We start from the raw sequence: 72089 nt of genomic DNA, 5'->3' as shown, positions 1-72089 counted from the left end.
TTATTGAGGTCCACATGGCTCAGAATCTGCCTGTGATGCAGGAGACTCAGGTTTGATCCCTGTGTTAGGAAGATGCCTCGGAGAAGGGAATGGCCACCCACTCCAGTATTCTTGCCTGAAAAACCCCATGGACAGAGAGGAGCCTGGCAGGCTACAATCCATTAGGTTCACAAAAAGTCAAACACCGCTGAGCAACTAACACTTTCACACCAAAGTCCACACAGCCCTGGAGACTGGGAACCTGGATTTAAACCCAGTTCTCTCTGACTCCAATGCCTGGGTTCTCTACTACAACACGGACCCTCTGCTGACATGGGGGTGTTCTGGAGTCCCACCCCCACCAGAACTCACTGTCCAGAGGTTATGCCAAGTCCCTAGAATTTCCTGAAAAGAGAAAGTAAATGGGACAGAATCTGAGAGCCCAGGAGGGGACGAAGGGCCAGATCGTTACTTCTGTCCTGGGCCAGGAATTTCCTCCCAGATGCACTATGTCAGGAAGACGCAGAGATGACTGCAGGCCGCCCTCGTGGCTAAGATCGGCCCATCCATCAGGGAGAAAGAAGCCTGTGCTTTAGGGACATGAGACGAACGTGATCTCTGCTCGGATGGGTGCGAGGGTGGCCGGGCCAGGTGGGTTAGCAGTGGCTGTGTGTCAGCTCCGTGAAGACAGGAAGCTTTTCATGTCCCCGCAGTGTGTTCTCAGTAAGTATCCATTCAGTGTGTGAATGAATGAGTGAATGGAGGAGCCCAGTGAAGTTGAGAATTTGGAATAACAGTTAGTATAGATGTACAATTAAAGGCATTAGGACACACATTTGTAGCACGATGAAGATCTCATTCTTGTGGAGAGTTGTGTGTTTAGAATGACATATTTCTGCCCATATAACCTACATTGATCACTGAGGTGCCTTCGAAGTGAGGACTCCACAAGGCTTTGCTGAGCACCTAGAATCATTTTGGTGCACAAATTAGGGGTAGGATTTAGGGCTGAGCTGCATACAGTGGAGGAAGAGTAAGTGAGGGGAGGTCAGAGGGCCCCTGAAAAGAGAAATTTGAAGTTTGTTGATTGTCTAGGGGGGACTGTGAAATGGGGTGCAGGGTGTGAGCAGCAGAAACCCACTCCATTCTCTCTCCTGGGGGAATGTTGGGAGAGTTTGCTTTGCAGGGTGAGTTTTTGTGCAGGATGAGTCTGTGAGTCTATGAGGGGAAGTGGAAAAGCTGCAGGGCTTGAAATGTAGAGATGCGGCTGCAAATTTACCTGGGGAAAGAACACTAGCTCACCTCCGGCGGGTGGTGGTGGGAGTGGGGGTAGAGTTTATCAGGTATTGTCTCCTTTAATCCTCACAAGAGCCCTAGGAAGTAAGAGCTAGTATTGTTCCCATTGTACAGAGGATGGACTGGAGCACAGGGATGATGAGTGTTTTGCTCTTGGTCTCACACAGGGTGAATCTGAACCTGGCAGGACCCAATGCAGCCAAATAAATAAATAAAATATTTAAGAACAGTAATAGATAAAAGATCTTAAAAAAAGAAGAAATAATAGAAAACAAATCCCAGGGCTTCCCTCGTGGCTCAAACGGTAAAGAATTCGCCTGCAGCGTGGGAGACCTGGGTTCATTCCCTGGGTTGGGAAGATCCCCTGGAGGAGGAAATGGCAACCCACTCCAGTATTCTTGCCTGGGAAATCCCATGGACAGAGGAGCCTGGTGGGCTACAGTCCATGGGGTCACAAAGAGTTAAACATGACTAAGTGACTAAGCGTGCACACAAGCACACACAAATACATCTTCTGAAAAGAAGAGGACAGAGGGCGATTGAAACATCATATTAATACAAAACCTGAATGAGGACAATACTGTAGTACTGATCCATACACAGAACAACTTACAGTGGAAAAAGCTCAGAATTGGACACAAATGCATATGGAAATTTACTGTATGACAAAGGGTGTGTGTTAAAGTAGTGGGTAAAACATATACTATTCAATAATGGGATTGAGGCAACTGATAATCATGTAAAAATAAAGTTGAAAACATACTTAGTATACCATGTTAGCATAAATCCAAGTATACAAAATACTTAAAAATAAAGAAAATGTAAAAACAGTAGAATGGGAAAGGCTAGAGAGCTCTTCAAGAAAATTAGAGATAGCAAGGGAACATTTCATGCAGAGATGGGCACAATAAGGACAGAAATGGTATGGACCTGACAGAAGCAGAAGATATTAAGAAGAGGTGGCAAGAATACACAGAAGAACTGTACAAAATAGATCTTCACAACCCAGATAATCAAGATGGTGTGATCACTCACCTAGAGCCAGACATCCTGGAATGAGAAGTCAAGGGGGCCTTAGGAAGCATCACTACGAACAAAGCTGATGGAGGTGATAGAATTCCAGTTGAGCTGTTTCAAGTTCTAAAAGATGATGCTGTGAAAGTGCTGCACTCAACCACCAAATTTGGAAAACTCAGCAGTGGCCATAGGACTGGAAAAGGTCAGTTTTCATTTCAATCCCAAAGAAAGGCAATGCCAAAGAATGCTCAAACTACCACACAACTGCACTCATCTCACACGCTAGCAAAGTAATGCTCAAAATTCTCCAAGTCAGGCTTCAACAGTATGTGAACCGAGAACTTCCGGATGTTCAAGCTAGATTTAGAAAAGGCAGAGGAACCAGAGATCAAATTGTCAACATCCATTGGATCATGGAAAAAGCAAGAGAGCTCCAGAAAAGCATCTATTCTGACTTATTATTGACTACGCCAAAGCCTTTGTGTGGATCGCAAAAAACTGTGGGAAATTCTTAAAGAGTTGGGAATACCAGACCGCCTGACCTGCCTCCTGAGAAATCTGTATGCAGGTCAAGAAGCAACAGTTAGAACTGGACATGGAACAACAAGTGGTTCCAAATCGAGAAAGGAGTACGTCAAGGCTGTATATTGTCACCCTGCTTATTTAACTCATATGCAGAATAGACATGAGAAATGCTGGATTGGATGAAGCACAAGCTAGAATCAAGATTTCCAGCAGAAATATCAATAACCTCAGATAGGCAGATGACATCACCCTTATGGCATAAAGCGAAGAGGAACTAAAGAGCCTCTTAATGAAAGTGAAAGAGGAGAGTAAGAAAGTTGGCTTAAAACTCAACATTCAGAAAACTAAGATCATGGCATCTGGTCCCATCACTTCATGGCAAGTAGATGGGGAAACAATGGAAACTGACAGATTTTATTTATTTATTTTCAGGCTCCAAAATCACTGTGGATGGTGACTGCAGCCATGAAATTAAAAGATGCTTGTTCCTTGGAAGAAAAGCTACTCTATCAGCTTTCACTCCCACCAGAAGCACGTGAGAGTGCCTTGTCCCCACACTTTCTCTCACACGCACACTACCAAACTGTGCGGTCTTTCTTTTTTTTTTTTTTTTTTTGTGCGGTCTTTCATATTTCAATGAGTAACATATAACGGTGTAATTTTAATTTGCATGTTTCATTATATGTTTGGTTCCTCATTCTTCTGTATGTTTAAGAACCATTTTTATTTTCTAGATATTGTGAATTTGCGACCCATAGTCATTTTATTATTGGCTTATCAGACCTAGAATTATAATTTTATAGAAACTTTTGCAATTAGGAGAAATTAGTTCTTCATCTTTGATATGAGTAATTAATATTTTCTCAACTTATTACTTATCTCTTGATTATGGTGGTCCATGCCATGCCAAAATTTTTCATTATGTTGTCTTCATTAATCTTTTCTTTAATATCTTCTGAATTTTCTGCCATACTTTGAAAATCTTTTCCATTTTGAGTAAAAAGGAATTTTCCAAGAGTTTATCCAGATTCTCTTCAGTTCAGTTCCGTCGCTCAGTCGTGTCTGACTCTGCGATCCCATGAACTGCACACGCCAGGCCTCCCTGTCCATCACCAACTCCCAGAGCTTGCTCAAACTCATGTCCATTGAGTTGGTGATGCCATCCAACCATATCATCCTCTGTCATCCCCTTCTCCTCCTGCTCCCAGTCTTTCCCAGCTTCAGGGTCTTTTCAAATGAGTCAGCTCTTCACATCAGGTGGCCAAACTATTGGAGTTTCAGCTTCAGCATCAGTCCCTCCAATGAACACCCAGGACTGATCTCCTTTAGGATGGACTGGTTGGATCTCCTTGCAGTCCAAGGGACTCTCAAGAGTCTTCTCCAACACCACAGTTCAAAAGCATCAATTCTCCTGCGCTCAGCTTTCTTTATAGTCAAACTCTCACATCCATATGTGACTACTGGAAAAACCATAGCTTTGACTAGACAGACCTTTGTTGGCAAAGTAATGTCTCTGCTTTTTAATATGCTGTCTAGGTTGGTCATAACTTTCCTTCCAAGGAGCAAGCATCTTTTAATTTCATGACTGCAGTTACCATCCACAGTGATTTTGGAGCCCAGAAAAATAAAGTCAGCCATTGTTTCCACTGTTTCCCCATCTATTTGCCATGAAGTGATGGGATGGGATGCCATGATCTTAGTTTTCTGAATGTTGAGCTTTAAGCCAACTTTCTCACTCTCCTCTTTCACTTTCATCAAGAGGCTCTTTAGTTCCTTCGCTTTATGCCATAAGGGTGGTGTCATCTGCCTATCTGAGGTTATTGATATTTCTCCTGGCAATCTTGATTCCAGCTTGTGCTTCCTCCAGCCCAGCGTTTCTCATGATGTACTCTGTATATAAGTTAAATAAGCAGAGTGACAATATATAGCCTTGATGTACTCCTTTTCTTATTTGGAACCAGTCTGTTGTTCCATGTCCAGTTCTAACTGTTGCTTCCTGACCTGTATACAGTTTCTCAAGAGGCAGGTCAGGTGATCTGGTATTCCCATCTCTTTCAGAATTTTCCACTAATAACCACTAATTTACACAGTACTGATGGCCATTTTGGCTGTTGCCCATCTTTTTTATTGCTTAAAGATGGGCAACAGCCAAAATGGCCATTAGTACTGTGTAAATTAGTGGTTATTAGTCCATCCATACAATGGAATACTGTATTGACATATAAAAAGAACAAAGCTGATATGGAAGGACCTCCAAGATATATCAAGTTACAAAAAAAGATAGTGTACAGAATAATATGTATATGTATGAAAAGGAAGAAGTACATATATTATACATATATGTACATATAATATAATACATGTATTATATATACTATTCCTTCTCATAAAAATATATCTATATACACTTGTTTTAACATTAAATATCTCTGGAAAGATTTAAAAGACTAATGACCATAATAACCATATTCGTCTTCTTCATTTGGAGAATGCAGAGATGCCTGAAGGCCTGGAATGGAATGACCAATTTCAATGAATGCTTTATAAAATTTTTTAAGCTACAAATGTATTGCTATTTCAAAAATAAAATTTTAGAACAAGGAAAATAAATAATTTAGCCAAGAGGGTGAGACAGAGATGTCAAGAGGGAGGTGAGAGAAGAAGAGTAAATGGAGGAGGAGAAGGAGGAGAGAGAGGAGGAGAGAGATTGAGAAATAAATTGAGAAAAGAGATGGGCCATAAAGGCAAGCAGAGAGAGCAAGCTGTGGATGGAGGGGGAATGGAGACCTGGTGGTCTTTAAGTTAGGAGATGGAAGACCATGTTTGTGGTTGGGGAGATGATCCAGGAGAGAAGGATCATTGCAGAAGCAGGTGGAGAGGTAACCACTGTCTACACTGTTTCTGTGTAGGGGAGGAGTGGGAGCTGGCACACGAGTAAAAAGATGGCTTAGGATAGGAGTGTGTAGAACTATTCCCTGGCATGGCAGGAAAGGCAGAGAAATGAGCTCAGAGGCAGACTGGCTGGTAGATTTGGTGTGAGGAGATGAAGTTTTCAGCAGAGCATCATCTGTGAGTGTTAGAAGAGTGAAGAGGAGGTTTCAGGGGAGAGATGGTGTGAAATGTTTCCCTTGGAGAAGGGTGATTATGGAAACGTTACATAATCACTCAGCAGAGCCAAGTGGATACCTGAGGTGTGTGGACCCACATTGAAAGTGAAACCTCTGGGTGTAGTTGGATGTTGTTCTTCATCCATACTCAACTCTCTGGCAACAGGCATGGCGTTAGTGGGAGTCAGATTCAACCAGGGCACATCACATGGAAGGTAGGTAAATACATGAAAAGATGTTCAGCGTTCCTCACCATTAGGAAATGCAAATTAAAACCACAATGCCACCACACACACTTCATAGAATGGCTAAAATAAAAAAACAGTGATAGTTTCAGATATTGGTAAAGATTTGAGAAACTGAATCTTTCATATCATATGTTGCTGATGGGAATGTAAAATGGTACAGCCTCACTGGAAAACTCTTCTGCGTTTTCTTAAAAAGTTGAACATGCACTTAACCATATAACCTAGCAATCTATTCCTGGCATTTGTCCTAGAAAATGGAAAACTTATGTTCACATAGAAACCTATATACAAATGTTCATGACAGGTTTATTTATAATAGTAAACTGAAAACAAACTAGATATCCTTCCACTTGTGAATACTGAAACTAAATGTAGTACATCCATACCATGGAATACTACTCAAAAATGAAAAAAACAACAACATCAAACTATTGAAACATGCAACCACTTGGGTTGAGGACATATGCTTAGTGAAAAAAACCCAAATCAAACGGTTTGACATTGTACAATTCCATTTATATAACATTTCTGAAATGACAGAACTATCGAGAAGGGGAACGGATCAGTGGTTGCTGGTTGCTAGGGGTTTGAGAAGGGGGATGGAGTGGGTGTGACTATAAATACAGAGCTGAAGGGAGTTTTTTGGTGGTGAAGACTTTCATATCATGAAAGTGTTGGTGGTTTACAATAGAAGATGTGATAAAATGCCCTAGGATTATATATAATGGCATGAAAAATGACTGCATGCAAAAGTGGGTGAAATCTAAGTGAGATCTGTAATGTTGATAGTTGTATCCTACTATGATCAATTTCTTGGTTTTGATAATGTACTTTATGAGGATGCTACTGTTGGCAGAGGCTTGGTGACAGATAAAAAGGACTCTTTGTACTATTTTTTTTTGCAACTCATTAGTCGATAATTTATTCAGAAAAGTGAAAAAACTAAAAGGTTAGTTTGTTGGACTGACTCCCTCCGTGAATACTGAAGACACAGTGAGGCCAGGGTTATGCTCCAGAGAAGTCTATAAACCAAGTGTACAGCTAGAAGATGATGTAATAAGCATTCATGTACCCACTGTTAAAATTAAGCATATATTTAAAATTTTGTCATATTTTTTCCAATTTCTTCTTAAAAATGAATAAGATGTTACAGATACAACTAGAGGTTCAAACCTGTATCTCTTCTTTCATTGATCTCTTCAGAACTTCTGAAGATGACATACGTTATTCTTTCGTGTGTGTAACAGGATATTAAAACAGAAGTTTTGCTCTAAATATCAAGATACTATGTTGTTGTTGTTCAGTCACCCAGTTGTGTCCGACTCTGCAACCCCATGGACTGCAGCACACCAGGCCTCCCTGTCCCTCACCATCTCCTGGAGTTTGCCCAAGTTTATGTCCATTGCATTGGTGATGCCAACCAGTCATCTCATCCTCCGATGCCCTCTTCTGCCCTCAATCTTTCCTGGCATCAGGGTCTTTTCCAATGAGTTGGTTGTTCACGTCAGGTGGTCAAAATACCAAAACTTCAGATTCAGCATCAGTCTTTCCAATGAGTATTCAGGGTTGATTTCCCGTAAGATTGACTGGTTTGATCTCCTTGCAGTCCAAGGGACTCTTCAGGAGTCTTCTCCAGCACCAGAGTTCGAAAGCATCAGTTCTTTGATGCTCTGCCTTCTTTATGGTTCAGCTCTCACAACCGTACATGACCTCTGGGAAGGCCATAGTGTTGACTATACAGACCTTTGTTGACAGAGTAATGTCTCTGCTTTTCAACACACTGTCTAGGTTTTTTATAGCTTTCCTGCCAAAGAGCAATCATCTTCTGATTTCATAGTTGCAATCACCATCCACAGTGATTTTAGAGCCCAAGAAGAGGAAATCCCTTCACAGATCACTGCCTTGTCATGGTGAAGGGGTTGCATAACTCAATGAAGCTATGAGCCATGCTATGTAGGGCCACCCAAGACAAGTCATAGTGGAGAGTTCTAGCAAAACATGATCCACTGGAGGAGGGAATGGCAAGCCACCCGAATATACTTGCTGTGAGAACTCATGAACTGTATAAAAAGTCAAGATACTATAGATACTGCATTTTGAAAAATGGGGCTTCCCTGTGGCTCAGATAGTAAAGCATCTGCCTATAATGTGGGAGACCTGGCTTCAATCCCTGGGTCGGGAAGATCCCCGGAGAAGGAAATGGCAACCCACTCCAGTATTCTTGCCTGGAAAATTCCATGGACGGAGGAGCCTGGTATGTTCCAGTCCATGGGGTTGCAAAGAGTTGGACACGACTAAGCAACTTCACTTGCTTGCACAGGATAATATGCAGAATTTAGGTAGAAATTTTCTGATAATTGCTTACCAACTCTTACATCATCATTCATGTCAAAGCTGTTAAAATTTTTATAGTTGAATTTTTTTGTGAGGAATAAAACATCAAATTTAATTTAAAAATGAACCATCTCTCCTGCTCCCAATTTGACTTTTGCAGGTGAAAAGACTGCAGCAGAGAAACGGGTACTCTCTGTTGCTTCTCTCTTTCCCTCCCCCACTTTCTCCTTGTTTTACCTTCCTGCTGTTTCTAGTTGTGATTTCTGACCCTGAAGGATTGGACATATTCTAGGGAGGAAGATCAGGAGAGGAGGACTTGCTTTTTATGATTTATCCTTTTGGGGTAACTTTGTTGGCTCTTTCTGGACTTGACAATATTATAGAGTTGATTCCAACTGACTGTGAAAAACTTATGCCAACCTTTATCCCTTCAGGATTATGAGAAGCATTGCTCATTGCTCATAGCATTCCGATCTTAAGAGGGATCTAGCAACCAAGACCAAATACTTGGGGTGTCACAGGGAATAAAGCTTGTTTACATACTGATCACCATTCTCTAATCAACCTCTGTGCTTTTATTAGCAATGCCACTATGAACTGCTTTTTCTCCCATTTTCATCTGTCTAGATCCTATTGATCTTTCCTTCCCAAACTTAAAGATTGGTGTGGTTGGCAAAAGTGACACAGGTTACTTGCTTGGTAAATTGTAAAACCATCAACTGTAACTCCAAGTATTTAAGAAGCCTCCCCTGATCTGCTTACCACCATGTACATCCTTATTAATGAGATCATATCCCTCTCTGTGTTCGTATCCTGGAAGAATTCAGAGCCAGTCATAACAGTATGTTAGGTATGTATAAGAGCCCTTCTTCCACGTTCTAAGCTCCCAGAGAACAAGAATCAAGTCTCATCTATTTGTATAGCTAGCATTGGTAAACATTGACAATATTGGTGTCTAATACATACCCTACCATCATACAGAAAGAGCATCAAGCAACCTTCCTGAATTCCAAAAGCTCAGTCATGTCTGACTCTGTGACCCCATGGGCTGTAGCCTACCAGGCTCTTCTGTCCATGGGATTTTCCAGGCAAGAGTACTGGAGTGGGTTGCATTTCCTTCTCCAGGGGATCTTCCCAACCTAGAGATCGAACCCAGGGTCTCCCTCATTGCAGGCAGGCAGATGCTTTACTGTCTGGTCCACCAGGGAAGCCTACCAGGTAGCTGCCAAATACAGCTTCAGATGAGAATGTATGTGCTCATGATTATAGTCAGAGTACAGAGACGTGAACTTCTGAGGCCACCTGACTTGTAACTGAAGTTACCTTCCTGTCTATGGTGAAGTCAAACCCTACTGCCTTATTCTGAAGACAGGTGCCCAACAGCAAATGGTATAAAACTCAGACTGGTGCAATCCTGTTACCTCACTATCTGCTTGAGTTGCCTTGTGACCCAAGTTACTCATGAGAATATGGATTCCCTGACCCTAGGTCCAGTGCTTTTCCCAGCCTAGCACTTGCAGGTTCTATATTCCTGCATTTTCTTTGTTGTTTAGTTGCTAAGTCATGTCTGACTCTTTTGCAATCCCATGGACTATAGTCTGCCAGGCTTCTCTGTCCATAGATTTCCAAGGCAAGAATACTGGAGTGGGTTGCCATTTCCTTCTCCAGAGGATCTTCCCGACCCAGGGATGGAATCCCTTGGCAGAAGGATTCTTTACCACTGAAGCCCATATTCCTGCATATCCTGGGATATTTGGATGCCGAGGTGGGCTTGGCTGGAGGCGAGGACTTCCTCTGCTGGAATATAAGGTAATGAGAATAAGGAGAGGTGCAATGCCTATGCCTTAGCCCCTGCAGGGACCCTTCTTAAAAATGCTTTCTTGAATAGTGCCTGGATGTGATGTCAGAGTGTGGACTAAAGACTGTGAGAAGATTCAGCATAGTGAGTCTAGTGATTTACTCAATTGTAGACCTTTTCCTGAGGATGTCATCAATCATGGGAGCCACCTGGATTCGTATAGCCATGCTTTACCTGGGTGGTTGGGTATGACATTCTTCTTCAGGATTGAAGCAATTTATAGTGTTTTGTTATTGTATTTGCATAGTATTATTTTGAAGTTAGGAAGTGTGTTGCCTCCAGATTTGTTCTACTTTCTAAATATTGCTTTGACTATTCAGAGTCTTTTTGGACCTACACGGATTTAAGAAGATTGTTTTCCTATTTCTGCAAGAAAATGCTATTTGTATTTTGATGGAGAGTGAATTGAATCTATAGATCTCCTTGAATACCATGGACATTTTAACAATATTAACTTATCTAATTCCTGAGCATAAAATGTCTTTCCTTTTATTTGGGTACGTTTAAATTTCTTCATCAATGCTTTATAGTTTTAAGTGTACACATCTTTTACTGTCTTGATTCAGTTCATTCCTAAGTATTTTATTATTTTTGATAATAAATTATAAATGAGAAAAAATAGAATTTTTAAATGATCCTTTCTCTGGGGACCCTTGACTCCCAAACAACTCTGTAATAGTATGGATCATATTGTGTGGCAGTCTGTCCCACACTAGGCTCCTTCCTTCCACAGACTGTAAGTTCCTTGAAGATGAATATGTTGTCTTTGAACCTCTAGTGCCTGGCACAGGGACTGGAACATTGAAGATGTTCAGTTATTATTTATGGAAAGAACAGAGGAATACTGAGTGACTCTGCTATGAGAAGCCTGTTTAGTGATACCGTTAAGAGTAGTAGAAGTAGATAGGCTAATTGCAACAGTCTGTTAAAGGGCAATTGTAAAAAAGGATACATTTGTAATAGAAATATTTTATTTTAACCCAGAATTCATTCACCAAAATAAAGGAGCAAGAAGGACTTTCCTTTGACTATGGGTCATAAAATATAGTTCTAGTCTTCCTTGCAGAGAGCACATCCATTCAGCCTTGTCTATGATTTGCAGTTTGGATTTATTAGAGATCTTAACACCATGTGTATAGCATTCTGCTTGATGATATTTTTCGATATTGCTAATTTTTTTTCAGTTTTGTGTAGTTGTCAGGCTCATTCCTAATTAAAATAATCTTGAGACTAGCTTTTATTGCCCTGTTAAGCTCTCATTAACTTTCATCAAAAATTCCCTTTCTATATTCATATTTCATTGATTTATAATGTGTTTTGATAAACTTGATAAATTAGGTAGTTACATGAACAAGTCTAACTGGCATAGGAAAGGTTGGAAATCGGCCAATTGTTTCCTATGAACCAGCTAACTCAGTGCTGGAGTGTCCAGGTGTACTAGATATTCAGTGAATGGTCCGAGGACTCAGGGTTTAACTGAACCTCAATCAATGTATTTTCTTAGTGGAATGGACAGGCTTGGTTCAACAGATAAGAGTCTATTAACCAGAGATTTACATAAAAAGTGTTTGCTCCATAAAGAAATAGCATAGTGCTTTATCAAGTAGGTTTAGATAATGTTTGTCAAATTCATGCATGAATAAACAGTTGTAGGTGACAGCTCCCAAAAGGTGCCACGAGGGACTTTCATATCTTTTTTCTCTTCCTGAAGAAAACTCCTGAATATCAAGCATGATCCACCCTAAGGTGAAGCTAGGAGGAAAAACCATTGCTGGTTTTGGAAAGAAGGCAACTCATGAGCAAACCCTTTCCTTTTCCTCCATTCTTCTCCCCAGAGGCAGCAAGCAGACCTGCAATGAAAGGGAAGCCCCTTCTTCAGATTGACCAGCTCCAGGGGACACTCTCTGTCCTCTTGAGTGGGAGATGCCTGAAGGCTACCTGGTGACTGAGCCAGTCTTTTCAAGATGCGAGACAGCCATGAGTTTCAGATGGGGGGCTGTTAATAACTGAGAATAGTCATTGGTCCAGCCCCATACATTATGGACTCAAAGGCATACTTTTTTTCCTTGAAGGCCTCACAGTGTGATGAAGAAGGGACACATGCCAGTGAATCATTACAGTATAGTATCATAAGTGCTATAATAGAGGAATGTTGGGGCTGAGTGAATTCTGTGAGTTCAGGGCTGCGGGCCTGAGCTTAAGCATCCATCTGTAAGTTATCTTGCAGCCAACATGAAGAGGAAAGCCAATGACTTCAAAATAACCAGTTGCCCACATGCAACCCAACAGTCCTCGGTTTAAACACTACATGCCATTTCTCTACAGGATTCCTCATAATGGACATTTTCAGCCAAAACTGTACATTTGGTGAAACCACAGCTCACAGAGTTAGGAAATCTAACTCTCCTCCGAACTCTCTGTCTAAATTTGTCTCATCACATCAAAGCACCCTTCTTGGTGCTTAGGCGACAAGCGCTGTCTTTCTGCTGCTTCCATCACCCTGCATCCTAGCTTGATTAAGACCTCACATACAACCTAACCCTACTACAGCATTTGGAAATCAAGGGACGCATCTAGGATATAGAATCAGCAGAGTGCTAGATTGGGAGACCCCTGGATCTGGAGTTAGGGTACCTGAGTTCTGAGTACTGAACTGTGCTATAGAAATGAAAGATGAATCTATAAGTAAACTTGGGGGAGAACTGACATCTTAATATTAAGTCATGAACAGAGACTATCTCTCCATTTATTTAGTTCTTTTTTCTTTCATCAGAGTTTTGTAGTTTTTCTTATATAGATCTTGTATAGATTTTATAAAATGTTACATAGATTTTATAGATAAAATAATAAAGCAGATTTTATTAGATTTATACTTAAATATTTCATTTTGAGGGATGCTAATATAAATGTATGTAGTTGCTTAGTCATGTCCAACTCTTTGTAACCCATGGACTGTAGCCCAACAGGCTCCTCTGTCCATGGGGATTCTCCAGGCAAGAATACTGGAGTGGATTGCCATGCCCTCCTCTAGGGGATCTTCCTGACCCAGGGATTAAACCCAGGTCTGCTGCACTGCAGGCAGATTCTTTACCATCTGAGCCACCAGGGAATATAAATAAATACTGTGTTTTTAATTTCAAGTTCCACTTGTTCATTGTTGGTATATAGGAAAACAATTGACATTTGTATATTAACTTTGTATCCTGTAACCCTGCTATAATTGCTTCTAAGTTACAGAAGACTTCTTTAAAAATTCTTTTAGATTTTCTGTGTAGACATGTCTATCTGCAAACAAAGTCAATTTTATATCTTCCTTCCTGATCTATATACATTTTACTTACTTTTCTTATTGGATTAGCAAGAACTTCAAGTGTACTGTTGAAAAGAAATGGTGAGAGGGGACATTCTTGCCTCCTACCTGATTTTAGTGGGACAGCTTCAAGTTTCTTTGTGGGAAACTTTCAAGTATGCTGTTAGTTACAGAATTTTTGTACATCTTAACAAGTTGAGAAAGTTCTCTGTTTCTAATTTACTGAGTTTTTATCATGAATGACTGTTGTTTCATCAAATGCTTTTTCTGCATCTACAGAAATGATCATGATTTTTCTTTTTTAACTCTGCTCATGTTATGAATTACATTAACTGATTTTCAAATGCTGAACCAGCCTTGCATATCTGGAATAAATTCCACATGGACATGGTACATAATTTTTAATCCCTTCTTAAGATTCTTTTTGCTAACATTTTGTTGAGGGTTTTTCATTTATGTTCATGAGAGATATCGGTCTGTAGTTTCCTTTTCTTGTAACGTCTTTGTCTGGTTTTGGTATTAGAGCAATGCCGACGTGATAGAATGAGTTAGGAAGCAGTCCCTCTTCTATCCTCTGAATAAGATTGTAGAGAACTGGTATAATTTCTTCCTTAAATGTTTGGTAGAATTCCACCAGTTAACTCATTGGAGCCTGGCGTTTTCTGTTTTGAAAGGTTATTATTACTGATATAATTTTGTTAAAAATATATATTCAGTATATATATTCACATTGTCTCTTTCTTCTGTGAGTTTCGGTAGGTTGCGTATTTCAAGGAATCCATCCATTTCAGGTAGGCTGTCAAATTTGTGGGCATAGGGTTGTATGTATTCCTTTATTGTCCTGTTAATATCCATGGAGTCTGTAGTGCTGTCCCTTCCTTTATTTTATTTTATTTTATTTTTTTTGATATTAGTAATTTGTGTCCTTTTGTTTCTAGTTAGCTTGATTGAGACTTATTAATTTTATGAATCTTTTCAAAGAAACAGCTTTTAAAAATTATTTTATTCAAGTATAGTTGATTTACAATGTTATTTTCTGCTATACGGCAGAGTGATTTAGTTATACATATATATATTCATTTTCATATTCTTTTCCATTTTTGTTTACCACAGGGTATTGAACATAGTTCCTTGTGCTATGCAGTAGGACCTTGTTGTTTATCCATTCTCTATATGATAGTTTGCATCTGCTAATCCCATGCTCCCGGTCCATCTCTCCCCCTTCCGCCCTAAACCTGGCAACCATAAGTTTGTTCTCTATGTCTGTGAGTCTGAGAAACAGCTTTTGGCTTCATTGATTTTCTCTATTGATTCTCTATTTTCAATTTCATTGATATATGCTTTAATTTTTATTACTCCTTTTCTTCTGCTTATTTTGCTTTTTTTCCCCTTTTCTAATATATGCATTCAGCATTTTAAGTTTCCCTTTAAGCACTGCTCTTACTGAATCCTGCAAATTTTGATAAATTATATTTTCATTGAAAATATTTCAGAATTTATCTTGAGTTCTCTTCTTTGACCCATGTGTTATTTAGAAGTATATTATTTACTCTCTATGCATATTGGAATTTTCCAGTTATCTTTCTTTTAATTGATCTAGCTGAATTCCATTGTGGTCTGAGAACAGACACTGAAAGATTTTTTTTCTTTTGCCTTTGTTAAGGTGTGTTTCATGGCCCAGTATGTGACCTGTCTTGATGAATATTCCATGTGAGCATGAAAAGAAGGTGTATTCTATTATTATTGGATGAAGTAACCTATAGATGTCCATGATAGCAAGTTGATTTATGATGTTGTTGAGTTCAGCTATGTCTTTACTGATTTTCTGCCCACTGAATCTTTCCATTTCTGATAGAAGGGTGTGAAGGTATCCAACTGTAATAATGGATTCTGCTACTTATCCTTCAAGTTCTATCAGTTTTTGCCTCATGTAGTTTGATGCTGTTTTTAGGCATATAGATACTAAGAATTTTTATGTCTTCTTGGAGAATTCACCCGTTTATAATAATTATGTAATGCCCTTCTTTATCTCTGAAACTTTCCTTGCTTTAAAGTCTGCTTGATCTGAAACTAATATAGCTACTCCTGCTTTTAAAAATTTGTGTTAGCATGGCATATTTTTCTCCATTTCTTTACTTTGAATCTGCATGTGTCTGCATTTAAAGCGGATTTTTTACGGACAACAGATATTTGGGTCTTGTTTTTGATACAATATGAAAATCTCTTTTAATTGTGCATTTGGATCATTGACGTTCAGAGTGATAATCAATGTAGTTGGATTAATATCTACCATATTTGTTACTATTTTCTATTTGTTGCCCTTATTTTTCATTCCTATTTTTGTTAACTACTTTTTCAACCTTTTGTGGTTTCAGTTGAGCATTTATGTGATTCTCCTTTCTTAGCATGTCAGTTAGCACGCCTTTCTTAGCATTTTCTCTCCTTTCTAGAATAGCAGTTATACTTTTTTCTTTTCTTTTTTAATAAACCTTTTTAGTGGTTGCTACAGAGTTTACAATACACACTCCCAACTAATCCAAGTCCACTTTATAAAAACACTATACCACTTCACAGCTAGTTTGAATAGCTTATAATAACAAAATAATTCCAGTTCTTCAGTCCTGTCCCTTGTATCATTGCTGCCATTCACTTCACTTATTTATAAGCATATATAAACATGTATGCATGATGACATATATTTGTGCATACAAAATTGAATATAATGTTGTATTATTGTTTTTAATAAACTGTGATGTGTTAGAGCAATCCAGAAAAAAATAAAAGATTTTATTTTGCCTTCACTTACTACTCTTAAGTGCTCTCCCTTTCTCTATGAAGATCCAAATTTCTGACCTATATTGTTTTTCTTCTCTCCCAATAATTTCTTTTAACAAATTAGGTTTATGGGTAAGAAACTTCCTCAGTCTCTGTTCGTCTGAGAAAGTCTATTTCTCCTTCACTTTAAAAAGATAATTTCACAGGATGCAGAGTTCTAAGCTAGTGGTTTTTGAGAAGTCAGATGTGATTCTTATCCTTGTTCATCTGCAGTAAAGTTCTTTGTTCCTCTAGCTTGTGTCAAGATATTTATCTTTGCCTTTGATTTTTCTACTGTTTGGAAATAATATTCACATATGTACGTTTTTGGGACATTTGTCCTGCTTGGTGCTCTCTGATCTTCCTGGATCTGTGTTTTGGTGTCTGACGCTAATTTGGGAGAAGTTTTCATTATTGTTTCAACGATTTCTTCTGTTCAATTCTTTCTTCAACTTCTGGTATTCCCATTATGTGTGTGTTACACTTTTGTAGTTGTCCCAGAGTCTTTGGGTATTCTCTCTGTGTGTGTATTTTGTCTTATTTCTCTTTGCTTTTTAGTTTTGGAGGTTTCTATTGCTATATCAAGGGAATCCTTCATGCGGGGATAGGCATGTTAAAGGACAGAAAGAGTAAGCACCTAACAGAAGCAGAAGATATTAAGAAGACTTGGCAAGAACACACAGAAGAACTATACAAAAAAGATCTTCATGACCCAGATAATCACAATGATGTGGTCACTCGCCTGTAGCCAGACATCCTGGAATGCAAAGTCAAGTGGGCCTTAGGAAGCATCACTATGAACAAAGCTAGTGGAGGTGATGGAATTCCAGCTGAGCTATTTCAAATCCTAAAAGATGATGCTGTTAAAGTGGTGTACTCAATATGTCAGGAAACTTGGAAAGCTCAGCAGTGGCCACAGGACTGGAAGGGGTTAATTTTCATTCTAATCCCAAAGAAGGGCAAAGCCAAAGAATGTTCAAACTACCATACAATTGTGCTCATTTCACATGTTACTAAGTTTATGCTCAAAATCCTTCAAGCTAGGTTTAAGCAGTATGTGAATTGAGAACTTCCAAATGTACAAGCTGGGTTTAGAAAAGGCAGAGACATCTGTTGGATCGTAGAGAAAGCAAGGGAATTCCAGAAAAACATCTACTTCTGCTTCATTCACTATGCTAAAGCCTGTGACTGTGAGGATCACAACAAACTGCAGAAAATTCTTAAAGAGATGGGAATACCAGACCACCTTATCTGTCTCCTGAAAAACCTGTATGTAGGTCAAGAAGCAACAGTTAGAACTAGACATGGAACAGATGACTAGTTCAAATGGGAAAAAGAGTGCATCTTGTCATCTTGCTTATTTAACTTCTATGCAGAGTACATCATGTGAAATGCTGAGCTGGATGAAGCACAAGCTGGAATCAAGATTGCTGGGAGAAATATCAACAATTTCAGATATGCGAATGATACCACCTTAATGGCGAAAAGTGAAGAGGAACTAAAGAGTCTCTTGATGAGCGTGAAAGAGGAGAGTGAGAAAGTTGGCTTAAAACTCAACATGTGAAAAACTAAGATCATGACATCTGATCCCATCATTTCATGGCAAACAGAAAGGGAAAAAGTGGAAGCAGTGACAGATTTTCTTTTCTCAGGTTCCAAAATCACTGTGGATGGTGACTGCAGCCATGAAATTAAAAGACGCTTGCTTCTTGGAAGGAAAGCTATGACAAACCTAGAGAGCATAATAAAAAGCAGAGATATCACTTTGTTGACAAAGGTCGAAGCTATGGTTTCTCCAGTAGTCGTGTACGTATGTGATAACTGGGCCATAAAGAAGGCTGAGTGCTGAAGAGTTGATACTTTCAAATTGTGGTGTTGGAGAAAACTCTTGAGGGTCCTTTGGACTGCAAGGAGGGAGATCATACCAGTCAATCCTAAAGGAAATAAACCCTGAATATTCATTGGAAGGATTGATACTGAAGCTCCAATACTTTGGCCACTTGATGCAAAGAGCCAACTCATTGGAAAAGACCCTGATGCTGGGAAAGATTGAAGGCAAAAGAAGAGGGTGACAGTGGATGAGATGCTTAGATACGATACCATCCCCGACTCAATAAACATGAATTCAAGCAAACTTCAGGAGATAGTGAAGGATAGGGAAGTCTGGTATATTGCAGTCCATCAAGTTGCAAGGAGTCAGACATGACTTAGTGACTGAGCAACAAGAACAAATTAATATATTCTCAAGAATCAGAGAATTTTTTCCCTCAACCATGTTCAGTGTACTAATAAACTTATCAGAGGCATTCTTCATTTCTGTTACAGTGTTTTCGATCTCGAGCATTTCTTTTTAGTTCCTTCTTAGAACTTCTGCCTCTCTGCTTACATTGTCCATCTGTTCTTATATGCTGTCTACTTTATCCATTAGGGTCCTTAGCATATTAATCATTGTTGTTTTAAATGCCCAGTTTGATAATGCCAACCTCCCTGCCATGTCTGGTTCTGACGCTTGCTTTGTCTTTTCAATTATTTTTTTTTCCTTTTAGTATACATTATAACTCGTTTACTTTTTGGTTGCCAGACATGTTGTGCTGTAGTTCAGGTTTTTCTACCTTGCCACTGGATCTTGTGGTGTTTTTTACCCATTATTCTCTGCTCCAGGAATTCGTGACTCCCTGTATTTGTCTGTCTGTCTCTCTAATCTTGGGGGTGACTCTTTGCCCTGTGTCTGCCTCCCTCTTACTAATCAAAACTGTTGTTGATTTTTCAATTTGCTCAATGTTTACTTGTTTTTAGGATGGAGTGGTGACTTCCAAGCTCCTTATAGCCAAAACAGGAAAGTGGATGTTCTCTGGAATATCTTTTTTCATCCTTTTACTTTCAACCTATTTGTGTCTTTTGATCTGAAACTAATTTCTTATAGAAAGTGTAAAGCTGGAAAAGAACTTTTTAAAAATCCACTCTGTCAATTTCTGTCTTTTGATTGGACAGTTTAATTCATTTAAATTTAATATAGTTACTGCTAAGGAAGATCTTGTTTCTGTCATTTTGCGTCTCTTGCCAGCTGGAATGCAGATGTGGCAATAAAGATTGAGGCCATTAAGGACTATTAAGATGAGAGAACCTCTTGAGGGATGGAGGAGCAAACTGGAAGGAGCCCTCATGTCTAAAACTGCCAAACCACCATTTATAGACTATTTCAGGGCAAATAAACTTTTCTCTTTTCACTGTTTTAATGAGTTTCTGTTAGAGCAGCCAAAATAAAAAATTAGCTCATAAACCAAAAAATATCTAGAAGAACATATTTCTCTTTCCTTAATGGTTCATTTTTAAAGGTATGTGTATTGATAGTGTGATCATTCCAATAAAATTATACTAAAGAGAGAAGGTGCAAAGAGATATAAATAAGACACTGAAGAGATAAAATTAGAGATTGAACATTGAGATAGAGAAAGTCCCAGGAAATACAGGCTGTGTGGTGGGTATAGGGTGATGGATGTTCTCCACTTGCCATCAAGGTCTACTTTCCATCCTTCTCTACCCTAATTTGCACTCCAGTAAGATACATCTCTGTTCCTTAACAATGAGCTCCTTTTCCTGTGGCTACTTGTAGATATCAGTCAAAGGTCAACACTGACAAGAAACTGGAGAAAGTCTTTTGAGAGATAAGGGGTTTTTTAATCTACCCCAGCTCTCTGCCTGCTAGGCTGTGAGTTGGCAATAGCAGTGTCACTCTACTTAAGGACATAGTCCGTTTGGAGGCCCATTCCTACAGTCACAGCTACAACTAGTTATTAATACAATTTCAGCCCTCTCTGAGTTATGGTAACTCATCCTTCCCCTTGTCCTTTCAGCCTAGGGTTAGTAAAAGCTCCTTTTACTTGATCACTTTTGGAGGTCTCATCATTCCTTTAAAACTTCCGTTAACTTACCCATCATAAATAGTTCTTTAACTAAGCTCTCCTCATTTCTTCCATCTAGTTGGGCCACTTATTTTCTGCGAGGACACTGCCAGATACACAAAGGGGGAAACTTTTGAAAAGCAAAGAAATGAGTGAAATCTGGGTTGTTAACAGCACTTTAGCATTGAGATGCATAAGCATTCCCTGTCTTGCTCCTTAAACTAAGGAGAGCAGAAGATTCCTCACTATGATCGCAAATGTGAATGGTTGGGATGGAGAGGATAACAGGAAGAGGACCCAGGAAGGGGGAGCAGCAGTGTTTTCCCAACTGAGATATTTCCTAGTGGAGGCTGCCAGGACTCAAAGTTGCCAGGAGGAATCTTATATGTCTTTTTTCCCTGTTTCTTCTTGCTGGACCCTTTATGGTTCCCTGAATACCCCACCACTAGCTGGAATTGGATGAATGGATACAAAGAGAAAAACTCAACAGTGACTTTGGAAATAAATACTTGATAAGTGTACGTTTCCTCCATTCTTCTTGCTGGAATTGACAAACTGATCTGTGATGAAGGGAAGAGCTTCCTGGGATTGATGGGCACTAGAGCACACTTCTCCGTACCAGCAGGAGGCGGGGTGAAGCCTGGTGCCCGAGCAGGTCTTATCACGATGCTGCACAGGCCCCGTGATTTCCTGTAAAGCGACCTGCTGGCAGACGAATGTGTGGAGTTCTCTGAGGCATGACCCCTCCTGAGATGTTCCACAACATTTGATCCAGCTCTTCTCCTGTGTCTCAACCTCTGTCCATCCCCACCCCATTCAGTTCCGGTCCCTGCAAAGGATTGTTCTTGTGTAGCCTTATGCTACCTGCCTGGGCAGCAAAGCCAAGCAAAATAAGCCTACACTGGAAGGCTTTATAACTAAGAATAAAGCACACCCTACTTATCATTCAAGGGCCTCCATGGCCTGTCCTCCCCTTTTTCTTTATCATAATTGTAATGCGTGCACATTTACAATTTCTTTCCAAACAGCACAGAAGGGTATCAAATAAAAAATGAAAGTCTTTCTGCATCCAGTTCTCCAAAAACAATACTTTGTGAGAGCTTTCATTCTTTAATGTTTCATTAGTTAGGATGATAGCTTTGAACGATAAACTTTGGTTTCTATTTTTAAAATTGATCTTTGCTCAGTCAGTTTAGTTCAGTTGCTCAGTCATGTCCGACTCTTTGCAACCCCATGGACTGCAGCACACCAGGCTTCCCTGTCCATCACCAGCTCCTGGAGCTTGCTCAAACTCATGTCCATTGAGTCAGTGATGCTATCCAACCATCTTGTCCTCTGTTGTCTCATTTTCCTCCCGCTTTCAGTCTTTCCCAGCATCAGAGTCTTTTCCAACGAGTCAGTTCTTCGCATCAGGTGGCCAAAGTACTGGAGCTCCAGCTTCAGCATCAGTCCTTCCAGTGATAGTTCAGGACTGATTTCCTTTCGGATTGACTGGTTTGATCTCCTTGCTGTCCAAGAGTCTTTTGCAACACCACAGTTCAAAAGCATCAATTCTTTGGTGCTCAGTTTTCTTTATGATCCAACTCTTACATCCATACAATACTACTGGAAAAACCATAGCTTTGACTAGATGGACCTTTTTTGGCAAACTAATGCCTCTGATTTTTACTATGCAGTCTGGGTTTGTCATAGCTTTTCTTCCAAGGAGCAAGCGTCTTTTAATTTCAAGGCTGCTCTCACCATCTGCAGTGATTTTGGAGCCCAAGAAAATAAAATCTGTTACTCTTTCCATTGTTTCCCCGTCTATTTGCCATGAAGTGATGGGACCGGATTCCATGATTTTTGTTTTATGAATGCTGAGTTTTAAGCCAGCTTTTTCACTCTCCTCTTTCACTTTCATCAAGAGGCTCTTTACTTATTCTTCGCTTTCAACCATAAGTGTGGTGTCATCTGCACATTTGAGGTTATTGATATTTCTCCCAGCAATCTTGATTCCAGCTTGTGCTTCATCCAGCTTGGGATTTCACGTGATGTACTCTGCATTTAAGTTAAATAAGCAGGGTGACAATATATTGCCTTGACATACTCCTTTCCCAATTTGGAACCAGTACATCGTTCCATGTCTGGTTCTAACTGTTGCTTCTTGACCTACATGCAGATTTCTCAGGAGGCAGGTCAGGTGGTCTGGTATTCCCATCTCTTTAAGAATTATCCAGTTTGTTGTGATCCACATAGTCAAAGGCTTTGGTGTAGTCAATAAAGCAGAAGTAGATTTTTTTTTTTTGGAACTTCCTTGGTTTTTCGACAATCCAACAGATGTTGGCAATTTGATCTTTGGTTCCTCTGCCTTTTCTAAATCCAGCTTAAACATATGGAAGTTCTTGGTTCACGTACTGTTGAAGCTTGGCTTGAAGAATTTTGAGCATTACGTTGCTAGTGTGTGAGAGGAGTGCAATTGTTCAGTAATTTGAACATTCTTTGGCATTGTCTTTCTTTGGGATTGATCTGTGCTAAGTTGGATAAATTTAATTTCCTTTCAAATGTAAAGAAGTTAGCCCATATACCAACCATACTTAGGTCTCTAGGAGAAGATCTCTATGGAGTGAGTGAGAGATGGATTTAACCAGAATCGGGTTTTGTCTGACAGGTGTGGCCAAGGGAAGTATGACAAGGACCAGGGGTGTGTGTGCAAAGTAGTGATCGCAGCAACAGGTCATGGAATCTAAGCATGGCAAGAATGGAAGTGAGGGCCTGAGGAAATGGTGGGCAATGATATGCTTTGAGTCAACTGATGGAAGGTCAGGGTAGTATTTGCCAGTCGTTGGATTTGGGGTATTAGGGAAAATAAACAGTGCAGATCAGAAGTGAGGAGTAAGCAGTGCAAACTTGAAATGTATTTTGGAGGTAATGCTATTGTGGGTGATGGCAAAATCCAGGACTGGATGATTAAAAAGCATAGGAGACAAGGTTAAATGAAGGATGTGTTTAGAAAACTGAGAGGTTATAATGTTGGATTGACCATATTCAAATCTCCAGGAGTGAGGATGAAGTGGTACTGCAGATGACTATAAACCAGGCACTTAAACCAGAAAATAATAAACATACCCACCTCAACAGTCAAGCGTTTATTGAAATTTTATTATATTTGCCAGTCTCTTTAAAAATGAATAAATAAAACTAAAGATACAACTATGGCTCAACCCTGCAGCTCACTTTGATCTGTCACCCTTCAGTTCTTCTGAAATTGATGTGTGTTATTCTCTCATATGCATAATAGGATGTCAAAATTGAAGGTTATATCTAAATATTCAGATACTGCACAAAATACATTTTAAAAGGGATGCAGCATGAGTTATGGTTACTTTCAAATTCTGATAGCTGGTTACACAGCTCTTAAGCTGTCATCCATATCAGGGTATATAAAAATGTTTACATTTTATGTAAGGCTTAAAATGTGGAATTTAGAGGTGAGCCATCTTTCCCCCTCCCATCTTTGGCTCTCTCCACAGGGCTCTTCATGATGAATGGAATCCTTAGCCAAAGCTGTACAGTTGATAAAGTCTCCGGACTCACAGAGCTGCCTCTGATAAGAGCCCCAGTCTAAGTTGCTGACATGGCATCAAGGCACCCTGCCTGGTGCATAGGCTGCCAGTGCTGTCTCCCTATCTCTCCCCACCACCCTGTGCCCCAGCCCAGGAAGCCCTCACCTACAGCCAAACCTTAATACGGTACTTGGAAATCAAGGGTTGCATGTAGAATATAGAATCACTTGGATCTGAGTTCCTAGTATTGAACTGTATTCTAGGAATGATCAATATATTTGTTTGGAAAAACCAAAAACTCTGAATGGTGTTATTTTCATAGTTACTTTGTATTGTCTCCTGAGTATCAGGAGTTTATTTGTCCACCCTCCTCTGGGGGGTAAGCCAGTCTGAGGGGGAGCCTGTTGTGTTGTCATGCCGTCTGTTAGCAGCCCCTTCCTGTCTGTCTGAGTGCCATGGGGAATGAGTAACCACTGACAGAATGGTTGAGAATTCTGTACCGAACCTAAAGTGTTTATCAGTATGATTGACGTGAGTATAGAAAGTTCAGATGTTTTCAATCCTGCTCCTCCTAGGGACTGACCATGAAACTGACTAAAAGTCACAGCCAGAACGATCGGTACCAAATCTTGAGGCTACAGAGTGTTCCAAAAACAAATATCTGTAAGCTAATAATAAATGGTTTCCAGGGTAATTTCTATTTTGAAGTCTACACTGAAGTTGCAGTGGCCAAATTGGAACTGATGGGCATATTTTTTGACTCTACATTAATTGAAACAAAAGCTAAATAACTACTCATAAGTTCTCAAAGGTTGTGCTTTTCATTCCTAGAAACCATTGGCAAACTTGTCACCATGTCAGGAACAAATACCTCCAGAGGGCCTCTCCTAAACCTGAATTCCTGGACTGTTCTTATGCAGGCAGAATCTAATTCTAAGGATATTATTTTCCCAAAGACCAAAAAACCCAGGGAACTCTAGACACTCATTTGTATGTTAGTTGCTCAGTCATGTCTGACTCTTTGCAACCTCATGGTCTGTCCATGGAATTCTCTAGGCAAGAATATGGGAGTGGGTAGCCATTCCCTTCTCTAGAGGATCTTCCCGACCCAGGGGTTGAACCTGGGTCTCCTGCATTGCAGGCAGATTCTTCACCATCTGCACTAAATCATTTTATGTGCAGAAGGCTTCCAAACGCAGGCCTAAACATGAATCTTAGGGGAACAGAGTCTCAGAGAAAAATAAGGATTCTTCTTTTTCTATATCATCAAGTAGAAAATGATTATGAACAGGGTTTTATTATTTTCGGCAAATATTTTTTCCTATTGAAAAGAAAGTAGAAGTATAAAGCATAGAGAAGATTCAAAGAAGATAACATGAGAAATTTGTTTCTATTGTACAGTGAGATACAGATATTCTGCTTTCAGCTGAGAAAAACAGAAAAGCCAGATTTTAAAAAACTACATTTGAAAACACTGGGGAGTCACTGAGACATTTCAGAGACACAGGGCTGAGAGAAGAGTGGATGATTGCCAGGTCTGGCAGGGCAGCATCACTTCTGAGTCACTTCTGACTGACCAGAGAAGAGGTTCTTCCTCACTGCCCCAGTCTGCTTCCGGACCTCTCCAGGGTTTCCTGGGGAAAGCTTCCTCCTGTTCATCCATCTCAGAAATATCCTGGAGAGCCCTTGGTAGATCCAACTTGAGGGTTTCCCATTACTGCCTCTACCTAAAGAAGCCAGTGAGGAAATAAACGATGAGGTTGGCACAGCCATTAGCACAGGGCAGCACTATACCAGGGAGGGAACAAGAGAAGGAACTGTAACCAGTTTCAACCCCCCACCCAAGGATGAGTGGATGCCAGCAAGCAGGCCACCAAAAGGTGGCGACCATTGTGCTCAGGATGGTCACATACAGCCTGTCACCCCTGCATCCAGTGGGAGCCACACAGGAACATGATTAGCAGGATCAGGCTGGCCCCGGAGAGAGACGCAGATGAGAATATCAGAGTGACGTCAGTACCTGTTGGCATAGGTGTGTGTCTATGTGCCTCTCTGTTTTTTTTTTAAGTCTTTACCATTTTTATGTCTGTCAATCTACTGATTACTTTACAGTGAATGGAGCATCATATTTAATGGCAGGTTGGATGCATGAGACGGGTGCTCAGGGCTGGTGCATTGGGAAGACCCAGAGGGATGGGATGGAGAGGGATGCAGAAGGGGGCATTGGGATGGGGAACACATGTAAATCCATGGCTGATTCATGTCAATGTATAGCAAAAACCACTACAATATTGTAAAGTAATTAGCCTCCAATGAATAAAAATAAATGGGAAAAAAATTTAAGGTTACTTTCCACTTCCAGTTTCTACAAAATATTTGCTGTATTCCTCATGTTTACAATGCATCCTTGAACCTGTCTTAGACCCATTACTTTGTACCTCCTACTCTCCCGTGCCTACACTGCTTCTCCCAACCTCCCTGCTGGTAACCACTAGTTGATTCTCTGTATCTGTGAGTCTGGTTCTTTTATGTTATATTTACTAGTTTGTTGTATTTTTAGATTCCACATCTACGCAATATCATATAGTGTTTATCTTTCTCTGTCTAACTTGTTTCTCCCAGCATAGTGCTCTCCAGGTCTATCCATGTTGGTGAAAATGGCAAAATTTTCATTCTTTCTTATGGGCTGAGTAATATTCCAATATACATATGCATATACACACACCACATCTTCTTTATCAGTTCATCTGCTGATGGACACATACACTGTTTCCTATCTTGGCAATTATAAATAACACTGTGACTACTGAATTGTATATATCTTTTTGACTTAATGCTTTTGGTTTTTTTTGTTTTGTTTTTTCAGATATGTACCCAGGAGAGAAATTTTTTGGATATATATCCAGGAGTGGGTCATATGGTAGTTCTAGTTTTGGTTTTTCAGAAACCTCCATACTGTTTTTCACAGTGGCTGCACCAATTTATATTCCCACCAACAACATTTGAGGGTTCGCTCTTCTCCACATCTTTGCCAACATTTGTTATTTGTAGACTTTTTGATTGATAGTCATTCTGACAGGTGTGAGGTGACAATATCTCATTGTGGTTTTGATTTGCATTGTCCTGATGATTAGTGATATTGGGCATCTTTTCATGTGCCTGTTGTCTGTCTGCATTTTCTCTTGGAAAAATATCTATTCAGTTCTTGTGCCAATTTAAAAAATCAAGTTGTTTTTTCCATGTTGAATTATATGAGACGTTTATGTATGTTGGATATTAACCCCATTTTGGTCATATCATTTACAAATATTTCTCCTATTCAGTAGGTTGGATTTTCATTTTTTTCAACATTTTCCTTTGGTATGCAGAAGCTTTTAAGCTTAATTAGGTCCAATTTGCTTATGTTTGCTTTTATTTCCTTTGCTTTAGGAGGTGGGTCAAAAAATATTACTTTTATATTAAGTATTTATGTCAAAGAGTGTTCTTCCTGTGTTTTCCTCTAGAAGTTTGATAGTATCCAGTCTTACTTATTTTAGGTCTTAGGTCTTTTAGGATGTTTTGAGTTTATTTTTGTATATGGTATTAGAGAATATACTAATTTTATTTTTTTATCTGTAGCTGTCCAGTTTTGCCAGCACCACTTGAGACAGTTTTTTTTTTTTTTGTAGATTAATTGATCATAAGTGCATGGGTTTATTTCTGGGCTTCCTGTCTTGTCCCACTGATCTTTGTGTCAGTTTTTATGTCATTATCATTCTGTTTTGATGACTGTAGCCTTGTAGTGTAGTCTGAAGTCAGGGAGTGTGATTCCTCTTTCTTTGTTCTTTTTTTTCAAGATTATTTTGGCTATTCAGGGTCTCTTGTATTTCCGTACAAATTAAAAACTTTTTGTTCTAGTTCTATGAAAAATGCCATTGGTATTTTGATAGGAATTGCATTGGCTCTATAGACTGCCTTGGGTAGTATGGTAATTTTAACAATATTAATTCTTTTAATTCAAGATCATGATATATCTTTCCATCTATTTGTGTCATCTTCAATTTCTTTCATCAGTGTTTAGAGTACATGTGTTTTGCCTCCTTGGGTAAGTTTATTCCTAGGTATTTTTTTCTTCTTTTTGATGTGATGTGATAGTAGATGGGATTGCTCCTTAGTTTCTCTTTCTAATAGTTTGTTATTAATATATATAAATGCAACAGATTTCCATATATTAATTTTGTATCATACAGCTTTACCAAATTAATTGACCAACTGTAGCAGTTTTCAGATGGAATCTTTAGGATTTTCTGTGTAAAGTATCATGTCATTTGCAAACAGTAGCAGTTTTATTTCTTCATTTCCAAATTGGATTTCTTTTATTTTTCTTCTCTAATTGCTGTGGCTAGGACTTCTAAAACTATGTTGAATAAAAGTGGTGAGAGTAGAAATCCCTGTTTTGTTGCTGATCTTAGAAGAAATGCTTTCGGTTTTTCAACAGTGAGTATGATGTTGGCAGTGGATTTATTATATATGGCCTTTATTATTTTGAGGTAGATTCCTTCCATGCCAACTTTCTGGAGAGTTTTTTGTTGTAAATGGATGTTGAACTTTATTAAAAGCTTTTTTTCTGTATCTATTGAGATGATCATATGATTTTTATTGTTCAATTTGTATCATTTTTTTAGATTCCGTATATAAGTGATATCATATGGTATTTGTCTTTCTCTGTCTGAATGACTTCCCTTAGTATGATAATCTCTAAGTCCCTCCATGTGGTTATAGGTTGCATTATTTCATTCTTTTTAATGGCCGAGTAATATTCTATTGTATATATGTACTGTATCTTCTTTATTCACTCATCTGTCAATGGACATTTAGGTTGCTTCCATGTCTTGACTACTGAAAACAGTTAAGCCTGCAATTAAGCCCTGCTGGGCGTCAAAGCCAAAGACTCCGAAGACTCATCTTCCCAATGCCAGACCCCCAGACTGGGGAGCCTGACATGGGCTCAGAACTCTCAATCCTGTGCGAGAACTTCTGCAATATAATTATTCTTCAGTTTGCGGGTCACTCACCATGGGATTAGGTTAGATCATGAGTCTACCTATCCTACACATCTCATTGTGGTCGCTTCTTTATGTCTTTAGTGGTAGAAGATCTTTTCTGGTAGGTTCCAGTCGTTTTCTTTGATGGTTGTTCTGCACACAGTTATACTTTTAGTGTACTTGTGAGAGGAAGTGAACTCAGGGTTCACTTTGCCATCTTGTCCACTCTTCACCATGTGCTTTTTATTCATGGCACTGAACAGGTAGGTTGCAGTTCTAACTTTTAAGTGTATTGCTTTTGGTTTCTTTTGTCTCCCTGTTATCAAAGCTAAATAATGCTTAGACATGTCTGGGCTTTTTTGGTTATTATTGTTCACTAATGTATCCCCAGCATGTAGCACATGTCCCTTAGAGACTACGTGTTGTAATGCCCCCATTTAACACAGGACGAAGCCAAGGCTTCAAGAGTCAAAGGGTTTTTCTGAGATGACATTGTGAATAGCAGGCCCAGTGCCAGTTCTGGGCTTCTCAAACCCTGCCTGAGGCTTTCCCACTCTTCTCCACCACATCATTTATTATGGGAGGAGCCCCAAGAAAAATCTTCATGTGAGCTTGCCATGTGAGAGATTCAGAGGTGCAGAAACTGATAGTTGCTCCAAATATCCATTACTTCTATCACATAATTCTGAGAGTTTTGGGCAAGAAAGAGGATCCTTGTCCCAGCCTCCCTTAATGCTGTACGGCAGGATGTGATTAGACATTGGCCAGTGGGAGGTGAGCAGAAGTGATGTAACCAACTCCTGGGTTATGCATTTCCTCCTCCTCTTCTCTGGATGGAATGCTCATGTGTCCGGGAGCCATTCAGAACCTCAAGGATGAAGTTATCTCTCTAGGGATGGGGAGCAGCAATTTAAAAGGTATCTAACGCCTCAAAGGCATCAGTCTAGTCCTATTAATAGTAACTTCTTTCTTGTTTAAGTCACTCTTTTTTTTTTTTTTTTCTGCAGTGTGTGGCATGCAGTATCTTAATTCCCAGACCAGGGATTGAACCCATGTCCCTGTATTGGAAGTTCAGAGTCTTAACCACTGGACCACCAGGGAAGTCCCTGAGTCACTCTTATAATGACTTTCTTTCTAGAGAAGCCCAAATCGCAAACTTAAAATACTTTAAAAATCCTTTTTAAAAATTTTGCATTTCGTGCTTAAGGAGTTCATGATGATAGTGAGAGATTATTCTAAAGAAGTTATACCAGATAGGGATGCAAACAGGGAAGCAGTCAAAGAAACAAACCGTGTGAGATACAATGAGAGATTGATCTAATCATGCTGAGATAGAGAAGGTTCCAGGAAATAGCAACTGTGAGGAGGCTGTAAGACTTGTCATCAAATCTCATTTCCATCTTTTGTACCCTTCTCTCTGTCCTTGGAGAAGACATCTCTGTGTTTCATGATGGCCTCCCTCTCCTTCTGGCTCCTGGATACTTTCAGTGAAAGGGAGACATTGACATGGGATTGGAGGGAAGAAGGAAAACAATCTGGGGATTTTTCTTTTAGCACCCTGGCTTTCTCTTGCCAGGCTGAGTCTGCAGTGGTGATGTAACTCTACTTTCAGGGATGGAGCCTCTGTCTGGTGGCCCTTTCAGACAGTCACAATGACATCTATAGCTAGAGCCCTCCCTGAGTTCTGGTAACTTCTTCTTCCCTTGTCTTTCAAGGATAGTAAAAGCCTATTTCAAGCCTATTACTTTCCCCAGTGGAAAAAGGTCAGCGTCCCATGTAAGTTTCTCTAACCTACTCAGGTTAGTAAACTGTCCCTTAATTAAACTCTTTTTAACCATCACATATTAGGCCATCTATTGTCTGCTGAAAGCCTGGGAGCTACAGAAAGGAAAAGCACATTTGAAAGGAAGTAAAACAAATGCCTGGATTTTCCTCATAACTTTAGTTTTGGGATGCATGCATGTGCTCTATCTTGCTCCCTGATTTAAGGACAGAAGCAGATTTCTCATGATGATAGCACATTTGAGTGGTTGAAAAGGAGAGGAGAATGGGGATAAGGTCTTGATTCATCAAGGGGAACCGTATTGATTCATCAGTTCAGATCTTCAAGGTCAAGACTGACAGTCTCCAAAGTTGCCAGGAGGAGGCTTCCTGTCTCCTGCCCTTTGCTATTGACCCCATCCGCCCTGTGGCTTCCTGAATACTCCACCCCAGGTAGAGTTATGTGAATGGGCACTAAGAGGAAAAACCCACCAGCTCTGGAAATAAATACTCGATAAATGTACCTTTCCTCTGTTATTCTTGCTGGAATTGCCAAGCTGGCCCGTGCTGAAGGGAAAAGTCTCATGGGACTGACAGTCTCTAGAGGATGCTTCTCCACCTTGGAGAGGTGCCAGCAGGAGGAAGGGTGAAGCCTGGTACCCAAGTGAGATTTATCAAGGATGCTGCACCATCCCATGATTTCCTGTATTGGGACCTGCTGGTAAATGAGAGTGTGGGGTTTTCTGAGTCATGACTCCTCATGAAATGTCACTCAACGTTTGGTTCAATCCTTCTCCTGTCTCGCAGTAATGGTTATACATTTGAAGAGTAAACTTATATTTCTAATGTTTAATTTATCAGTATTAACAATAGAATCAATTGATTTCATGTATGATACCCCATATAAGATTCTCTATATAAGAATTTAGAATCTGGCTGAGATACGAGGAATTGTCAGAATGAGAGTTTAAAATAACTGTGATAAATGTTCTATGTGTTCATTTTGGAGACTGAAAAGGCATTCTGTATGATACTAAAATGGTAGATGCATGATATTCTGCATTTGTCAAACCTATTGAACTTTATAACACAAAGATTGAACCCTAATGTAAACTATGGAATTCAGTTAATACTATTGGCTCATCAGTTTCAATAAATATGCGTCATTAATGGAAAATGTTGGTAATAGGAGAAACTGTGCAGGGGAGTGGGGTGGGGAGAGGGAGTATGTGGGAACCCCCTTTGCTTTCTGCAACATTCTTCCATAAATTTAAATGTGCTTTGAAATATAAAATCTATTATAGGCAAAACCACCAACTGGATAAATATTTATAATATGCATAACTCACAAAGGGCTCATATTCAGCACATAGAAGCTCCTACAAATATTGAAAAAGGGAAACACTTTATGAAAATGGGCAAAAGGTAAACAGACACTTCAAAGAAAAACAAGTAGTCAATACACACATGAAAAGATGTTCAATTTCTTAAGTCATTTGGGAAATGCAAATGAAAACATAATGAGATGCCACTTCATACTCATCCGAAGGGCTGAAACTCCAAAGACTGGCAGCACCATGCTTATCAGGAAGCGTGCACAAGAACTGGAACTTCCACACATCACTGGTGGGGAGGGGAAATAACACAACCACTTAAGAAGAGTTCGACAGTTTCTGTAAAGTTGCTCCATGAGACACAGCAATTTCAGTTCAGGTTATTTACCCAAGATAAATGAAAACTTATGTCCCAAAAAAGATTTGAATAAGGATGTTCACAGCAGCTTTATTCACAATAGGCAAAAGTGTAATACTCCACATATATCTATCAATATGAAAATAAACTGTAGACACCCATCCAATGAAGGAGACAGACTACTGGTATGTGCAATGCAATGTTGTAAGTACATCCCCCAAATGTTATGCTGAGTGAAGGAAGGCAGGAACAAGAAAGTGCATTGTATGAGTCAAAGTTCAGGCAAAAGTAATCTTAGGTGACAGAAGTAGATATGATGGTTGCCTCTGGGGCAGAAGGAATGGCTGGGAGGGACAAGAGGGATCTTTCAGAGGTGATGAAAATGTGTTATGTTTTGATGGGAGCTTTTTGTTACATGGGTGCATATTTATTTATTTAAAAAAATTTTATTGGAGTATAGTTCATTTACAATATTGTGTTAGTTTCTGCTGTACAGAAAAGTGAATCAGTTATGCATGTATGTATTGCCCCTCTTTTTTAGATTCTTTTCACCTATAGATCACTGCAGAGTATTGATTGAATAGAGTTCCCTGTACTTATTAGTTATCTATTTTATATATATTGAAGTGTGTCTATGTCAATCACATGGGTGTGTATTTATTGCCAAAACTCATTGAACTGTATCCACTAATTATCTGTGCAATCACTCTGTCTTAATTATACTTCAGTTAAAAATTATTGAAAAATGCAACATTTAAGCTTAATATTTTATTTTTATAGAACAAGTAACAAAAGTATTTTGTGTGTAACTAGCTTGCTAAAATCAGTGCTGTGAGCTCTTTGAAATAGAAGGTAAATCTGACACAGATTCTGTTTTCGGAGAACAGAGTCTAGTAAGACACGCTGGAAATGTGCATGAAGGATCAGTGAGCTCCAGGGCAATGATGAAGGAGTAGGAGTGAGAAGGTGTGCATGTCGGATTCTACTGGAGGGTATGCAGAAGGAAACCACAGGAAGATGACCCACCACAAACCTCAGATATGCTTTATTATTGATTTATCTGATTATAAAACGTCATGCTTGAAAAAGTTGAAAATGGTGAAAGCAACAGACTTAAAGATGGGATTCAAATCTGGTAAATGGAGATTTAGCACAGGCTGGACTTAAAAATTCATCATTTTTTTTTTCATTCATTAAGTCATTTATTCAATAAACATTTTTTCAGCTTAGGAGTCATTCTGAGGCCTGGCAAAATCAAAGACTACTCTTTGGGGCTCGATGGAAATTGAATTCTTTTCCTTGTATAAAAACTGATTGTAAGAAAGTAACAGATTGTAAGAAACCGGTCAAAAATGTCATGTTTAATCCCTAGCAAGTGCAGTGACCAAAGAAACTTAAGACCTTTCGTGCACTGCGTTCAACTTCTGCTGAAGGTGGGATTCTTCATAAGTGAAAATAGTCCTGCAACCCAGAGTTGGCAAAGCTCCCATGGGGTGGGGTGAAGACCCCTGGGTAAGACAGTCCTGAAGACAGCACGCAGCGCTTGTGCGACAGGCCATGTCTCCCTTAATCCTCAGCACCCCGATGGTTTGTTTAACCGTTTTACAGTCAGGGTGGGTCCAGAGGCTGCGAGAACCTAAGAAATCCTCCCGAAGTGACAGAGAGGAAGTTGTCGCTCAAAGCCACAGTGTGTCTGACCAAGGCAGAGACCCTGAATCAGGACACCAGACCGCTTCCCGACACCAGACTGCTTCCCGACCCCAGGGTTGCCCGAGGAAAGGAGCTTTCGCTTTCACCCAGTTCTGATATGTCCTCCAAGGCCTGCTGGAGCACCGCCTTGAGGGTCCGCCGCCCTCGCCCTCGCTTCTTTGCCTGCCTCTGCCTGAAGGAGCCCACGAAGAAGTAAATGATGGGGTTGACGGAGCTGTTGACGCAGGACAAACCAAAGACAACCAGGCAGTGGTGACATGGGATGGCAAACAGATCATCCTGGATCCAGATTAAGAGGAACCAGAGGATGCCGTAGGGCAGGCCGCAGAGCAGGAAGGCCGCCACTGTGAGCACGACGGTCACATAGAGCCTGGTCAGCTGCATGCGCTGGGACTTTCGGAGGATCCTGAGCAGCAGGGCCAGGCTGGACCCCGCCAGGAGCCCAAATAAGAACATCAGCCACCCGGCGGCGATGAAATCGAACACCCGACACCAAAGTTGGCTGAAACTCGTTAAGAGCAAGCCACAGTACTTCCCTTCCAGGGTGCTCAGCAGCAGGGCCAGGGCCCAGAGCACGGCGCACACGATGGCTGATAAGTGTGTGGGGCGGCGGCAGCGGTACCAGACGGGGCATCGGACGGACATGCAGCGCTCGGTGCTAATGGCGCTGAGCAAGCTCAGGCCCGCCAGGTAGGCGAAGGTCATCACCGTGGCGAGAAAGGCGGGGCTGGAACTGGGGCTGCAGCAGGTGATGAGGGCCTCCACGGAATCGATAACTTGGCAGCAGAGGCACAAGAAGTCGGCTGCCGCCAGGTTGAGGATGTAGACGGTGAAGGCGTTCCTGCGCGAGTGGAAGCCCAGGAGCCAGAGCACCACCGCGTTTCCAGCCAGTCCCCCCAGGGCGATGACGGCCGTCAGCAGGTACAGGGTCACGGTCACCGCGTTGAAAGTTTGAGGATGGGCCTGGCCAGTGTGATTCGTGGATGTGAATGCTGTCTCCCAGGCTGCGGTGGTTGGATCCAAGCTCAGAAACCCTCCGCTGGTGTTCCTGGGAACACAAAGATGTAAAAGCACCTGCTGTGTGATCATCCATTCTCGTGCCACCCTGCTAGGTGGGAGTTACTGTCCCCCTGTCACAGAGGAGGGAACTGGGGGCTTGCAGAGATTTAGATGCTTCCTGCAGTCCACACAGCCTTGGAGACCTGGAATATTTAAACCCACTTCTCTCTGACTCAGAAACAATACCTGGAGTTATGGCTTAGATCATGAGCTCTTCATTGCAAAATTCAGGCTTAAGCTAAAGAAAGCAAAGCAAACCACTAGACCATTCAGATATGACCTAAATCAAATCCCTTATGATTATTCAGTGGAGGTGATGAATAAATTCAAGGGATCAGATCTGATAGACTGAGTGCCTGGAGAACTGTGGACGGAGGTTCGTAACAATGTACAGGAAGCAGTGACCGAAACCATCCCAAAGAAAAAGAAATGCAAGAAGGTAAAATGGTTGTCTGAAAAGGGCTTGCAAGTATCTGAGGAAAGGAGAGGAGTGAAAGGCAAGAGAGAAAGGGAGAGATATACCCAACTGAATGCAGAATTCCAGAGACTAGAAAGGAGAGATAAGGAGGCCTTCTTAAATGAACAATGCAAAGAAATGGAGAAAAACAATAGGATGGAAGAGATTATAGATCTCTTCAAGAAAATTAGAGTCATCAAGGGAAATTTCATGCAAGAATGGGCATGATAAAGGATAGAAACTGTAGGACCTAACAGAAGCAAGAGAGACTAAGAGACATGGCAGGAATACCCAGAAGAACTATACAAAAAAGGGCTTAATGACCCGGATAACCATGCTGGTGTGGTCACTCACCTAGAGCCAGATATCCTGGAGTGTGAAGTCAAGTGGGCCTTAGGAAGCATTACTACGAACAAAGCTAGTGGAGGTGATGGAACTCCAGCTGTGCTATTTCAAATCCTAAAAGATGATGCTGTTAAAGTGCTGCACTTAATATGCCAGCAAATTTGGAAAACTCAACAGTGGCCATGGACTGGAAGATGTCAATTTTGATTCCAATCCCAAAGAAGGGCATGCCAAAGAGTGTTCAAACTACTGTACAGTTGTGCTCATTTCACATGCTAGTAAGGTTATGCTCAAAATCCTTCAAGCTAGGCTTCGACAGTACATAACTGAGAACTTCCAGATGAACAAGGTTTAGAAAACACAGAGGAACCAGAGACCAAATTACCAACATTCACTGGATTATAAAGAAAGCAAGGGAATTTGAGAAAAACATCTATTTCTGTTTCATTGACTACACGAAAGCCTTTGACTGTGTGGATCACAACAAACTGTGGAAAATTCTTAGAGATGGGAATACCAGACCACCTTACCTGCCTCCTGAGAAACCTGTATGCAGGTCAAGAAGCAATAATTAGAACCAGACATGGAACAAGTGATTGGTTTAAAATTGAGAAAGGAGTCAATATTGTCACCTTGCTTATTGAACTTAAGAAAAGTACATCATGTGAAATGCTGGGCTGAATGAAGCACAAGCTGGAATCAAGATTGTCAGGAGAAATATCAACAACCTCAGATATGCAAATGATACCACTCTAATGGCAGAAGGTGAAGAGGACCTAAAAAACCTCTTGATGAGGGTAAAGAAGGAGAGTGAAAAAGCTGACTTAAAACTCAGCATTCAAAAAAACTAAGATAATAACATCTGACCCCATCATTTCATGGCAAACAGAAGGGGAAAAATGGAAGCAGTGACAGATTTTTCTTTTCTTGGGCTCCAAAATCACTGCAGATGGTGATTTCAGCCATGAAACTAAAAGATATTTGCTCCTTGGAAAAAAGCTATGACCAACCTTGTCAGCATATTAAGAAAACAGAGACATCAGTTTGCTGACAGAGGTCCATATACTCAAAGCTATGGTCATTCCAGTAGTCACGTATGGATGTGAGAGTTGGACCATAAAGAAGAATTGATGCCAAAAAATTGATGCTTTTGAACTGTGGAGTTGGAGAAGACTCCTGAGAGTCTCTTGGACAGCAAGGAGATCCAACCAGTCAATCCTAAAGGAGATCAGCCCTTAAGATTCATTGGAAGGACTGATGCTGAAGCTCCAATACTTTGGCCCCCTGATTTGAAGAACTGACTCACTGGAAAGACCCTGATGCTGGGAAAGGTTGAAGGCAAAAGAAGAAAGGGGTGACAGAGGATGAACTGGTTAGATAGCAATCACCAACTCAATGGGATGAGTTTGAGCAAACTCAGGGAGATAGTGAAGGGCAGGGAACCCTGGTGTGCTGCAGTCCATGGGGTCACAATGAGTCGGACACAACTTAGCAATTGAACAACAACAGCAACTCTCTGACTCTATTGCCTCTGCTCTCTCTACTGCAACACGACCCTCTAATGACATGAGAATGTCACCTCCAGTCAGCCTCCCGGGCCATGTCATGTCCTCAGAGAGGCAGGAGGAGAAAAATATGGACAAATTATGAGAGGGTGACCAAAGGACTCTAAGGTCAGCGTTCCTTCTGCCTGGAACTGAGATAACCTTCTAGGGCCAGGAGGTCATGCTGTGGGGGCCATCTTTGTGACTAAGAGGAATGCACCCCCTAGGAAGAAAGGAGATCATGATTTAGGGTCATGAAGAGCTCTTGGAATGACAGGTGTGAGTGGGTCAGGAGGCCTCTTGAGCTAGAAATGGCCCCATGTGTGATCTTTATAAGGACAGATGATGCTTTTCTCCATGCATTGGTAGGCACAGAGCCTAGCTCTGTGTGGTGGACACAGTTTAAGTCATTCTTATTATGGATTTTTCTCTAGAGAAACCAAAATCGCAAACTGAAAATATTGGGTTGGCCAAAAGGTTCGTTAAGAGTTTTCCCATAATATGGTATGGAAAACCTGAATGAGTGTTTTGGTCAACTCAATACTTTTAAGTACCTGGGTACCCCTACATCAAAATTAAAACCCAATGAATACATTCTCAAGGCATTTCTGATGATGTGTGCAAGCTAAGTCACTTACTCATGTCTGACTGTTTGTGACCCTGTGGATTGTAACCTGCCAGGCTCCTCTGTCTATGGAATTTTCCAGGCAAGAATCCTGGAGTGGGTTGCTGTGCCCTCCTTCCCGACCCAGGGATCAAACCCGTGTCTCTTGTATCTCCTGCATTGGCAGGTGAATTCCTTACCTATAGCACCACCTGGGAAGCCCATCTCTGATGACATTGAGAGATTATTCCAAAGAAGTGACACTAGATAGAGGTGCAAGCCAACAGTCAAAGAAACAAGCTGAGGAGATACAATGAGAAACTGACCCAGTCCCAGGACTGTGAGGAGGCCTTGGAAGAGAGAGGGTTTCACTGTTGGCCATTGTCTCCCTTCCTTCCTCTGTGCCCACCTCTGCATCAGTGCCTAGCTGATGGCCTCCCTCTCCCCCTGCTTCCCATTTGCTTCCACTGAAAGGGTGACGCTAACAGGAGGCTAAAGGGTGAGGAGGCGGAAGAGAGTGATTGGGGTTTTGAGCTCCCTGGCTGCCTCCCTGCCAGGCTGTGAGTTGGCAGTTGGTGGTGTTATGCTACTTGAGGACATAGACCCTGTCTGATGGCCCTTGCCTAAAACCACAGTGACAACTACAGCTCCAGCCAGAGCGCCCCCTGGGTTCTGTTAACTTCTTCCTTTTCCCCATCAAACCCAGCAATAATAGCAGTTCCCTATGGAGACTTGGTCTTGGTTGGGGGTGGGGGAGGGTCGGGGTCCAACATCCTTTAGAGATTCCCCTTAGCTGTGCCCACCTGCGCTAAATTCTCCTAAATTACCATCTTAGATTATACCATCTTAGATTACCATCTTAGATTAGGATACAACAAACAAAACAAACAAAATAACGTTGACTAGCAAGCAAATCAGTGACGCCTGAGGTTATCAACAGCAATTTAGCTTTTCAATGCCCGCGTCCCATCTCCCTCCCTAAATTAGAATTCACAAAATATCTGTCTTCATAAGCAGATTTGAATATTTGAAGAGAAGAGGAGCATATAGGAAAGTGGAACAGAAGCAGAAAGAACCTGCTTGACCCTGCTGGGCTCTCCCATAGTCCAAGCTACCAGCAGCCAAAGCTTCCATTGGGAGCTTCCTGTCTCCTGACTGTTGCTGACGAGTGCCTGCGCCCCCTGCCTGCCCTACCCCGACATGAACTCATGAGAGTGTGGACTCAAGAGACAAATCTGCCTTTGATCAGAGATAGTTCTTGAGCAGACTCTTACCTTGACACCATTTTTCTTGCTGGAGGTGGTGAGTAGAAACGAAAGAGCTTTCCTGGGATTGACAAATGGCGGAGAATGCTTTGCCACCCTCTGGATGGGTGGCTGCCTACAGGAGCAGGAGAGCAGCCTGCTGACCCAGGGAGGCTTATCGAGATCCTGAAAGGCCCTGCTATTTCCTGCAGGAGGGGGACTGGCCAATGAGAGGTCCTGGAGATGAGAGAGACAAGAAAGCTCACGAGATGGTTCTTTATTTGCCCTGACTCCAATCACTTATCTCTGCCTCCGTACCCATCCTACCCTCTCCGGTCCCCCCTCCCTGTGAGGAAGGGCTGTCCTAAAGCCTTGTGCTGCCTGCTGTGAGCCTGTGCAGGATGCCGACCCACCAAGCAACATGAGCTTCTGTAACTAAATAACGGTTTGCTTGGCATTCAAGGCCCTGCATGGCCTGGCTCTCTTGATCTTTTAAAATTTAATCACAGAAGTAGTGAATGCACATTCATTTTATTTCCAGTGATACCAAGGTGCATAAAATGACTAGTTTGGGCGCATTTAGGATTGTGTGGCCATAGAGTAAGGTGCAAAAATGAAAAGCAATGTCTCTCCTAATCTCATTTCCTAGTAGCAACCAAGGTCCAGTTTCCATTCTTAATTCTTTTAGATGTTAATATTATAGCTTTATATAGTAAAAAAAAAAAAAAACCACCTACATTTATATTTTTGATTTATGAATATCAGCAACAGGGTATATTGAGTTCCCTTATAAAAGATAAGGAATTTAGCATACCACCAGTACACTGTGGCACTTTTCTCCCTCTGCGTCATGATATTTGTTAGCTAGGTTGTATTTCTTTTTTTATTAAAGACTTTTAAAAAAAAGCTTTCCTTATCTTTTTAGTTCTATATATTTATTTAAAAGAAATAGTTTATTTAATTTTGGCTGTGCTGGGTCTTCGTTGCTGTGCAGGCTTTTCTCTAGTTGCGGTGAGCAGGGGCTGCTCTCTGGTTGCAGAGTGGAGGCTTCTTATCGTGGTGGTTTCTTCTGTTGCAGTGCACGGGCTCTAGGGCATGTGGGCTCCCGTAGTTGCAGCTCCCAGGCTCTAGATCCCAGGCTCAATAGCTGTGGCATGTGGGCTTAGTTGCTCCATGGCATGCAAGATCTTCCCGGACCAGGGATCGAACTCATGTCCCCGGGTTGGCAGGCAGATTCTTATTTACTGCACCACCAAGAAAACCCAGCTAGATTGTTTTAGATCGTCTAGAGCCCAACCAGTATTTCCAGTCTTAGCTCCTATGACTTCCTTTCATGTGCCTATCCTGGCCACCATATTGAGTTACTTGTCCTTTGAAAACTTAACTATGAAGCATTTAAAGCAACCAGAGAAGTGTGTTCACTCATTCATTCATTGACCCAGGACTGTTGTGTGCCAGGGCACCGTTTCAGGCATGAAGATGTGATGATGGTGACACAAAAGACTGTGGCCCTTACTTTCCAGAGGAGCTGGGGAGCTCATCCTTGGGAGTGAGTCCTACCCAAGTCCTACCCTCAGTCCTACCCAAGAGATTGACGAAGATGAAGACTAAGAACTGACATAGGGAGTCCTGGCCGATCCTCACAGGCATGGTTCCAGTGGACGTTGAGGCTGGAAAATTGGCAGAATGTGGGTTTTGGAGAGAATGGTGTGATAGCAGACCTGGACAACCCCAGAGAGTCATTTTGAGATGCTGTCACAAAGACAGGTCACTCAGAAAGGTGACCGGGGACAAAATTACTCTACAGAAAACAGTAGCTTTCCTGGGTATGAAAAAAAGTGAGGGGGGAAAAAAAAAGAAACTGAAACCTTAACTACTTCTGGAGAGAAAAAGAAAGAAATGAGGACTGGTCAGCCCTACCAGATATTAGAACACACGCGAAAGCCTCAGTGAATATAGTGAGGTGCTAACGTGAAAACAGACAGAGATTGAGGCAGCAGGACCGAGAGTCTCAGGAATCAAACATACATGCATGTGAAATCCAGTGTATGATAAAGGGGCCATTTCAAATGGGAGCGGGTAGAGATAAAATAATAAAAATAATAAATCAGTAAAGGTTATTGGGCAACTGAGAAGCTATCTAGAGTAAGATGCCTTAGGGGTCATAGCTCATATTTACACCTTGTTAACTCCTTTTTTAACTGAAGGATGATTGCTTTAAAGAATTTTGCTGTTTTCTGTCAAACCTCAACATGAATCAGCCATAGGTATATGTATATCCCCTCCCTTTTGAGCTTCCCTCCCATCTCCCTCTCCATCCCACCCCTCTAGGTTGATACAGAGCTCCTATTTGAGTTCCCTGAGTTAACTTTTAAAATGGATTGTGTATTTAAATATAAATAAGAGAAGCAAAAAGAGTCAGAAGAAAACATGGGAAATTCTTTTTTTTTTCCTGTGTTCAAAGAGTTTTATTTTAACTATAAATACTCTGGTATTCTCTGATTGGTAGGGGAGGAATAGTAATCCTTTAAAAAAATTGAATTACAGTTGATTTACAATGTTGTGCCAGTCTCTTCTGTACAACAAAGTGACTCAGTTTCTTTATTTTCTTTTCCACTATGTTTTTTTTTTCTAATTTTATTTTATTAGTTGGAGGCTAATTATTTCACAACATTTCAGTGGGTTTTGTCATACATTGACATGAATCAGCGATAGAGTTACACGTATTCCCCATCCCGATCCCCCCTCCCACCTCCCTCTCCACCTGATTCCTCTGGGTCTTCCCGGTGTACCAGGCCCGAGCACTTGTCTCATGCATCCCACCTGGGCTGGTGATATGTTTCACCATAGATAATATACATGCTGTTCTTTCGAAACATCCCACCCTCACCTTCTCCCACAGAGTTCAAAAGTCTGTTCTGTACTTCTGTGTCTCTTTTTCTGTTTTGCATATAGGGTTATCGTTACCATCTTTCTAAATTCCATATATATGTGTTAGTATGCTGCAATGTTCTTTATCTTTCTGGCTTAATTCACTCTGTATAATGGGCTCCAGTTTCATCCATCTCATTAGAACTGATTCAAATGGATTCTTTTTAATGGCTGAGTAATATTCCATGGTGTATATGTACCACAGCTTCCTTATCCATTCATCTGCTGATGGGCATCTAGGTTGCTTCCATGTCCTGGCTATTATAAACAGTCCTGCGATGAACATTGGGGTGCACGTGTCTCTTTCAGATCTGGTTTCCTCGGTGTGTATGCCCAGAAGTGGTATTGCTGGGTCATATGGTAGTTCTAATTCCAGTTTTTTAAGAAATCTCCACACTGTTTTCCATAGTGGCTGTACTAGTTTGCATTCCCACCAACAGTGTAAGAGGGTTCCCTTTTCTCCACACCCTCTCCAGCATTTATTGCTTGTAGACTTTTGGATTCCACTATGGTTTTAAACAAGGTATTGAATATAGTTCCCTATGCTGTACATTAGGACCTTGTTGTTTATCCATTCTAAATGTAATGGTTTGCATCTATCAATCCCAAATTCCCAGTCCATCCCTCTCCCTTCTCTCCTCCCCCTTGGCGACCACAAGGAAATTCTTTTATAAGCTTGGATTGGGGAAGATTTTCCTAAACATGATGCAAAACTCAGAAATCAGAAATAAAAACATGGAATAAAAATAATTGAAAATTAAAAATAATTTTTCTTCATGGAAAAGGCCACAGTAAGCAAATCAAACAGCAAACTGGGGAAAAGTATTTATAATGCATATTTTGGACAAAATTATCTATTGTGTATGTCTATATTTCTGACACATTACTAAGAGAGAAATTTAACAGCCTAGTAAGAAAATGATCAACTCAGTTCCTACAAAACCCATGTTTCTTAATCAAGCATGAGAAAAAAAAGTCATACTCATGATGATGAAGGTTTACTGAAACTCTGCCGGGATATCTTCACCTTCAGATTTTCAAATATTCTAAAGTTTGATACTGAATGGTCGAGAGTGGGTAAGGAAAGTGGCACTCCTGTGTGCTTGGCACTCCCAGGCAAAACTTGGCCCCCGAAGGGAAGCTGCTTCTAAGACTTTACAAATCGATGCTGGCTGGAGGCGTGGCTGAAACCCAGGGAGCCTGGCCAACAGTCATCACAGTCGCCAGCTTTGCAGGAACAGGTCTCTAAACCTTCCCATTGAAAAACATTTCTCAAAAGATGGGAGCAGAAGATGAAGTTGTTTGGTACTGCCTAGAATGTCACTGGCTTTACAGAAGATTTTTTTTTTCTAATTTGTCTGAAAGTTTTATGCTCTATTTTCCAGGCAATTACTGTGGCTACTTAACATACTTACGCAGACTCTAAAGGCAGCCTTTGGGGTGCTGTCTCTGTAGCCACAGCCCTGCACCCGGACACGAGGGTTGACCAGCAGGTTCTGTCTTAACACTCATTCCCTCCTTTGCCCTATTCTTTGTCTGGTGCAGTGGACAAACTGTGCAACTGTCTTTCCTCATGAACAGCAGCAGGACCTTAAAAGCTTTAACCTCTAGCCCCTTCCTCCCAAACAACAGTGCTCCAGTATTCCTCCCCTCCAAGATATTAAATATTTAATAAGAGTTTTAAATAGTAAGTGTTTGTTCAAACGGATCCCCATAAAACTAGTGTGTTTTTGCTCAGCTTCTCATTTCACCCCTGCTGGCTCAGCAGTGAAGAATCTGCCATGCAGGAGCCCCGGGTTTGATCCCTGGGTCGGAAAGATCCCCTGTAGAACGGGATGGCTACTCACTCCAGTATTCTTGCCTGGAAAGTCCCATGGACAGAATAGCTTGACGGACTACAGACCATGAGGATGCAAAGCATTGGACGTGACTGAGTGACTCTTTCTTTCTTTCCAGTTTTGCATCTCTTATCTTCCATTCCTTGAAATGCATTCTTCAGAAGTTCCTTTCGTGAGAGTCTTTGTGGGGTTAATGCCCTGGTTTTTTTCTGTCTGTAGATGTCATTCACCCTCATTTTCTGGAGGTGGTTTTTTCAGGCTGGCATCTCAGGGTGGCAGTTACTGTTCTCCAGCGCATTGGAGATCCACTGTCTTTGGCTGCCAATGTCGTTCTTGTGAGATTGGCCATCAGTCAAGTTGCCAGTCACTTTCAGTGATCTGCCTTGTTCCTTCCTAAGGGCTTTTCTTTTTTCTCTGATGTGGTTCACTGTCATCAAAATGTGGCTTTCTCTAGTGGCTTTCTCTTTATATCACATTTGGGGTTTATGATGTTTCCAGGATTTTAAGATTACTGTCATTTAGTATTTCTGGGTGGTTTTCTGCTATTATTTCTTCATATGTTGCATAGTGGTTGAGACCTCAAACTCTGGAGCCAAGCTACTTGGCGTCTCTATGAGACCTTGGACAAATGTTGTAACTTCTCTGTGTTTCAATTTCCTCATCTGTAAAGTGGGGATGATATTACTCCTCATCTGTAAAGTGGGGATGACATTATTACCTACCTATAGGTTTTCTCGTGAACATTAGTGAGTTAATTACACAATAGTTTAGAACAGGGACACATGGTAAACACTATATACTTGCTAGCTCCTAATCATTTTTATTATTACCTCTCTCTGGAAGTTTCATCCAACATATGTTAGTGTTTCTCTTTCTAGTCTCCGCATCCCTTAACATCTCTTTCTTGTTTTCTGTCTGTCTGGCTCCTAGGTAGCTTTCTTGATAATTTCTATGGATGGATCTTCTAGGTTTCTAGTCTCTTTTCCTCTGTGTCTAATCATCTGTTTAATTCATCCACTGAATTTTAAATGCAATTTTTATGTTATTAGTTTCTAGATAATCTGCTTGAGACTTTGTTTTGATATTTGCTTGATCAGTTTCTGGCTTTCAATGCTGATTCACCTTGTCAATTCTCTTTTATGTCTTTAACCCTATTAAGCACAGCGATCTTAAAGTTCTCTCTCTGAAAATTCCAATGCTGAAGTTGGTGTATGCCTGATCTTACTGTCTGTTGTTTTCTCTGTCACTTTGTGATAAGCTTTGCTTCTTTGTGTATTTGTAATTTTAGACTGTTTGCTGCTCACTTCCCTTGAGACTTTATCTGTGGGAATTCTTTCAGGTCTGAATTATCGTTGAGTTCCTCCAGAAAAGAACTTGTGTTTTCTCTTGCTGATGGACTGGGGGAACTTCTCAGCATGGCTCTCATCTCTCACGATGTCCCCAGAAACCTCACCTGTCATTTGTAGCTTTAGCGAGACCGCAGGTTGTATGAGTTTGGACCACAGCCCTTCTTGTGGCAACAAGTTCTCCAGAGAAAATTTCTGTTTGCCTAGATCCAAACTTGGTCAAACAAACAATTTCTTGGTGGTTTTGTTTCTTACTAATGAGAAATGCACTAAGGTTTAGTCTTTTGAGGGCCCAGTTTTTCATGGGGGCACCCTTGTTAAACTTCCCAACTTTGGGTTGTCTCAAAGCTCTATTTTCTAGCCCTGCTGCATCATGCAGAGCTTAAAGTAGCCATAATAGGAAATATGAATTTCCTTTTGAGAGCCAAGGGGGTTGACTTAAAGAATTTAAAGGAGGAAGTAACTTGATCAACTCTCTGCTTCAGAAAATCCTCTCAGGCTACTGGGAGGAGAATATACAGAATATAGATGAAAATACAAATCTCTAGTCAGACCTCTACATGGAAACAACTGCATGAATACTTTGATTCATGCACACAAAGTATCCAACTATTTATGCTGTTTTGTAACATGTAATGTATTTCTAGTTTGATCCTTTTAATTGTGGAATCTGTTTTGTCCTAATCCCTTATCTGTAAAACGAGATGCTTTCTAGCTGTGAAAATCTTTGGTACCTGTGGAGGTTTCTTCATGTTCCCTCTTCTCTCCTTGATTTGTTTTGTATCAGAGAAAGTGGAGGCTTCAGATGGGGATCTCGGAGAGGCCAAGCTTCATCCCGGGATGACTCGCATCCGTTAGGGCCTTAGTGGTTCCTAGAAGCTCCCGTTTCCTTAACTGTGATATGTTCAGCAATCTAGGCCCCTCGCCATGGCCCCGGAGTTTATGTTAGAATTCTTTCCATTAGAACTGAGAATGCAGGGCAGTGTCATTTGGAGAGTCCCTATAAAGGACAACTTTGCTGGGGAGAATGTGTTGGGGGGAGGGTGTGGGTGTGTGTGTGTGTGTGTGTGTGTGTGTGTGTGTGTATAGCTGATTTTAGTACATGAGCTTGCACAGATATACATTTTGGAAGACGGGGACTCTTCCCTGGATCTCATTCCATGCCATGCAGTTATTACCAGCCACTGAAAGCCAAACAGATGCAATGAAACCAGGAGAAGGGAAATATCCTGATGATGTCATTTGGACTCTGGATCCCACTGTTCCTGGAGCCAGCCTCCCTTGCCAGCTCCAGGAATAGTTATTTGAACCAATAATGTCCCATAATGAATTTCATTTGGGTCTGCCCTCTGCTCACACAAATATGTCCATATCAAAGCTTTTATCACAATGTACTTTAAGCATCTGGGGACATGATTCTCTCCTCTTGTACTACGAGGTCTTTGAGAAGAATGAACACATCTTTGAGTCCCAGGGCCTGCGATAGTGCCTGACTCAATGCTCAGCAATTTTTTTTTACTAGAAGTGCATACATTTGTACCTACAGGCATGAGTGAATTAATGATTGAATAGACAAGTTGGAGAGATTAGTGTTGGAAAGTGATTCTGGGCAGAGACCTTTAAAGGCTTCACTGTGAGAAACATCTGACAGTGGAAGAGCAAACCGAAATGAAGGCAAAGAATATTTGACAGGCTAAACTCCACTTTAAAATGCACCCAACATGAGACTTCCCTGGTGGTCCAGTGGCTAAGACTTGCATTCCCGATATAGGGGGCCAGGGTTTGATCCCTGGTCAGGGAAAAAGATCCCACATGCTGCAACTAAGACCCGGTGCAGCCAAATAAATAAATATATTAAAAATAATAAAATGTACCCAACAGTTAAGAAGAAGCCCAGCCCTGTGGGAAGTAGAATGTACCTGGAGTTGACTTAGATCAGTTTCCAAGTCCTGTACTGTTTGGGAAGCAGTGTATTGAGAGAGTGGAGGACCAGGCTGCCATGAACACAGAGAATCCCAGTGGCGTCCAAGAAAGTGGAAGCAGAATGTGCTGGACTTAGGGGTGGGGACAGTTTCTGGGTCCTTTCTATAAAAACCTTTTTGGAGGGTGGGCTTCACCAGTCTTGGCTGTTTTTGACCAGGGTTGGAGGACCACGAGTGCATCATCAGAATGACCCTTGATCTGTGGTGGCCCTGCCTTGGGATGCTGGATCAAGGTTAGTCTGAACTGGTTGGATGGAGGGAGAAAGAGTTGCAAGTCTTCAGCAAATGAAAGAGGCTTCAGCGAGCTGGGGAGAGCTTGAGGAGGGCAGGAGGTCTGGGACTCCCTCATGAAACTGCATAGAGAATCACACAGCTTCTCAGACTCTTGGTAACACCAGGTAAGGCAGCCAGTGTGAAGAGCCCTTCTCCTGGGCTATCCCAGCCAGAGGACCAGAAGTCTCCTACAGAGTCAGGGGCTCCAGGAAGAGCCTCCTGCTTCAAGGCAGCTCTGAGCTGACTTTCTACTGGAGCAGAGGAGAAAGAAGGGTAACCGAATTCTTTTCTTCCCTTTCCTTTGTCTTTTATGTCCACCTGTTCTTGCTCATTCAAGGTTTAGGCTCCTCTGAAAGACAGAAGATCATGGAGACAGGAGTCCCAGGACTTCTGAGCAGCTGTGTGGTCAGGGAAGCCTGTGGCCAAGATCATCTGAGTGGGGAGAGCCAGCTCCTGGATGGCTCCTTCTTTCATGTCTGGTCCTTCATTCCGTGTCCTTCCAGCTGTCAGTCATTCAGATCTGCTGTCAGGGAACATCGCCTGGGGACTCTAGAAATGAAAAAGCTGGGACAATCAGTACTCTAGTTTTCCTAATTTGGCATATCTTTTTCCTCCAAACATCATGTAAATTCATTCTCAGATATTTATTGAATTGCTGCTTTGTGCAGGGCATTGTCGTGGACCCTGCTTATAAGGAGTGAGCATCACAGAGTAAAGTCCTCAGTTGTGTTCAGTTCAGTGGCTCAGTTGTGTCCAACTCTTTGTGACCCCGTGGACTGCAGCACGCCAGGCCTCCCTGTCCATCACCAACTCCTAGAGCTTGCTGAAACTCATGTCCATCGAGTTGGTGATGCCATCCAACCATCACATACTCTGTCGTCCCCTTCTCTTCCTGCCATCAGTCTTTCCCATCAGGGTCTTCTCCAATGAGTCACTTCTTCACATCAAATGGCAAAAGTATTGGAGTTTCAGCTTCAGCATCAGTCCTTCCAATGACTATTCAGGACTGATTTCCTTTCAGATTGACAGGTTTGATCTTGCAGTCCAAGGAACTCTCAAGAGTCTTCTCCAACACCACAGTTCAATAGCATCAATTCTTTGGTGCTCAACTTTCTTTATGGTCCAACTCTCACATCCATACATGACTACTGGAAAAACCATAGCTTTGACTAGACTGACCTTTGTTGGCAAAGTAATGTCTCTGCTTTTTAATATGCTGTCTAGGTTGGTCATAGCTTTTCTTCCAAGGAGCAAGTGTCTTTTAATATCATGGCTGCAGTCACCATCTGCAGTGATTTTGGAGCCCCCCAAAATAGTCTGTCATGGTTTCCATTGTTTCCCCATCTATTTGCCACGTATTGATGGGACCAGATGCTATGATCTTTGTTTTCTGAATGTTGAGTTTTAAGCCAACTTTTGCACTCTCCCCTTTCACTTTTATCAAGAGCCTCTTTAGTTCTTCACTTTCTGCCATAAGGGTGGTATCATCAGCATATCTGAGGTTATTGATATTTCCTCCCAGCAATCTTGATTCCAGCTTGTGCTTCATCCAGCCCAGCATTTCACATGATGTACTCTGAATATAAGTTAAATAATCAGGGTGACAATAGACAGCCTTGACGTGCTCCTTTCCCAATTTGGAACTAGTCTGTTGTTCCATGTCCAGTTCTAATTGTTTCTTCTTGACCTGCATATAAATTTCTCAGGAGGCAGGTCAGGTGGTCTGGTATTCCCATCTCTTGAAGAATTTTCCAGAGTTTGTTGTGATCCACACAGTCAAAGGTCAATAAAGCAGAAGTAGATGTTTTTCTGGAACTCTCTTGCTTTTTCAATGATCCAACGGATGTTGGCAATTTGATCTCTGGTTCCTCTGCCTTTTCTAAATCCAGCTTGAACATCTGAAGTTCATGGTTCACATACTGTTGAAGCCTGGCCTGGAGAATTTTGAGCATTACTTTGCTAGTGTGTGAGATGAGTGCAATTGTGCAGTAGTTTGAACATCCTTTGGGATTGCCTTTCTTTGGGATTGGAATGAAAACTGACCTGTTCCAGTCCTGTGGCCACTGCTGAATTTCCCAAATTTGCTGGCATATTGAGTGCAGCACTTTCACAGCATCATCTTTTAGGATTTGAAATAGCTCAACTGGAATTCTATCACCTCCACTAGCTTTGTTCATAGTGATGCTTCTGAAGGCACACTTGACTTCACATTCCAGGATGTCTGGCTCTAGGTGAGTGATCACACTATCATGATTATCTGGGTCATGAAGATCCTTTTAGTACAGTTCTTCTGTGTATTCTTGCCACCTCTTCTTAATATCTTTTGCTTCTATTAGGTGCATACCATTTTTGTCCTTTATTGTGCATAACTTTTCATGAAATGTTCCCTTGGTATCTCTGATTTGCTTGAAGAGATCTCTAGTCTTCCCATTCTCTTGTTGTCCTAGTGCCTGTTACATTATGGAGACACGTGCATGCCTAGTCAGTAGGCTTGGATTAACTCAGTGCTACTCTGGCAGATTTTTCCTGTTTGATCTGATCATATTCAGTCGGTGACAAGAAGATTCCAGTGCAGTTGCACATTTTTTGTGTGTTCTGTCGGATGCGCAGGAATGGTTAGAAGGTCCCTGACTGTGGACCCAGCCCCGCTGGGCTGCCTGAGCTCTCTGGCCCTAGAGGAGTTCTCTCATGGTTTCTGCTCTAACCCCTGGGAGCTCCTGTCTGATGACTTTCCAGGGGACCTGAGCCTGGGTTCTGCTGACCAGCTCATTGTGTTAGTGGTCGAGTGGCAGATGCAGTGTGCTTCTCCATCACTGTCCTCTGCCGATGGCCTCCTCCATTCCCATAAACCTCTCCGAGCCTTTAACCATGAAGTCTTGGATGAAAACTGTGCTCCTAGAGCTTGGCCTTGTCATCCGTGCCACCTTCTTCTGCACTCTGGCCCCTGTCAGCCTCAAGCGCTGCCTCTCCGTGGTCCTCCTCTTCTGGTTACCCTGTCACTCAAGCCCAGGACTCGTTGCTGTCGCGGGTCCTGAGTGTCTCTTTCTGCTGGTGGCTGTTTTCAGAGCGGAGCACCTGTAATCTGCACAGCTCCCTCGCTTCTGGGTGCTCAGAGCCAGAGCCTGTGTGTGTGTGTGTGTGTGCGCACGTGTGTGCACGCGTGTGTGCGTGTCCAGCCTCAGCCTGATCTCTGGGGTACAGCCCAGCTCCCAGTTGTGGCTGCCTGGCAAGCTCTCTGTGGCCACATGGCTCTGCCCCCATCTTACCTCTGTGGCCCACCCCTAGGCGTGGCTGTGTTCCTTGTATGGTGGGTGGATATTTACTGTGGGGAGAGCAGAATCTATCTTGTCTTGGGATCTTCTGTCCTGAGCAAACAGCAGTGCCCCCTACTTCATCACGGGCTGTCTTACACCATCAGTGCGATCTATGAGATCCAATAATATGCTGTTTATGAGATATTAATTTAAAACCTCAGGATACAAAGAGATTAAAAGTAAAGGAATGGAAAAAGATTCACCAGGTAAACAATAACTGAAAAATAATGTAGTTATATTAGTCTTTATGGTTATAAGGAGCTTTTTATTATAAAATGATTAATATTTTTATATTAGAAAACTATTTAAAACATAACTTTTAAAAAGAACTGTTTATAATATAAAAATGTTATTAGGAATAAATATAAAGCAAAGCATATACAATGCTATATGTAGAAACAAAAAAAATTTTTTTTGAATGACATTAAAGATTATCCAAGTAAATAACGTTCGTGTTCATGGACAGGAAAATCTAACATTATAAAGATATGAATTCTCTTTATTTTCTCTACTATATATTCAATGCAACTCCAATAAAAATCTCAATAGAATTATGTGAATCTTGATAAACTGATTTTTAAATTTAAAAAATAGATAATATGTTTCTGAAAAAGAAGCTTGAGGAGAGGGGACCTGCAATTTAGTATAAAGCTGTAGCAGTTAAGACTATAGAGAGACAGATTGATCAGTAGATTGACCTAGAGACCTAGAGAGAGACAGATTGATCAGTAGATTGCAAAAGACAGCCCAGAAAGATTCACTGAAATACCAAACTGAAATATAGTAGAGCTAGCATGGGAATTTAATGGGTAAAGGAGGAACTTTTTATTAAATAAAGCCAAGAAAAATTGTTATTGTAGCAGAGGGGGTTTTTTGGTGTCCACCAAAAATAAATAATAAAATGTCTTACTCAAGGTCACACTTTAAATAAATGATTCTGACCCTTTACTTCTGTATAATCCTCATCATGTGATCTTCAAGAAGCCTTAACTCCCTTGGGTCTGTATCTTATCATTCATAAAATCGGAATAGCATGTGTCTGCAGTTATTCTTAGGGAGGTTGAAGCAAAGAGAAGCAAAAAGCAATTTTTAACATTTTGGTTTTTGAAGGATCGCATCTGATGAAGTGAAAGAAAAGAAATGTGACATTCCGCATGGCGCCACTAGGTGGCAGTCGATGATTATTGTGGAGCTCGTGTTACCCGGGACCGGCCAGCAGGGGGCTCACGTCCATGAAGTCTGGAAAGAGGTCCGGATTAAATAGGACGGCAAAAGGGGCTCCTGTTGCTTCCAGATGGTTATTCATGGATGGCAGTGAGGACCGCTATTCCTGCCAGTTTAGGGCAGTGTCTATGAAATCAACCTCTGGAATGGTTATTCCCGGTCTCAAATCCTGGATCTAAGGATTACTGACTTAAATTTGCTACCAGTTCAGTTGCTTAACCTCACTGACCCTGTTTCCTCACATGTGAGATGTTGTGTCCCCTTATAGGCTTGTTGCAAGATCCTCAAACACAAGCGGGTGCTCAGCACAGGAGAAAAGCCCTCGGATTGTCAGGAACGTGCTCGTCTTCGTCCCCATCATCTTTATTATCCCATTCCTTTCCCACACTTCAGAGCCTCTGAAGCTTGGCCTGAAATCCAATTCCCCAAGGCCAGCAGGGTCTGGAGCTGCTTGGGCCATGTCTGCCGCTGTGAGTCCTTGGGGCAGAGCAGTGGGCCAGACCCGGCTCTTCAGGCAGAGTGTGCTTCCACCGCTGTTGCTGCGTCTCCGTTAGAGTAGATACCTCACGTAAACATGGGCTGTAAAGATGTAAAGCATTGTTCTGCGCAGTGCTGGGCTTAGTCGCTCAGTTGTGTCCGACTCTTTGCGACCCCATGGACTGTAGACTGCAGGGCTCCTCTGTCCATGGGGATTCTCTGGCAAGAATACAGGAGTGGGTTGCCATGCCCTCCTCCAGGGGGGTCTTCCCTACCCAGGGATTGAACCCAGGTCTCCTGCATTGCAGGCAGATTCTTTACCACCTGAGCTGCAGGGAATTCCCCCAAAAGGACTGTTATAGCTGATGAAATTCTCTTAGCTCTCACAGGTCACTGGGTGAGACACATGGCCTTGGGTCCCCGCAGAGACCGGCTCCCTTCCACGGCATTCTAGCTCCAGGGAACCCAAATGACTCCCCGGCCACCCTCTCCTCCCCGCATTGCTGCTGAGGCCTGGCTGCTTGGCCAGGGCAGGGCAGGAGAGGTACGCAGTGGGATTTGCCCAGGGCAGGGTGGGCAGGGGGTGTGTGAGCCCTGTGATGACAGTTTGGGCAGCCGGCCGAGGAGGAGGAGGAGGAGGAGGAGGAGGGCAAGGTGTGGGCCCGGCCCGGGCTCAGCGTCAGCCTGCAGCCCCCTGAGGGGCGGGGTTGCTGGGTGGAGGACACCTGTGGGCCCTGAACCTACAGGTCTCTGTCCTCGGCCAGCTCCTCGGTTGGGGCTGGAGTTGGGAAAACCGGGGCTGCGGGGCTGGGCCCAGTTCTAGATAACTGTGCCCTTTGGGAGAATGGCGGGCAGGGCCTTGCTGGAGCAGAGTACGTTCCCAAATACAGAGATCTGTGCATCATCAAACCTTCTCGTGTGCCTTCCAAATGCTGAACTGGTGCTGCCTCTGAACTCTGGGCCTGCAGGCCTCTTAATACTCTGTGCTCAGCCCTCTTCTCTGCCTCCCCAAATTACCTTTATACTTTAGGACCATCAAGCTCCCTTCTTGGAATATATCCCAGCTCACAGGGCGCTTTCCTTGGCTGACTCCTGCAGCTCCTGAGCACTGCCCCTAGACTGGAGAGAGCGCACCCCACTCTGCAGTAACATTCATGGGTCTGTCCTCCAGGCTGGAAACCCCCCGAGAGCAGGGACCATGTCTTGCAGCCATGGGTTCGTTCATCCGTTTGTTCAACAAATACGGGATTGAGCACCCGTTACTCTGAGGGCCTTGTTCTGGGTGCTGGCGTTGGCACAAGGAGCCAGGCCTGAAATCCGCTCCTGACTCCCGCCTGGCCTAGTGCTCTTTCCAACAGACCCTCCCCCTTCCCACCTCCCTCAGAGCCCAGCCCCCCGGGTGTACTGGGTGGGAGAGGGGAAGTGTTCAGCACCCACCATCCTCTCAGCCCCAACAGGCAAGCCTCTGTGTTGGGGGGCTCTGGGAGACCCCCCTCCACCTACTCTGGACATTCCCAATCAGTGAGCAATAGGGTACATCTTTTTCCTTTTTTTTTTAAACCGTGATTTAATGTACATTTATTCTTAACATGAGGAACATGTAGTGTAAAGATTTCCTACTGAATAAGTGATACTCATTAAGTCAAAAAAGGAAAAAAAAGGAATTTTAAAATCAAGTTTTAGCTCTATTGTTTGAAATACAAATATGCAGATTTTAATCAGTGAAGAAAAAAATCTCAGTTGTGTTTCTTCACCAGGAATTTCAACTGAACCTAGAACTTTTTCACACCTTGATTAGAAAGAAAATAAAACAGAAACTCAAAAAAAAAATTAAACTATAAGGTTGGCTGCTGAGAGAGCAGACTTTTTACGGAGACCTGTACAGCGTCATGCCAAGAGGGGCGATGTCTGGCAAGAGCTGAAATAGCAGTGTAGAAAGCAAGACCTGCACGGCGTGTGAACTCGTTAACTGTAGCTGGGAGGGGGGACGCACCTGCGGGGTCCCAGGGTATACGCAGTGCATGGTGGCATACACGCACGTGGCAGGGCAGCCGCTGCAGCTGAAGGTTAAAACCAGTTCTGAGAGACGATCTCAGGGTTACTCATACAGGGGGACACACATGTCCTTCCCCTTTTGGCCTCTGCAGCCTCCCACGGTGGCCATGGAGACTGGTCCCAGGCTCGCGGGCCTGGCTGGAGCCCTGCTCAGCCGCTCCTGGCTCCTCTACCAACTCTCACTGCCTCTCTAAGCCTTGATCGCCCTCACCTCTAAAGAGGAGATAGCAAGCATATCTTCTCCCTGAGATGTTAGAATCTTCAGAGATTCTACATCTTTCAGAAATGGAAGTTCTTGTCTTGCCCGCCCCGCTCTCACCCGAGGGCTGCAGTCAGCTCCCATCCATAGCAAGTCAGGCCTCCGCTCAGCAGACTTGGAGTGAGGAGGTCCATCTCCTTCCTCTAGCCAGGACCCCCAGCCCCAGGTGGATTAGTAATAATAATAATAGTAGTAGTAGCAATGTCTCTCTTTTTGGTAGTCCTCACTCTGTACCAGACACTGGTATAAGCACTTCACATGTTTTAACTCACCTAATCTTTACTGCCACCATATGAAGTGAGTACCTTTATCACCCACCTTTTCCAGATGATAAATGTGAGAGAGAGAGGTTAAGCAACTTGCCCAAGATCACACTGCTAACAAGGAGCCATCAGAAAGCAAAAGATATTCCGTGCAGCTGTTATAGCCCTGATCACCTCAGCAATGCCCAAGGTAAAACGGTGAGCCTAGAATATGTGAAGTGGAGCATGAAAGACGTCTGACATGCCTGAGCACCTTCCCAGGACACCCAGCCACCCTGTGAGCTGGGCCTGTGCTGTCTCGTGCTCCATTTGGGCCCACTGGGCTGTGTGGCCTGGTTTCAGAAGGGGGTGGTCCGTGACCCCTCTTTTGTGTACACATGGCTGCTGGGGGAATTCTCCCAATTTGCCTGAGCCCACAATCACTTGCTGGTCTTTGAAGTAAAAACCACAGCACTCACACACACCCCAGGGGTGCATCATCAGATTCCCAAATATGTTTCCACGTGTAAATTTCCTCCAAAACATTTAACTCTAACCTCTTCCTAAACTGCTTATGACCATTCAGAATGCCATGTCCCATCCTGCTTCTGTTCTGAGGGTCAAAACAGAGGCAAGGAAAAAAAAAAAAAAAACAGAGGCAAGCAGCCAGAGAAATGGAGGGGCTGGGGGGCAGTTGAGGACTACTCAGCCGCCTGGGGGGATTTCTCAAGAGCCCACAGCATCACTCCGGGCTCTTGGTGGTCCAAACATAGAACCAGAAGGGCAGGGCTCATGTCTGCTGTCTCAGCGCTGAGACTCTGCATAGGATTCCATTTGGAAGGAGGCTCTGTGTCCTAAAAATAAAGTTTGAAAGGTACTGGGCTAGGTTATTGCTAAGATCGTCATGGGCTCCCATCTCCTGGGGCTCATTTGTTCATTCTGCAAACATCTCTTAAATGACGGGAGCTCAGAAGCACCGAAGATCCAGTGGTAGATAAAAATGTTATGGTCTCTGCCCTCATGGAGGTCCAAACCCACCTGGAAAAAGACAGCAAGAAAACAATGATTTTGCAAAATAAAATAATTATGCAGGGTGGTGGGTACCGTGAAGGAAATCTATATGCTGCTGGGATCTGAAGTAAACTGGGGGCTTCTTTAGGAAGTTTAAGCTGAACCCTGGAGGATAAAAGGGAAGCAGACCTGGTAAGAAGCAGGGGGAAAGCATTCCTGGTGTAGGTGCCAAGGCCCTGTGGCAGAAAAGGTTAGCTTCTACTTTGGCTGTAGCTGAGACAGGGAGAAGGACGGCCTGAGTGGGGTTTATGCTAAGCGCACAGTCATTGAAGAGCTTAAGCAAGGGGGAGACCCTATCTATTGAAAAGATCACTTTTCGGCTGAGAGAAGAATGCCTTGCAGGAGGCAAGGAGTTCCATTAGGAGCCTGCCGTAGGAGTAGAGGTGGATGGTCTGCGTCAGCGCTGGCTGGATTTGCTGAAGGACCTGCCACGCGGGCAGGTGCGGGAGTGAGAATCATGTTCTGAAAGTGTACGAGGAACCTCGTTTTCCCACCTACACGATATGGGTGTTCCCAGAGGTGTCTTCCCTGGTAGCTCAGACGGTAAAGAATCCACCTGCAATGCAGGAAACCTAGGTTCGATCCCTGTGTTGGGAAGATCCCCTGGAGGAGGGAATGGCAGCCCACTCCGGTATTCTTGCCTGGAGAATCCCCATGGATAGAAGAGCTGGCGGTCTGCTGTCCATGGGGTGGCAAAGAGCCGGACACGACTGAGCGACTGGGCACAGAGCTGTCTGCTCCTTCACTCTCACCGCCTGGAGATCTCTCTGCTCTGCATGACCTGCATTCTGGTTTCTTGTGCTCTGTGCTCAGGCGTGCCTGCAGACCTGTGCAGTGCAAGGCACACTGGCCTCTGATCTCCGCGTGGTTAGTACCTTCTTTTCCTGTGGGCTTAGCTCAGCCGTCCTATTGTACCCCTACCCCTATTGTACCCCTACCCAGACCCGCTCCACCCAGACAGTGTCACCTCACCCTATTTTATGTTCTTTATTTTCACTCTCTGAGAGGAGCTTGCCCATTTATCTGCTCGTTCCTTGCCTCGCCTGCCTCCCCTGGAATGTACACTCATGAAGGCAGCGGTCTTAACCCAAGGTGCCCAGGTGGCTGCGGGCGGCCCTGCAGTGCTAGATCTCCCCACAAGAGGGCGCCTGTAAATTTCCTTTTCCGTTTCTGGCTGGAAAACTCTCCCAGGAGTGAAACAAGCAGAACCTTAACTCAAATTTCACAGTTTGCCTAGGATTTGTCGCATTTATGCATACTGTTATGTATCGTGGTCTTTCGTGTCTCTGAGAGTAAAAAAGAAAAAGTTTTTCTGTGGGATTTTGAGATATTGCCTTGAGATGGGGAAGGGAAGTGGTATGGGACCCTGTCTCCCTCCCACACCTCTTCTTGTCTGCTAAGCTTACACTGACTCTTGCTTAGGGTGACTTGTTCACATGTCTCCACTGACTGAAGCCAGAGACAGATTATCTTCAGACAGAAGTGATATAAATTAGCATTTTCTTGATCATAAATATGTATTTGGCCATTCCCCAGAGATTTCCTAACCGACTGGGTAAGACTAAGGAGATGTCTGTTCAGATCGATGAAGGCTGGGAAGGGTTTGACATGACAAGGGAACAGAGAGTGTTGCCTGGTAACTGATCATTGCTGTCATTAGAGGCAGCCGAGAACATGCATGGGGCCAAGGCAGGGTCACGGGGGTGAGCCCTGTTTTGAATCCTGGTTCTGTTGGCTTCTAGCCACTCTGTGATGGCTCTGAGCCTACTCTGTGAGAATGACAGTGCTTTGGCAGACAACGAGAGGCGCTTTGTAAACACATATGCAGGTGATGATGGTCGAAGGGGGCGGGATTATTAACTGCTGCTAGAGCAGTCACGTTTGAGACCCCTCCCCTGGGACAGAGGGTCCCACTATGAAAGAAGGGCTCCTGTGGAGCTGAGGAGGGATGCGAGGAATGTCTGGATGTGTCACTTAAATAAGGAGGAGGGCCCAAAACAGGAACTGGGAGCTGGGGAAGGAAGGTGGGGAATTCCAGAGCTGGGAGGAGTAACCCAAGACAGGATGGGCCAGGTGGAGAGATGATTCTGGAAAAATATTTTCAATAGCATTCCTTGCTGCTGACACAGGGCAGGTGTGAGCAGGCTGCATTTAATGGCCAGGGAGGGGGTGGACACGTTTCAAACGTTTTTCTATTGGAAAACATGCTGTTGGCTTCAATACAGGAGTTGGGGAAACTTGTTCATCATTAGTAGCACTTAAAAAAAAAAAATCTGCCTAGTCATTTTTATAGTCTCTTACTCTTTACTCACTTTTTATTTTCTTTTTATTTCTTTAAGCATGTTTAGCATAATTGTTCATGCATCTCTGTCCCAATATCTGAAGTCTTTGTGGGCCGGACTCTGCAGTCCGCTGTTTCCGCTGTCTCTCGCTCATGGTGGTCTGTCTCCTTGGATGCACTGAGGTTTGGATGGTGAGGCCCTTTTGGAGGTGGTTTCCTACGATAACTCTGTGTGGTTTGGCTCTCGATGCATTCCTGCAGGAGGAGTTGTGAGTGTTTCCAGGCATCTGGACACACAATAGACCACAGTGCGCTCAAAATGTAAAGGATCATTGGAGAGGTCTTAAGGGGAGGCTGCCTTGTCATTTCAGATTCCTGCATCAAGCAGGGGGCAGCCTGTAACTCTCAAATCTCAGTGAACAATTTTTTTTCTCCAACTCCCCCAAATCAAGACTGACCCAGACACTTTTCCTAGGTTTTGTTCCTTTTGTTGTTGCTGCAGTTCTTATCTCTCCCCAGGGTTCCTTAGGGTAGCCCTTCCTGAATCCTGGCTTTATGTGGAAGGGTCTCCAGCGTGACTCCCCAGCCTGCTGGGTACAGAATGAAGGCTGTGTATCACCCTCCCGTCTTCCTAGCACAGTTCTGTGTGTGGCAGTTCTAGGCCACGAGGTCGTGCCGGGACCCCCTGAGAATGTGGCCATTTTTTCACAAGCTTCCACTCAGACTTGGGTTTGGCTTCACTCCTGGCCTTAGGTTCCCCTTCCTTGATTTAAAGATATGTTTTAAAATATTTTCTCTTGACATGGTTCATGGGCGGGGAGTTTCAGGGAGGCCTCAGCATTACCTGGGAACTCATTAGAGGTGCAGAATTTCAGGCTCCACGTAGACCCACAGACTCCGAATCTGCGTTTTTATATAACCCTGGGAGACTGGGTTGAGAAGCATGACTTTCATCTACTCTATTACCTGAAACAGGGAGGTCAGGCACTTTGTACGGATATTCCAGGATAGGGAGAAAATGAAACTATTCTTTTCCCTCCCCCCAGCTTCTCCCTGGATCAGTGGCTCAGATGAAGAAAGGCTATGATTAGTGTGATGTCTCTGTCAGTGGCTGCCTTTCTCAGGCCCGCAGAAACCCTGGTTGGATGGACTCAGCCCTGAGCAGTTCCTGAGTTGGGTGTGACTCCTGGGGGTGGGCTCAGAGGTCTCAGAGCTGTCCCTGCCCCGTATCTGCAGGGCCAGGCAACCCTTATGCCTACCGAGTTCTCTCCATCTGCCCCCCCCCCCCGAACCCCCACTCCGGCTCGCCTCCCTGATGTCCCATCTATACCATTGATCTTCTGCCCTGGTTTCCCCACCCTGAACAGTAGCCGGATGGAGCTGGCGCTGCACCCCAGCCTTGACCCCCTTCTACTCTTAAAGACAACACAGTGAATCTAAAGGGACAGGACTTTCCCCCTCTATGTTCAAGGGTCTACTTCCCTGGGAAAATAAGTGGACAAAGGAAATAGCCCATGGAGTCCAGGGTGAGAAACCATAGCCTTAAATAAGATTACTTGAAATTCTGCATAATAAAATGTCCGCTGAACTGCCTGAACTTGGCCTGGCACTAACTTCTTCACACATTCAGCATCCCTAACTGTTGCAGTGCGGCTCCCACTTACTCAGAATTCATGCTGAGCGAGGCCCTGGGCTCAGCATGTGGGGCGCATCATCTCATTTAACCCCCACACCATCCCCGTGCAGAGGTGAGATGAGGGAGGCTCAGCCTGCCCACTGTCCAGGGACACCAGGTTGGTAAATATTTGGATTAGAAGAACCCAGATCTTTGAGACCAAAGCCCACTTTCTCTCTTTTTTTTGAATACTTATTTTTATTCATTTGTTTATTTGGCAGCACCTGGTCTTAGTTACAGCACATGAAGTCGTTCATTGTGGCAACATGGAATATTTAAGTTGGAGCATGTGGGATCTAGTTCCCTGACTAGGGATTGAACCCAAACCCCCTGCATTGGGAATGCTATCTTAGCCACTTGATCACCAGGGAAGCCCCCCCTTGCTCTTTCTAGTCCTCTATTCTGCTCTCCTATGTGCAGCACCCAGCACGGCAACTGACCCAAAGGAAGCCCTCAATACGTGTTTCTAAAATGACTGAATCTTGCCATGTAGGGACTACTGATATTGAATGCCTACTCTGTGCAAGCACGTTCTGTATGTTAGTTTGGACCTTTACAACAATCCAGAAAGGTACTGATGATTATTATCTGTTTTAAAGATAAGCGCACAGAGGTTCAGAGAGGTCAATTAAATTTCCCAAAGTCACACAGCTGATGAGTTTTTGATCCAGGTCTTGTTCTTGAATTTTGGAAATCAAGTCTTTCTCTTTGATGCCTAAAGCTATGTCCTTTTTCTTATATCATTTCATCCCCCTAATATGGGGGATTTAGTCTTGGGAAGGGGTGTCTTGGAGTTGACACAAAACCAGTGGTGCTGGAGACCCTTGAGCAGTCAGTGAGAAGCACCTGGAGGCAGACGGTGCTTAGAGGGTGTCTAACAACGTTAGGGAGTGAGTGTCCCATATCTGGGGTATTAGATGGCTCTCCCTCTAAGAGGCCCGGAGGCTGACAGAAGACAACCTGGGTGTTCCCTTATCTCTGACAGTCTGAGGCACAGTCATCCTCTCGGTCAGCCCTGGAAATCCCTGGAGAGGATGACTCTGAGCCCTCCATCCGGAGCAGGGTAATTCAAAACACAGTCCTGGTTATTCTAGTTTCTAGCAGGTATTTGGGAAAGTCTTGATTGATGAGGATATCACCCAGAGTAATTAATGACGCTTGGGTCATCTTCTTCCTCCTTTGCCGGCCTCACCCAGTGAGTGACCTTTCACAGGGGCTGTTTTTTCCCCACATATAGAAGCAAAGAACGTGACACAGCAGGTTCTGACCTTGGGTCTCAGCTGGGAAAAAGTTGAAACCTGAAATAAATGGAACCCATTATGTTTACAGTTGAATTTCAAAGGACTGTTCCCCTAAAGTGTCCTCTTCTAACCAAATAATACAAGCTCAGAGCTCTGAATGTACTGAACCATCCTTCAAAGGCAGGTAATATATATTGTCCCCTGCCTGCCATGGGTGCTAAGTCAGTCTTCCTGAAGTCCACCACCAGCCTGGGACTTCCAACCACTTCCTTTATCACACTGAAAATCTTCAAGGCTATCAGTAGGAACAGTAGTGATTTCTATTTGTACAGAAGGTGGTAGTGACAAAGTACTTCCATGTTCACTCCCATTTGAATCTCCAAAGACCCCTTTTGCAGTAAAGGGGTAAAATGAGAAGTGTCATCTCTGTTATCCAGACCAGGAACATGGGACCCTGAAGGCAGAGAGCTTAAGGGACTTGAGCAAATGTACTTGGATTCTAAGAAGCAGATCCAGGACCCCAATCTAGATTTCTTGATTCGAGATTCAGCTACAGCTACTGACCTTGCATTCTTGGGGGAGATCTATGTGCCTTGCATCAGTATAGCCTCTCAGAATAAATAATCTTACACAAGGAGAAGAGTGTGACCCTCATAACCTCGAAGGTAAAAGTGCTTCAGTGCATCATCTTAGGCTATGACTGTCCCCACCCTCTCCGTCACTCCTTTCCTCTATCACAGCAAAGCCTGCGCTGGGGTTGTAGCAACGTTCACATCTCTTTTCACAAGAGAAAGCAGTGTCTCATAGTGACTGAGAGCACGGGGTTCAAGTCTCACCGCCTCTTCAGCTGTGTGACCTTGGACAAGTTAGCTAACCTCTCTGAAACTCGATTCCTCGTGGCTGACCTCATGGGCATGGTGATGATGATTGAATGAGATAAATCCTGGAGAGCTTAGCATAGTGTTCAGCACATAAGAGGTGCTCATTAAATACAGACTGAAGATACCAGTGTAAAGCAAGGACTATCGGTCAAACCCTGCACTGCCAGGCTCATTCTTGGATCATGTCTTCCAGCAGCATTGACTGAGCACATGCTCCTTGCCAGGCGCTTCTGTGTGCATTGCTCACTGGCTCCTTACAGCACCTCTGTGAAGCAGGCATCATTATTCCCATTTTACGCATCAGGCAACTGAGGCCTACTTGCCAGCTACTGTCTTGCATATGTGTCAGAGCTAAGATTTATACTCAGCTCTCTCTGACTCATTCCACGGCTCCTCTGTGCAATAGAAAGTGATCTGTATACAGAGATGAGAAAAGGTGCTTTATTGATTAGGAGTAGGGTGACAGGAATCCCCTAATCAGGGTCAACAGGGACTGGACCTCCTGGGCTGTGGATCTCATACTCTCTGTGCAACTTTGAGGTGGTCATCTTGCCACCTTGGACCTCGCTGTCTTCATCTGCATACCAAGGGGGTTGGAAAGATCATCTCAAAGATACTTTCCAGCCCTGGATGGCTACGATGTGCCTCAGATTTCAGAAAAATTCTAGTCTATGATCCTAGAACGGAAGAAGCATAACAATGGCCCCTGAAATCTCAGATCAGTTTAGCCTTGTGAACCCGTGTGTTTCTGCGTGAATTCAGAATCTGCCCGAGGAAAACTCTCTAATTATCCCACAGGGACTAGGCCAGCTGGTAATTACCCCTATTATTTTTAATTGTATTTTATAAGGTGTCTTTCATCCACGATCTCAAAGGGCTTCTCAAACATTCATTAGTGGAGCCCCGCCCCCTCCTCTGTGGATATGAAAGGCAGAGACAGATTTTAATGTCAGAAAGAAGAGATGGGGGAGAGAGAAGCGGACTGGGATCCCAGGATTAATTTCACCTCTGAGTTCAAAGGAGACAAGAGCAGAAATTTGCCAGAGAAAGTCCCATCTTCAGAATTTCAAGAGATACTCAGTGAAGAGCAGATGAATCAGGAAATATTTGCCAGAGAAAGTCCCATCTTCAGAATTTCAAGAGATACTCAGTGAAGAGCAGATGAATCAGGAAATATTTCTTATTAAAAAAAAAAAATCAGTTCCTGTGTGCCTAGGAGAGATCATTCCGTTTGGCTCAGTTCAGTTTGGCTGCTTCATTTCAGTGTAGACTTGTCCACCAGTTGTCCTTTGAGCTGGTCTACAGCAATCAGGCCTAAGCTGATGTGAAAGAGAAGGGACGCACAGGTTTCCGAGTGCACCCACTGCAGACTTGGGCACCCAGGAGTAAGCAGTAGGCCACAGGAGCCTCCCAGCAAAGTTCTGATGGATGCTTTAAACAAGCAGCCAAGGCCAAAGCCAAGATGCCCCAGCATGTGGCCAGTGGCTGCCCCAACACCTCCTGGGCAGGAGGAGAGGGAGAGAGGAGTTTGGGTCCATAGGCTAAGTCCAGGGACCTGATTGACAAATGACAGATGACCACTGTGAGCAGTGCATCGTGAGGCCACTCTGTTCCTTTCCTCCCCACTCCCCTGCCCCATAACCAAGACACTTGGGTAGTTGTACCAAGTCTATTCCCATCCCATTGACTGGATAGAAGAGAACATGAGGGAGCATGAAAAACTCTCCAGGGTTGGGGGAGGGGCCAATGGTCTTTCCTGCTGGTGTGTGAGCTCCTGGAGGACAGACTGCCAGGACTGCCATTCACCACTTTCACCAGTACATGTTCTGGGCTCCGAGTGGTGGATGCTCAGAACATGTCTGTTGACTGTAGGCATATATCGTGAGGCTGCCACTCCATTTCTGGCCTTGCAAGATGGTCCGATAGAGAACAGAGAAGGAGCCCTCCTCTCTTATGCTTGGAAATGGTTGGATCCAAGGGACAGCCAGGGTCACACAGTTCCAGTGACTTCAGAATGAAAAATATAAGTCACCATTAAGCTAGGGGTGATGGTGCATATGGTGTGGTGACCGAGGGCCCAGGGGGAGGTGTGTGGGAAGCAGGGCCCGCAGTGCGAGGTGACAAAGAGGAGGGCTGTCCTGCTTGCTGGGAGCTTGTGCATCCTTTAGCAAGAAGGTTGGGACCCGTGGGGTAAGGCTGCTAACGCTTCTGCTGATGGGGGCTCCCAGGCCCCGAGACTGGTCCACTGGAGATGATGCAGCTTGGAGGGATGCAGAGACAGGGGGAAATGATGAGGCCTGGCCTCGCCCATGGGGAACCGGTAGTTCTGTTTTGGAGATTAGACTTACACACAGGGCAGTTCAGAGAACAATGCAGGGTTCGTCACTGCCTAGATTGCAAGTTTCCTGTGTGGGAAGAAAGGGTCTTATTCAGGGCAGTCTTTCTTGTTGAGTCAGACAAAGGTCTAGGTACTCTTTCTGCTCCAGATACACCTAATGATTGGCTGTCATGTTGGATGACAGGAATGTTATATGGCCGAGGTCAGAAACAGGGAGGAGTCTGGAGGTCAGGATGTTGGGGAAAGCTTCAAGTGGGAGGAGGAGCCGTGGTGGTTCCTGTTAAGTGAACAATGAAAAGAATTACTGCCCCCCCACCACCTTGTAAGAGGGCGAAGTCTGTGTGGTAGGAGTGATGGGGAGAAAAGTGAGAGGTTCTGAGAGGCAGAGGCACTGCCTTAGAGCTCCCCAAAAGTGAAGTTGCTCAGTTGTGTCTGACTCTTTGCGACCCCATGAACTGTAGCCTACCAGGCTCCTCCACCCATGGGATTTTCCAGGCAAGAGTACTGGAGTGGGTAGCCATTCCCTTCTCTAGGGGATCTTCCCGACCCAAGATCGAACCTGGGTCTCCCACATTGTAGGCAGATGCTTTACCGTCTTAGCCACCGGGAAGTCACAGAGCTCCCCAGTGAGAGGGCATTTGAGGACTTGCCTGCTGGGGATCCGTTCTCTTTCTCTCTGTCCTCACTCTCTGTCTTTGGGGATTCTCCAGGGCTGCCATCACCTCTAGACTTTGTGGGTGGCCCAGAACGCAGACTCAGTGCTGGACCCTTCTGGCCACAGGACCTGTCCAGGGGTGGGCACCAGACCCCTGCTGAGCCAGTGAGAATCCCCTCAAGGGCTTCTTCTAGAACTCCTGGGGATAAGGCACTCTCCTCTTTGCAGTTGCCAAGCTAGAAGAATGTAAGCCTGGAGCTGCTGGGGATGAGCCTGGTCACTGGATGTTGAAAGATGAAGCTAACACAGAAGAAACCAGAGCTTCAAGATAAAGAGGGGCTTTTGCAAACTCTTGATAAGTTTTCAGATACAGAAATCAATGTACTTCTTTTTTTCTCTATCTCTCTTAAGCTGTTAGATTTAAGTTTCTGTCACTTGTAAGAGAGAAAATCCTACCTCATATGCCCAGCTGATCAGTGAACCAGATCCTCAGTCTCATGATCCATCCATCCATTCACACACATACGTTTAATAAGTAAGGCAGTTGCTCAATGCATTTTTTGGATGAATTAACAAATGACTAATTTGTCGTGATGTGTTTGATGACAAAGATACATCCAGCTCCCTTTAATCCTGGTGGAGATTTGTCAACAAAGGGCAAACCTAGTTCTGAACTCAGAACTTAAAAATCAGTCAGGAATTCAGTCCCCCAGAGCAGTACTGACTTTCATCAGTGTCTTCAGCAACACACCCGGACATGATCTTTCCTTTGCTAGACATGATTTGGTTGTGCTGGTGCCACAGCCCACATGGGAGGGCCCAGGATGTCACTGACCAGCATGTGGGTTTTCCTGTTGGAGCTGATGCCAGCACTATGAGATCTGCGGCGACACAAGTGTGAATTGCCAGGGACGACTGATTTGCTTTGCCTGATGGGACCTGTTTTGCTTGTTGTACATGGTGATCACACCAAGGGCAGAACTGCCCAAGAACCTCAGAGATGGTGCCAACTCTCTCGGGATGACTGTAAAAAGAACTTGAGTCAGAGGACACAAGTCTCAGATCTCAAACGGGTCACAGATCTCAAAACTCCTGTTCTTCCAAGGAAAACTAGCTCACAGAGAAGAAGGGGAGTGGCCAAGGGCACTAAGAGAATAAGGAGAGACTAGCTCTGGACTCCAGACTCCCAGTCCGCCGCTTTTCTTACTAAACCACTTTCCTTCCTTGGGCCACAGCCCCAGGCAAGTCCCTGCTTTGAACAGTCTCCTGTTCTCCCTGTCCTCATCCCCCTAGAAAGGGCTTCTGGAAAAACCACCTGAAAGGGAGCCAAAACTAGGCCAGCCGGATGCTCACCTCGGTTCCCTGGATGATCTCCTGAAAGGGTTTTCCCTCCCTGGGCATCCTAGAGTCCTGTTCTCCTGGGCCACAGCAGGGCTCAGGATTCATCATTAGTTTTGCCAGACCCACTCCCCAACCACTCACCCCTTTAATCATCTCCATCTTTGGTTCAAGAGCCCTTGGCCCCTCCCTACCTGGAGGAAAGTCTAGCCCGATATGGTTCCAGCCTACCTTTAGAGCATTTTCTCTCGATGTTCACATGCAGAGAGTCTCTGCTGTGACCAGAGTCGTCTTTTCCTTCCCTGGGTCCACCTTTAGTACTCTGGAGTTCCGCATCTTTCTTTGCCCTCCTAATGCATGGCCTTACTCTTCTCACCGCCAGACATTCCCCCACCCTTCAAGGTCTAGCTGTAGCCCTGACTCTTCTGTGAAGACCCACCTCTGACCACCCATTCTATATCCTCTCTTCCAATAAGGCTCCACAGGTTTTAAAGATGGAACCAGAGTCCCACCTCTATTTTCCACGCCAAGCCACACACCCGTCATGGGCCAGTGAATAGTCCCTGGTGCTTGATTCTCACCAGAGGCGAAAAGGCAGGTGATCCATTTGCTGGTGAAGCTGGGTCACGTGCTCCCAGACACAGCTTGTTTGCAATTGGAGGAGAGTCAGTGAGGGCCTCATCAAACCTGTTTCCCCAGCTGAGGCTCCGGCCCAGGCTTGTCCCCATAGCCCAGGGCACCCCAGATGCCACTGGCGGGTGTTGCCTCAAATCTTCAGGGAAGAGAGAGCTTCCTGGCAGGACAGAAGAATATGGGCATGCTCGGAGTAGACTGTCAGGCCCCCGAAGGGGATGCTGACTGTCTTCTGGCTGATCAGATGCTCTCCAGAGTTCAGGCATTGTGTGGTTAAATGTGGGAGGGGTCTTCTCTGGTGGTCCAGTAGTTAAGACTCTGCAGCTCCCTCTGCAGGGTTCAATCCCTGGTCGGGGAACTAAGATCCCACATGCTGCAAAGCAGAGCCAAAATATTTTCTTAAAACTAAAAAATAAATAAGTTAAAGGTGGGAGGTGGAGGGACTACCTGGAAGAGGATCCCATGCCAAGAGGGAAGTCGTTGTAGGAACTAGGGTGGAGTAAATTGAAGAAAAAGCTTAAAAGAGTGTGACCTGTGTCTTTTTTTTTTTTAATTTTTTTCCCATTTATTTTTATTAGTTGGAGGCTAATTACTTTACAATATTGTAGTGGTTTTTGTCATACATTGACATGAATCAGTTCTAATGAGATGGATGAAACTGGAGCCCATTATACAGAGTGAAGTAAGTCAGAAAGATAAAGACCAATACAGTATACTAACACATATATATGGAATTTAGAAAGATGGTAACGATAACCCTATACACAAAACAGAAAAAGAGACATAGATGTACAGGACCTGTGTTTTTAAAGTGGTCAAAAGGTTACTGAGACCAGCAGAGGTGGACCCATCCAGTGTAGTCCCTCAGGGCCGAAGTTGGACCTGGGCAGGGAAGTTACAGGGGAGCAGGCTTCTGCTCAGGGAGGACTGTCAATCATGGAAAGATCACAACGAGGAAGGAATAAGCAGGCTCCTCCTCAGCAGGAGTGTCCAAGCAAAGGCTCCAACCTCAGTTGACCCCTCAACTCACCTCTGTTTCTCTACAACACTTATCTCTCCATTTCTCAAAGCGATCTTTCAAACCTCATTGCTCTCCTTGAGGGTGGGATGAATGGAGAGTAGCATGGAAAGATAGACACCCCCATATGTAAAACAGATAGCCAGTGGGAATTTTCTCTATGACATGGGGAGCTCAACCTGGTGCTCTGCGACAATCTAGAGGGGTGGGATGTGGTGGGAGGGGAGAGGGAGGGCCAAGAGGGAGGGGACATGTGTATACCTATGGCTGATTCATGTTGATCCATGGCAGAAACCAACACAGTATTGTAAAGCAATTATCCTCCAATTAAATTAATGAAGAAAAAAAAAACAAAAACAAAAAACCAAACACCTCATCTTCTCTCCGTAAGCCTCAGCACCTACCCTGGTGTAAATGTATTAGCCCATCTCCACTTTCCCCATTCTGGTTCCCACAGCTCTTGCAACAGTCTCGTGACTAGTGCCCCAGCCAGCTGCTTAGGTTCCCACCAATCTGCCTCCATGTTGCCAGAGTGAGATTTCTAAAATGCAGATGCAGACCTCGAAGCTCCTACCCAGAGCCCTGCAGGGGATTCCTGGTGTCCTTAAGAAATGGCTGAAATTTCAAGGCCCCTCTTGGTCTAATCTTGGTAGCCTCATCCCTTGTTTTCCCTTAAGCACCAGCAGTTTTGGATGATTAGATTCCTGCCCCACCACACTCACTCCCACCTCTGGGCATTTGCACATGCTGTTCTCCCTCACCTGGAAGTGTTTTCTTTCTTATTACTGTTCCTACCTCACCCACACCACACCACCTGGCTTTCTGCAACTCATCTACTGGGGTCTCAGGTTCAGTGTCACGTCTTCTAGGAAGCACTACTTGACTTCCAAAGTCTGGGTTAGATGTGCCTGCCATGTATTCCCTCAGCATCCTATTGGATCCTCAGCTTTTGGCATATGGTAGTGCATGTGTGAGTGCACATGTATGTGTGTGTGTGTGTGTGTGTGTGTGTGTGTGTGCGCACGTGCGTGTGTGTACTCCGCCCCCTCCCCCAGCAGAGGGCAGAGACCATGTCTGTTTTGTATCAGAGACCTAGTTCCTACTCAGAATATACTGGTTGAATGAAAGAATGTCCTTCTTTGCAAAGAGGCTGTAGAAGGGATTCTTGCTTTGGGCCCTTTCCACCTCTGGGACCACCTTTCCATAAAACACACCCTTTCCTACCCTTAAGTGGTATGTTATTATGTTAACAGAAATTTTCAACATTCAATTCCTGTTTCAAACAGAAATTCACTCTAGGTGATGGTGCAAGGGGCAACAGGAGACTCCTCAGAGATCCAACATGACCAGTATTGGGTTGCATAATATGATTGCAGAAGGAAGTCTCTGTGGTGAAATGTTTGTTTCCCTAGCTTCAGTCTCATTCTTGGTAGCCAGGGGAGGGTGATTAATTTTCTGGAGGGACTGTTTAGACAGCATGCCCCCTGCATAGTATCTTACTTCCGTGGCTCCTGTAGAACTCGTTGCTGTTATGTCACTTGGCAGAAACAAACAAACAGTACATTGATAGCCAACAACATCCACCTTGATCTACACCTCACACCTTATACAAAAATAAACTAAAAATGGACCATGGAGCTAAGTGTAAAATGTAAAACCATAAAACGTTTAGAGGAAAATGTAGGAGAAAAGGTTTGTGATCTAAAATTAGGACAAGAATTCTTAGGCATGGCACCAAAAGCACAATCTATGAAAGGAAAGACTAAACTATTTAGACTTCATTAAAATTGAAAACTTTTGCTCTGTGGGCGACTCAGTGAAAAAGATAAAATGATAAGTACCAGTTGGGAGAAGACATTTGCAACCTACTTGACAAAAGGCTTGTTTTCAAGTAAAGAAGTCTATACTCAACAGTAAGACAAATAATGCAATGAGAAACTGATCAAAGAACTTGGAAACTTTACTAAAGATACACAGATGACAAATAAACACATGGAAAGTTGTTCACCATCGCTAGCTATTAGGGTATCACAATGAGATACCACTACACACCTATTAGAATGACTAAGATAAAAAATACTGATGAAACAAATGCTGGCAAGGAAGCAGAGAGTTTAAACTGGTTCTTACATCTGCTCTTGGTGAGCATGTGAAATGATAACAGCCATTCTGGAAATCTGCTTAGGAATTTCTTAAAGCATTAAACATATATTTGCTGTTTAATCCATGAATCACAATCTTGGGCACTTATTTTAGAGAAATGAAAACCTGCTCACATAAAAATGATCATGGCACATGCTCACATAAAGTGTCCTAGATGCAAAAGTTCAGAGAAGCTCTATTTGTAGTAGCTCCAAACTGGGAAGCAACTCCACTGTCCTTCAATATGTGAAGATCAAACAAACTGCAGTACATCCATCTCATGGAACACTACCCAGCAAGAAAAAGGAGTGAATTATTATTGATAAATGCAACAACTGAGATGTATCATGAGGCTATTATGTTGAGTGAAAAAACGGCAGTTTTGAAAGGTTAAATACTGTATTATTTCATTTATAAAACATCCTCAAATTGACAAAGGGGAGATGGAGAAGAGAGAAGTGCTTATGGGGGCTTGGGAAGGGGAGGGGGTTTTGATTATAAAATGGCAACACTATAGGCTGCTTTGTGGTTCTGGGCAGTTATGTGTCTTGATGTGGCAGTGATTATACAGATAAATACATATACAAGTTTTATAAAGAGTGAGTGCATGCAGACACTGGTCAGACTGTTGTGCTGGTCAATCAGTAATGCACTGTAGGTATATAAAGTGTCACAGCTGCAGGTGACTAGATGACCAGTATGTGGGACATTTCTGCATTTTTTTCCCTGCGTTATTTTTGCATCTCCCTGTGGCTCTAAATTATTTCAAAATTAGAAGTTAAAAAGTGGACTGGAAAAAAGGAGGCAAAGGAGCCTCATACTTATTAAACATCTAACTTGTGCTAGGTGCCCTTTTGAAGGAGGTCGCCATTATCTTCATTACCTCCACCATAGGCCTCAGGTCAAGCAACAGGGAGGGAACACGGCCTCATCCATGAGAACAAAACCCAGTTTCCCCCTCAGTCAGTCTCTCCCATCAGGAAGCTTCCATAAGCCCCTTATCCTTATCCATCAGAGGGCAGACAGAATGAAAACCACAATCACAGAAAACTAACAAAATTGATCACATGAGCCTTGTCTAGCTCACTGAAACTATGAGCCATGCTGTGTAGGGCCACCTAAGACAGACAGGTCATGGTGGAGAGTTCTGAGAAAACGTAGTCCCCTGGAGAAGGGAATGGCAAACCACTTCAGTATTCTTCCCTTGAGAACCCCATGAACTGTATGAAAAGGCAAAAAGATATGACATTGAAAGATGAACTCACACAACATGCTACTGGAGAATAGTTGAGCAGTAACTCCAGGAAGAATGAAGAGACGGAACCAAAGCAAAAACAACACCCAGCTGTGGATGTGAATGGTGATGGAAGTAAAGTCTGATGCTGTAAGGAGCAATATTGCATAGGAATGTTAGGCCTGTGAATCAAGGTAAATTGGAAGTGGTCAAACAGGAGATGGCAAGAGTGAACATTGACATTTTAGGAATCAGTGAATGGAAATGGA

The 72089-nt window shown here is 43.2% G+C and overlaps 1 protein-coding gene across 1 annotated transcript; it reads right to left on the bottom strand.

Moving 5' to 3' along the window:
* Positions 1–33660: 33660 nt before the first annotated feature.
* MRGPRX2 (MAS related GPR family member X2) lies at positions 33661–35208 on the bottom strand. Its single transcript, XM_065937020.1, has one exon. It carries the CDS (start codon positions 35206–35208, stop codon positions 34126–34128), a length of 1083 nt encoding a protein of 360 aa, XP_065793092.1. The 3' UTR covers positions 33661–34125.
* Positions 35209–72089: the final 36881 nt, after the last annotated feature.

The sequence above is a fragment of the Muntiacus reevesi genome, chromosome 5 (assembly GCF_963930625.1).
Source record: "Muntiacus reevesi chromosome 5, mMunRee1.1, whole genome shotgun sequence".
Taxonomy (NCBI): domain Eukaryota; kingdom Metazoa; phylum Chordata; class Mammalia; order Artiodactyla; family Cervidae; genus Muntiacus; species Muntiacus reevesi.
The sequence above is the reverse complement of the archived record's forward strand: the minus strand, read 5'-3'. Positions and strand labels throughout refer to the sequence as shown.

Excerpts from the sequence above, each read along its gene's own strand:
- MRGPRX2 (XM_065937020.1), bottom strand. The coding sequence starts at position 35,208 with ATGATCACACAGCAGGTGCTTTTACATCTTTGTGTTCCCAGGAACACC.